The sequence below is a fragment of the Rattus norvegicus genome, chromosome 17 (genome assembly GCF_036323735.1).
Source record: "Rattus norvegicus strain BN/NHsdMcwi chromosome 17, GRCr8, whole genome shotgun sequence".
Taxonomy (NCBI): Eukaryota; Metazoa; Chordata; class Mammalia; order Rodentia; family Muridae; genus Rattus; species Rattus norvegicus.
Window position 1 is genome coordinate 92,369,433 of NC_086035.1, and position 72,089 is coordinate 92,441,521.

Consider the following 72,089-nt stretch of genomic DNA (forward strand, 5'->3'; position numbering starts at 1 on the left):
AGAAAAGTGTCTTTTTCCAATCCTGAGAGAGACAAACAAAACAGCAAATCATTCTTCTCTCTGGCTCTGTCTCTATCTGTCTGTCTGTCTCTCTGTCTCTCTGTCTCTCTGTCTCTCTGTCTCTCTGTCTCTCTCTCTCTCTCTCTCTCTCACACACACACACACACACACACACACACACACACACACACACACACACCACAACACAGACAGACAGAGATCTGCTCTTGCTTGATAGATGTGTGAGAAAAAAATTGTTGGTTCGTGTTGAAGGGCATTTATGTTGAATTCTGGCCAGTATTTCTTTAAGCATCAAATTCATTTTCCATTTACTCCAGGGTTTGTTTAACAGACTGGTAAGGCACAGTGATTTGTGTCTTTTCTTCCTGAAGGCCCTTGGATGTTCTACCCTTATGTTAACTTCCACATCTAGTAACCTTATACTAATCCACACCTAGTAATCTTATAGTAATAAAGATGTTGTTATGTAGTTAATTGGTAGGCGGTGTCTGTATGTAAAGAGCTTTGCAGGTAACTTTTCTGTTGCTCTTTGCTGTCATCCACATTTTTACTAATACATACAGACATTGAGAGACTTTGTGAGAGGACATGAGGGAGATGGGTTTCTCTGATTTAGTTTCCATTAAGATACTTCCCAAACAATAACTTTCATATACAGCATATGTATTTAATAAAGATCTGTTAAGTATCTATTGTGCAAGAGACGCTTTTCAAAAGCAGGTGAATATCACCTCATGGGACAGCCGTCTTCTAGAAGAAATTCAGATCATAAATAAATAGAATATGCCCTTGTCAGATGATGTTAAAGAACTTAAGAGAAAAAGCAGGGAGAAGGCAGAGCCAGAAATGGGTTTCAATATGACTAGATGTCTTCTATACTTTTCAAATATATTTTATGCATGCGAGTGTGTGTGTGTGTTTGTGTGTGTGTGTGTGTGTGTGTGTGTGTGTGTGTGTGTGTGTGTGTGTATACCTGGTTGTGAGCATTGTTCGCATGCACAGTCTAGAGGAGGAGTTCGGGTGTCCTGCTCTATCATTATCCTGCTTAGTGCTTTGAGATGGTGTCTGAACTTGAAGCTAGGTTGGCATGCCAGCACCAATATTTCTTCTGCAGCTCTCAAGGCTTTGGTTTAGACGCACATATGTAGTCAGATGTGCTTTTTATGGAGATTTAAACTCGGGTTTATGTTTGCCCAGCAAACACCCATATACACTGACCTAGTTCCCTTAAGGCTGATTGTATATGACTTCTTTTTTTCTGAATTTGCTCCTTTTTTATTTATTTTTATTATTCATTTTAATTTTTATTGGGTATTTTTGTTTACATTTCTCTTTTTCTTTTCTTTTCTATTTTTTTAAAATGTATTTACATTTCAAATGTTATTCCCTTTCATGGTTTCCTATCCATAACCCCCATCCCATTCACCCTCCCAGTTCTTTTATAATTTTTTTTCCTCCCCAAACATCTCCCTTTCCTGTCTCCCCGCCCTGAAATTCCACTACAGTGAGAGGTCCAGACTTGGCAGGACAAAGGGTTTCTCCTCCCATTGGTACCCAACAAGGCCATGCTCTGCTACATGAAGCTGGAGCCATGGGTCTGTTCATGTGTACTCTGTGGGTAGTGGATTAGTCCCTAGGAGCTCTGGTTGATTAGAATTGTTGTTCTTTTGGGCTTTTTGTTTTATGATGGAACATCTTTTGGGAATACGGCCAGGACAGGTATAGCAGGGTCCTCAGACAGTCCAATTTTCAATTTTCTGAAGAACCTCCAGAGGGATTTCCAGAGAGGTTGTACCAGTTTGCAATCCACCAAACAATGGAGGAGTGTTCCTCTTTCCCCACATCCTCTCCACCATCTTCTGTCACCTGAGTTTTTATCTTAGTCATTCTGACCGGTATGAGATGGATTCTCAGGGTTGTTTCAATTTGCATTCTCTGAATGACTCCAGATGTATGCTCAACATTTCTTTAGGTGTTTCTCCGACATTCGATATTCCTCAGCTGAGAATTCTTTGTTTAACTCTGTACCCCGTTTTTTTCATAGGGTTATCTGACTCACTGGAGTCTAACTTCTTGCGTTCTTTGTATATTTTGGATATTAGCCCTCTATCAGATGTAGGATTGTTAAAGATCTTTTCCCACTCTGTTGGTTAAAGTCACACCATGGCATTATATATTATTTGGGACTAATATGAAGGGTATCATTTCCCTAATTTCTTTCTCAGCCTGTTTATCCTTTGAATAGAGGATGGCTACTGATTTGTTTGAGTTAATTTTATATCGAGCCACTTTGCTCTTTGTCAGGCTTAGTAGTTCTCTGGTTCAACTTCTGTGGTCACTTAAGTATTCTATCATATCATCTGCGAATAGTGATATTTTGACTTCTTCCTTTCCACTTTGTATCTCTTTGACCTTCATTTGTTGTCTGATTACTCTGGCTAAGACTTCAAGAACTATATTCAATAAGCAGCAAGAAATAGGGCAACTTTGTCTACTCCCTGATTTTAATGGGACTGTTTCATTTTTCTATCCATGTAGTTTGATGTTGGCTACTATTTGCTGTATATTGCTTTTACTATGTTTAGGTACCGACCTTTATACCAGGACTTTTATTATGAAGGGGTGTTGAATTTTGTCCATTGCTTTCTCAGCATCTAATGAAATTATCATGTGGTTTTTATCGTTGAGGTTTTTTTTTATAAAGTGAATTCTGTTAATGGACTTCCATATATTGAACCATCCCTCTCTTCCTGGGGTGAAGTCTACTTGATCATGACGGTTGTTCATTTTTATGTATTCTTTGATCCTGTTGCGAAAATTTTATTGAGTATTTTTGCATTGATATTCAAAAGGGAATTTGGTCTGTAGTTCTCTTTATTTGTTGGGTCTTTCTGTGGTTTCAGTATAAGTAATTGTGACTTCATAGAAGGCATTTGGTAGTGCTTTCTCCATTTCTATTTTGTAGAATGGTTTGGAGAGCATTGGTATGAGGTCTTCTATTAAGGTCTGATAGAATTCTGCATTAAACCCATCTTGTGGTGGGCTCTTTTAGATTCGCAGACTTTTAATAACTGGTTCTTATTCTTTAGGAGTTATGGGGCAATTTCAGTGGTTTATCTGTTCCTTGTTTATCTTTGGTACTTGGTATTTGTCTAGAAAACTGTCCATTTCCTCCAGATTTTTAAGTTTGTTAAATTTGGCCTTTCTTAATAGGATCTGATGATTTTCTTTAATTTCCTCAGATTCTGTTGTTATGTCTCCTCTTTTATTTCTGATTTTGTTTATTTGGACACACTCTCTGTGCCCTCAGGTTAGTCTGTCTAAGGGTTTATCTATCTTATTGATTTTCTCAGAGAACCAGCTCTTGGTTTTGTTGGTTCTTTGTATAGACATTTTTGTTTCTACTTGGTTGATTTCAGCCCTGAGAATGATTATATCCTACCTTCTACTGCTCTTGTTTGCAGTTGCCTTGTTTTGATCTGGAGATTTTAGGTGTGCTGTCAAGCTGCTGATTTGCGCTGTCTCCTGTTGTTTGCTTTTTTCAGGCAGTCACACCTATGAGATTTCCTCTTAACACAGCTTCCTTTGTGTCCCATCAGTTTGGGAATGTTGTAACATCATTTTCATTAAACTCTAAGGAGTGTTCTAATTTCTTTCTTTATTCCTTCCTTGACTAAGGTATATGTGTGTAGAACATTGTTCAACTTCCATGTATATGTGGGTGTTCTTTCATTATTGTTGTTATTGAAGATCAGCCTTAGTCTGTGGAATATGATGGATTGCATGCGATTATTTCTATATTCCTGTATCTGTTGAGGTGTGTTTTATGACCCGTCATATGGTCAGTTTTTGAGAAGATACCATGAGGTGCTGAAAAGAAGGTGACTCTGGAGTCTGACTCCTTGGTCCCTGGTTTCCAACAGGGCTCCTGTCAGGACTGTGGCCCTGTCTGTAGCAGACCTCCTGTGAGGGCCTTCCAACTGGAGGATATTCAAAGGGGCAGAGAAGCTGCTGATATGTTGCCCAGGCTGCAGTAGATATCCTGGGAGGCCTTCAGACTGTGGCGTCTTCACAGGAACATTAAAACTGTGTCCTCTGTGAAGCTGTTCTGGGGACACAGATAAAGGGGGGTGACAATGGACTGTGGTTTCTCTTTCCTTGAGGGCGGCCACAGGACACGAGGCCTTTTATTGTTTTTGGCAACTGCCCTGCATGTCACAGAGACCCTGGGAGGCCTCCAGATTGTGGTGTCAATTTCCCAGTTGCCCTGTATAAAGAGGACCTCTTGGAATGCCCTCAACTGTGGTGTCCTGTGTGCATTACATCTCCTGGGATGTCTCAAATTGTGTTGTCAGATGCCCTGGGTGTAGCAGATTTCCTGGGATGCCTCAGCATGCAGTATCAAAAGTTCTGAGTGCAGTAGTTCTTCTGATACACTTCAGGATATTACGCCTAATGTTCAGAGTGCAGTGGATCCTCTGTTAAGCCTCAAGATATAGTATCTTCCAGGAAGCGGACTAGCTAGCAGTCTGTCCCTGCAGAAAGGTAGAGGCAGAAAGTCTGTCTGACATTTTCTTCAGTGAAAGTCACTGCTGGTTTATCACACTCTGTAGGACTAAATTCCTCATGTGAAAAAGGCTTTATTTCAAGGGTGAGGTTACCACTTCCACTGGTGTGGTCAAACCGTGAGAATCTGAAGATTCAAAATTCTCATCTTCAACAGGGTCCTTCAACACACCCCATTTCAAGTGATAGGATCCCATTCTTTGTCAGTTAATGTCTTTACTGTAACTGCTGAAGCTTGAATTTTCACTCTAATTCAGCCAAACTAAAGAGGGCTGAAGTTTGATGTTCTGCAACTCAAGATCTATGAGTGCTAGAGATAACTTCTCTCCAAGGACACACTTAGTAAATTTTACACTGTTTACTTGCATCTGGAACCATTTAATTTTATCATACACCTCATTCATTTCCTTCATCCATTTTTCCAGAGATACTAAGAGCATCAAGCCAGCAAAATCATTTTCTGATTTTTCCCCCAACTTGTAGAAAATTTTGTATACCTAATCACCAAAGTCATGAAGATAATCAAAGGCATTGGCTTCTTTAAATTTGAAAGACAGTATCAACCACAGATCTTCAATATTTTCCGACCCCCAGAAGACAGAGTATGAGTGGAGGTTTCAGTAGTTGAAGGAGCTGGTGAATTGTTAAACCAACTCCACATTCTTAAAAGTCTCATATTTACACATCTGCTCCTCTAGAACCATTCCAGGTACCCACTATGTATTGGTTACAGTTCTCTAGACTCACAGAATTTATAGGTAGTCTCTGTATAGTAAGGGAACTTGTTGATGACATACAGTCTGTAGTCCAACTCCCCAACCATGGTCAGCAGCAGCTGTGAATGGTGTCCAAGGATATAGCAGTGTCTTAGTCCCACAAGACAGGCAGGCTAAGAAGAGAGAACCTTCCTTATTCCAAAGTCCTTATGTAGGTCTCCAGCAGAAGGTGTCTGGAACTTGCTTTGTCCCAGATGACCTTGAACTCTGAGATCGCCAAGCCTTAGTCTCCTGGAATTCATAGGCACTATGCCCCAAGATCTCCATGCCAAGATACAGGTCAAATACTTCTATCTCCCAGCCTTAAGATCAGTATCAAAGGTGAACCTTTCAATTCTGAATTGTAGTTCATTCCGGATATAGTCAAGTTGACAACTAGGAATAGCCACAATAGATATGTATGCACTTATTTGTGTGGATGTGTGCATGTTGTGTGTCCATATAGAGACTATTTTGTTGGGCTTCACATTTTTAAGAGTATTAAAAGTTTTGACTCTCCACTTTCATCATATTGAATTTCATTCTCTTCATTGTAATGTGTTGTAGTGTTCCCTGGTCATACATGCACCTCATCTTGTGAGGTCCGAAATGAAGCTCTTCAGGGTCTCTCCAATGAGACTCATGGAAATAGTGATCTATGCAGTAGCAAGAGTAATTTAATCTGGCATGCCTGGGTCTTCCCAGTTCAAAGGAGATGACCCTGAGCAGTCTCTGATAGGGAGTTATATACCTTGAAAACTAATGGACACAATTCAAACATTGGTAACTAGGCAGGGTATTAATGATGGGGTGAAGTGACATTCAAGCTGACTCGTGATCAGTGGACCATTGTGGACTTTCCAGCGGGCACAGTGGGGAGTCAAGGAGAGGTCTGTGGAGTTAAAGGTGGGTTTGTCTGACAGTCTGGCTTATAGATGCTCAGGAAACTAACTACTCCTTGGAAGGGAGGGGTCTGTGTGCATGGAGGTTTGTGGGGAACCTTTCCCACTGGCCTTGGATCGACCCAACTATGACTCTTCATTCCCCCATTGTCTGTTAGTACAGCTTCCTTCTTGAAGCTTACAGTCCTCCAGCTTGTATTTTGCCTCCCTATTTGCAGCTACACCTAGTGTGTCTTAAGATCATTAACTGGACTATATTCACTTAGCAAGGGTCCAGCTAGAGGACCTTCATAACAGGAAATTAAGACACACAGTCCATACAGACATATACTTAGCAGGGACAATAGACTCAGGACTGAGACTGAGTCAACATTGACTTGAGGGGGTTGGTGTGCGTTTGAACCTCTATTTTCCTACAGCTAGAGCCAGGTAGTCTTCCTCAGTGGAGGAGCAGGTCTGGCATGGTTGTAGTGCACCCAGGTGGTGACTGTGTTCAACAGGATGATGAAATGTCCTTTTCACCTCAGTTTAGGCTCATCTTGGTGAAATCTTAACTTGTGAGGTTCTGGAACCAGGCCTGCTTCATAGAGGGTACATTATTTAGGCCAAACATATTCATGAGCCTATTGGGGAGCTCTGACCTTAAATATTAAATTATCATTTTTCAGATCTGTAATAGCTGTCAACTGTAGGCTGGCTACAATGGGGGCTAGAATGCCATCTATATCTAATATAGGGCAGAGGGAAGGAGCATCATGCAGTCCCCACCAGTCTCCAAGGCTAATATAATTAAGGTCTCTTTTAGAATTCTATTAATCTTTTCTAACTTTTCTGAACTCCGGGGACAATATACACAGTGGAGTTTCAAACTAGTCCCAAAGACCTTAGCAAGTCCCTGACTTACCTGAAATACAAAGGCAGTTCCCATTATCTGATCCTATTACCTTAAGTGCTCTAAACCTGGGTCACCTGGCAAGCATTCAAGTTTGTCATGTCTGTGACTCTGGATCTTTCTGGGAACAGTTCTTGTTAAAGAGGTGGGTACTATTACCTTACCTTTAGTCGATCGTCATGAGCCCATTTAATTTCTTTTTCTACATATATCAGCTGTTCTGGGCAGTTTTCCTAGGACAGTGGCCAATCTAGAGATGACTCTGTACTTTAAGGTTGCATCCTAAGCAGCCTTATCAGCCCGGCTGTTATCTCTAGCCATTGGATCTTTTGGCAAAGGATTCCATGCACATGAGCCGTTGTAAATGCCTATCTGGCTGTCCCTGAAGATGTTAACAACCAGTCCTCTTCCCATGATGAGGGCCTGTTTTAATGTTCTTAGTTTGACCATTTGAAATGAAGTGCTTGGAGGAAGACACTTAGTCCAGAATCCCTCCATTTGTATTGTCACCACTGCCCCTGCCCTCCTCTCACCCCCATGGATGAAGCTGCTTCTGTCCATAACCCAGGTCTGTTCTGTTTCTGACAAAGGTGTGTTCCTCAAGTCAGGTCAGGTACTGAACACCTGTGCCACAACCTCGTCACATTGATGGAGTGGACAGTCCCAAGTCAGGGTCAGGTGGGAGAGTTGCAAGGTTTAGGAAAACTGGTGGCTAGAAAACATTTCAGCCAGGGAAAACTCTGATAATGTAGCATGTAGGCATTACTGAATCATCAGTCAGAATTGTAGGGGTAGTCATGAGCGTCAAAGTAAATTTATTGAAGCTTGGAATTTCTTTTGTCCTAAATCGGGTGGTGTGTTGGCTGGAAGTGGTCTAATTAATTCTTTCTGTCGTGATCTGTACTCTTCTACAATCTCCCTGCAACTTAACTTTTCTCTAACATTTGGTACGAACTTAATTGATGAAAGTCAGGGCTATCATATGAGAATTTTCTCTTTGCTCTTATTTAATATCATATGTGAGCCTGGGACAAATTATTATTGAGATATGCTTATAGAGCCTGGTGGCAAATCTGGAGACACTCCCTACCCCTTACTGAATTGAAGCCCTAATCTGGGTGGGTTCCTTTTGGGGCCAGGAGCCATTTGTAAGCTCTGTTGAAAGATACTTTTGCCCACATGGAGCCTCTCAGGGATGCTGGATGCCAGTTTGCACTGTGTCAGCAATGAGCAGAAGAGCAGGGAAAAAGGGGTAATCCTTGTGACCTTGTGAGCCATGAAACTCTGAACCAATCCTGAAGAAAAAGGGATTCAACAAGTGTCTGCTGGGCATTAAACTCAGGAGCTCTGGAAGAGCGCTCAGTTCTCTTCACCTCTGTGCCATGTCTCCAGCCCTAAGGCTGAATCTGTCAATAAGGAAGGAGCTGGCTGCTGGGCTGAAGTAGGCTTTTGTTGTTTCTAGTGAAGAAGAAGTGTTTAGAAGGTAGGGGTTGGGGAGGAGGGGAAATGTCTGAAACATTTTATCCTCTATTGCTGACACCTTGAAGAGTTAAGAGGTCTCTCTCCTGGTGCCATTTAACATCAAAAGCAGGCCACTCCAAGTTTCATTAAGTGGTCCTTAGTCCTAAATTCTTGAAAATTACTCAGAATAAGATTAAGGTGAGAAAACAATTGGTCCCCTGTCTAAAATTTTCATCAGTTCAAGTCCAAAACATGAAAACAAGAATGCAAAAAAAGAACAACTAACACACAAACCAAGTGTCCCTTTTCAAGGGCAAAGTACACAGACCAACCCCATCCCTGCCGTGGATGGGATAACTCAGGCTATCTGCTCCTGCCAGAAGTGAGATGCACACAGGTTCTGGTGACTTTGCTGGCCTCACACTGGATCAAAGTTCTCTGACATTGCTGGCCTCTGGACAGGTCAAATCCCTGTTACCTAGCCTCTGTGAGCCCTCCTGATGCTTGCAAGAAAGAAAGGAGCCAAAAGCAGAACACAATGAAGCTAGATAGAGAGAGCACAGAGAAGTCAACCTCAGTACCTAGCTGTAACTGCCACTCCTCCCTTTCACCACTCTCCCATGGGTCCCACAGAAGAAGCAAGTTTCCAGTTGAATACACCAATGTGAGGTCCAAACTGAACCGATTCCAGGAACTCTTGATTGAGATTCATGGAGACAGTCATCTATACAATAGCAAGAGGAGTTCATTCTGCCTTATTGAGGCCTTCCCACTTAAAGGGAGGTGACCCTGAATAGACTCTGACAGGGAGTTATATACCTTGCTAAGAACTGGGGCAGAATTCAAGCAGTTGGTAACTAGGCAGTGTATTATTGATGGGGCAAAGTGACCTCCTACTGACTAGTGATCAGTGAACCATTCCTGCTTTTCCAGAGGGGAAGGAGAGGTGAGTTGGAAATCATAGGTAGCTTTGTTTAACAGTTTGGCTTGCAGTTCTCTGGGAACTGACTATTGCCTGGATGGGATGGGTCATTGTGCTTGAAGGTCGACAGTGGAACTTTCCCACTGGTCTTCAATTGACCCACACCTCTGGCTCTTTCAAGAGTGATTCCTTCCCACAGGCAGTGGTCTTTGTTGTAGTAGAATCAAAGATGGGGGGAGTATAGAAAGGAGGCAAAAGAAGGAAATAAATAATTTAGGTTAAATAAAAATGGCAAGAAACCATTAGCCAGAAAAAGAATTTTAAGATGGGGAAGAGAAAATATCAAAAGGTAAAAATACAAAGTACCATGTTGTCAAATAGAGAGTAGTCAGTCTGAACAAATATATACACAAGCAACAAATATGGGCTCTGCAGGTATATTTATATTTATTTCTGGATACACAAGATAAGTAAAAATATATAACAAATTTAATCACGTAAAGAAGTCCATCAACTTAAGAGTGAAGGCATGAGAAAAGTTTGATATAGGATAGCTGGGAGAGTTTGGAGAGGAGGTACAAAAGAGGAAGGTGATGTCACTGTTTCAATTAAAACATTAAAATATTAGATAAATACATATGTATGAACAAAATTATATACAAATAAAAGGAATAAAAAGCAAACCTTACAATCTTCAAAAGAAAACACACAGAAAAAAAATAAGCCCCAAGAAATCTATATCTCGGAGCATCTTCCTTTCACCTGCCCTCCTAGTGGAAGGAGCAGGATGTTGGAGACCCTTTTGTTATACATGGATTTTAGTCCAGGTGAGTCCCAAATGGTCCAACGGTCCACTCATCAGGCCACTCATTGTGTCCAGTCCGTTGTCCAGCAGGATCAAAAGTCCTTGGCTGCCTGGACTGCATAAAGAAAACTGGAGTTAAACAAGAGAAAGAAAATATATTCATCACTAGAAAACCCGAGTAGGTTTTTTGCCACGGGACATAGGTTCATGTTCACTGGCCAAGAAATAGACAGACATGACTATAAAATTTAGACAGTCCATAGTTGGAAAAGTCTAGATAGATCTATAAAGAGTTAATATGTGCATGATACATACATTACCTCAGAGTTACCCCTCTCTCTCTCTCTCACTCTCTTTCTCTCTCTGTCTCTCTGTCTCTTTGTCTCTCTGTCTGTCTGTCTCTCTCTCTCTCTCTCTCTCTCTCTCTCTCTCTCTCTCTCTGTGTGTGTGTGTGTCTGTGTGTGTGTGTGTGTGTTTGTGTGTTGGTGTCTGTCTGTTTGTCCTCATACCTGAAGGCCAGGAATAATCATCAAATGCTTTTTTACCTCAATATTGAGACAGAGTAATATGTCAGTAATCTCAGCTCATCAGTCTGCCACACCTGCCTCTGTTAAGCTCAAGGCCTAAGATGACACCATGATTCTTCCTTGTCTGATTTCCAGAGTCCTTTTGTTGCACTGTGACACTTTACCCAACATCCATCTCCCCAGCTGCAGAGACCAGATCTGCCAGGTAAAAATATTTAGAATGTCCCTTTTCTGACAGGATTGCACTCAGCCTGGTACTTCCTCTTGCCTATACTGGCCTTGAAGTTGTGTTACTTGACAGGGTAGAGTGGCTCAGAACTGAAACTTCTACATTGCAGAATTAGAGACAGGAAGAAGAGGATCGTGCTCAAGGTAATCTTTAGCTACAAGGTGGCCTGTTGGGATTTAAGAGACCTTGATGAAAACAGAAATGTTCACAGCATAGCATTACACTAAAGGAGGAACAGAGGCAGCAAGATCAAGAGGAAGACAAATGTAGCCTGGGCTTTCATTCTATCCCGAGTGGTATTCTCTCTGAATTTTAGGTTTGACTGTGTGAACACTAAAACAGCATAGCAACACTATTCCAAAATAGGAAAAAAAAACAAAACAAATGTAAGAAGAAAAAAAAATGAAAGTATGCTTAATTTACATAAACATATCAGAAAATAAGAACCAATTTCTTCTGTCTATTGTACCATGTTCTCTGCAAGGGAATATGTTCCCTTAGCATACACCTGTGAGTCTGTTAGAATTAAGAGTGATATATTAAGGATTTTTATTGGAGTGGTTAGTGTTTTTCATCTGTTGGTTTTTAATTTTGTGAATCTATTTCCATCAATTGGGATTTTATATTTGATGTTTCTATTTTGTGTTTTCCACTTAAGGCCATCCTGAGGGGTACATGGCTCTCTAGGAGTCCAGTATAAGAAACATCCATTGAGACCCACCTGCATGGAAGTAGTTCATGTAAAAGTAAAGACAGACACACTGACAGAGATATAGACTCACCAGGGCTTCTACATATCAGGGTATGGATGACAAGGAATCATCAGGGTGTGAGGCCAACTCTTAAAACCTAGGCTGGCCAGGGTCTGTGAGAGGCTTTCCTTGGTTTTGTCTGAGTAGCTAACCTGGTTCAGTGCTAGAGGCCAGCAAAGAACCCCTTTAATGAACTTTCCCAAACTTTTGCATTGTGGGTTCAGATACACGAGTTCATATAGTGCTCTTCTTGCTCCAGAGTGGAATATGATATGCTTTCCCACTCAAATTAGACAGGAAACGATTGTCTGTCGTAAGAGAATTTCCTGTAGCTCAGGGGATAAAGCACATGAGAAATATGTATGTGATCACAATGGTGGAGTACTATAGGGACATGCTGTTAAACTCAGCACATATCACTGCAGGATTACTATGCCAGGATCCTTGATGTCCTTTGAACAAATTAAGAGAGACACTGGGTCAGAGGGACCCTCCACGTCAGTCATATGGTATTCTGTACACCTCATGCTGTGGAAGATGTTGATACAGTCTAGTTAAAAAGAACACAGGAGATGATATCTTAACAAATGTAACAGTAGGAGGGACAGGGAAAGCTTCCCAGAAGCTCTCACAAAGGAATTGCAAGGCTGTTTAACTGGGCATAAAAAAGCAGTGTGCAAATTCTCAGGTTAATGGAAGCAGCCTGGGTAGATTTATCCAGTGGAATGCATACTCCAGTGGAGGCCGGAAGCTGTCATGAGCTAGGGCCACACCAATTTGCTGCTCCATCATTAAGTTATTCTTTTGACTCTGCTCATAACACCTGTCCCTCCTCCTTCCAGGAGGCTGTGACACAGGATGGAATCCAGTTAGACATTTGAAAGTTGGCCTTGAGGGAGCAAACATAGAGAGATGAGTAATTACAGGGCAGAACTGGTGAGAGAGAGGGCACAGCTGCCTTGGGAGTCACTCCACAGTATGGGTTTTGTAAGCTTTACCCTGAGTTGGGTCTGAGGACTTAAGCAATATAAACTGTGATATCATTTGCAGGGCAGTGGGGATGGGTGAGGGTCTGGTCAAAGTTTGACAGGAGAATTCCCTTCAGAGGAGACATAGAGGCCTCGATTTCAACCTGGGAACCCATTTTAGCTCAGGTCTGATGGGCTGACTAGGGAGACTTTTCTGAGAAGTCTACTTCATGATGAAGACCATGTTCTCTGCAAGAAACAGGAAGCAAAGAACAGTACAGTCCCACAGAACAGTCTCTGATGTTTACCTCTGCTAGAAGAGAGGGCAGAGGGCTACTGGTCCACTGACACTTTTAGGGCACTGTTCTACTTCATCCCTCCCTTCTGAGCAAGACACAGTGAAAAGGCAGGCCTTCCTGCCTGGGGCTTTACCTGGAGAGACCTTGCTGTGGTGTGGACAGCTCTTCCTCTGGAGAAGGGGCCTGCAAGCACACAGGCACCTGGACGTCTGGCCTGGCTCCTCTGAGACTGTATAATTTTCAGCCAGGCCAACCCCCACCACTGGCTTAAAAGCCAGGCAGCTGAGGCTGCTGTTCTTCAGGACTTGAAAAGAAAAAGACAGAAAAGAGGCTCTTGGTGTCTGAAAAACAGAGAACTTCCTGTGCTTTCCATAAAGAGTCATAGCACCCCACTGGTTGTCTTAGGACTCTCTGCCCCATTTGGGCATGCCCCCACCTCCCTCTCGTCCTGCTTTAATCAGTGTCTCTGATTCCCCTTATGACTCACAAAGCATCAGATCACCCTTCAGGGGTTTCTATGGACTTAATCTTTCTGAAGTTACAGTTTGTCAAGTTTCTGTGTGCCTCAAGGACCATCCTCATTTGTCACAAAGGACAGGAGGGAATATGGATGAAATGAATGAGGACATGCACCCACCTGGTTCTGTGGGTGACACAATGTTCTCCTCTCTTCCTGAGAGCCAAGTTATTGCAGGAGACTTGATTTTCTGATGGTGGTGGCAGACAGCAGCACAGGTTTCGAAGGCTTCTACTAATTGTCTTTTTAAACCCCTTCCAGTGGTGACGCCATCCCCGACGGGAAGCTGGGCAAGGAACTTGTGGCTGGCCACTAGTGACGGTATCTTCATGAACCATGGCCTCTTCCTTGATGAAGGTGTTTTTGTCCACGAGTGTCTCTCTCTGCCAGGTATCTCCAGAGCAGCCTGCAAGGCTTATCCCCTTAGGTGTCTGCAGTGATGCACAGAAATCATGTGGCGGTATGAAGGAGGACACATTCCGGTCTGCTGTAGTGGAATAGGTGTATTGAAGTCGAGGTGACTGGATATGTTCAGTTAGACTACAAGACAACACAGTCTTGGAGTCTGAGAATGTCTTCCTGATTTGCAGCCTGTTATCCCTGAATTCTTCAGCTATAGGACAGTCCAGGAGATCGAGCTGGACGGTGTTGGTCCTTGTTTGCTGGTAGCCTACAGCATGCCTTCTCACAACCTTCCTGGAATTCTTCCTATCCTCCTTCTCCCGAATATTGGATGAATGTGAGGACAAGGTGAAGGAGGAGAGAAGAGGTCCCTTTCTCTTAAGAAAACGAGGGAAGGAGTGAAGATCTTCTAGACCTGGCTCCACTTGGTGGTGTGTGCAGACTTTCCTGAGTGGCTTGTGCTGTTGAATCAAGTATGTTGCCAGCACCTCGTTGATATTTGGGTCTATCAGAGACTCAGTGCTTTTCTCAGGTGTATGCCTCATGACTCTCATGGCTTTGATGGTGCTAGGGCTTGGTGTTCCTGTGAACGTCTGTATGGATGTCGGTGGTGAGTAGGCCTGGCTGTCTTTGATCATGGGGCGCATCATAATTTGCTGGATGCTGGGCCTCCTGCTGGGATTTATCATCAGCATTTCCACTATAACATTGAAAATATCGTTGGCAACGTGAGGCGGAATGCTGAAATTGGCTGAACTGATTTGTCTCCTCACCTCTGCAAATGACTTGCCTAGGAAAGGCAAGTGCCCAGTCACCATGAAGAAGAGGAGGACACCTACACTCCATACGTCAAATGGGCGGCCCTCATATTCCTCAGCTTCAAAGAATTCTGGCGCACAGTATGGCAGCGTGCCACAGAAATCAATCAGCTTCTGCCCAGGAAGTGTTTTAGCAGCTAGGCCAAAATCACAGAGCTTGGCATTCCACCTTCCGTCTATCAAAATGTTGTTGGCCTTTATGTCTCGGTGGACAATATTATTGTCATGGCAGAATTGTACTGCCTCTAATATCTGTCTAAACATTCTTCGGGCCTCCCACGATTTTAAATATCCACATTCCCGGATTCGGTCCAGTAGGTCTCCCTGAGAGGCATGCTCCATGACCAGGTGGGTGGCCTCTCTTGTCTGGACCACTTCGACCACCTTGATGATATGAGGATGGCCCAGGGACTTTAGAATGTCAACTTCCCTGCTCATCACTGAGGAGCACTTCTCGGTGTTCTTGAGAACTTTTATAGCTACACAGGTGAGGGTTGGGACGTGATAGGCCATTTTTACCACTGAAAATCGTCCCCTTCCCAGGGTTCTTATGATCTTATAGTCAGTGGTAAAGTTCTCGATAGAGTCTCGGCTCTCTGGGTCCTGCTCCATGATCAGGCCCTCCTTTATATGGCTAGAAGCAAACTTGCAATGAGAAATAAAACAGACATTTAAAAACAGGCCCCAGAACATGTTGATACGCTCAAATTCCTACATTAAAGAGATGAGAAAAAAAGCTCAGAAAAACATCAGACAATCTAGACATGTACTTTACATATTGGGAAGGGAAGGACAAGGACCTACTGCAAAGGAGCAGATGCAAAATGTGACATAGAGGCGGTTGTCAGGGACCAACTGCAAACTGAGAGAATCCTATACACTAAAAGCCACTAAATTGGAAAAGCTCACCATCCTCTCTCCTGATCTCAGCATTCTCTTTGAGTAGAGGCATCTAGAATATCAGCTTCAAGAGAAGGTGTAAAGAGAACAGATCCCCGAAAACCTATACTGTGCAGGATGGCGATCTGCGTCTGGAGTTCCCAAATTTGGCTACTCAGGCAGAGGACCTGTAGGTGGTTCTCAGAACACAGGTGCCCACAGCTACCCTAACTCCAGCTCCAGGGGTTACTACACCTCTCGACTCTAATCACACCTATACAGCACACTCACAGGTGGTATACACCACTTAAAATAGTGATACAAGTCTTTCTATATAATTTTATTAGTATGAGCTGTCAGGTTAGCAAAGGAATCAGATTTCGGGGAAGTGGAACTATAGACAGGTATAGAGAGATTGTATTTTCTTACACAACTGAGTTATGCTATGTGAATATGTTATTGTATCAATCTTAGGGATGGTGTGAGAGACTCACAACCCCTGTAACTCCAGACCCAGAAAACCTGACTCCCTCTTCTGACCTCCACAGAATGCATCTGGGATATGGTACTCAAGGCATATGAGGATGCAAATCTGTCATACATATGAAGTGAAAAAATAGAATACTCTAACATAGCAAACATAATTTAATAAAATGTGAAATAGAAGATAATAAAAAACATGGAAATGTAAATGCATAACTCAAGCCAGCAAATACAGAAACCAAAGTCAAAAAGAGCAAGTTGAAGTGTCCAAAGTTGGAGAAACTCACTATGTCAGGGTCCAACAGCTCCTGAATGTCCAAGTATAATTTCTGTGTCCTCAAACTGTAATTTCTTTCCAGCCAAGCAACAGCTTCTGTACCTGTAAGGACAGAATGCAGCCTCAATCAGAGCTGTAAGTAGACAGGTGTCTATCCATTGTCACAGGGTTCCTTGGGAGGTTAGAGCAAAGAGCAGCCAACACTGTGGCTAGGCACGGTCCATTCCTTCTCCTCGGCTTCTGTCTCCATGGACAGGAAGGCTAGTCTTGGTCATTAGAGCACTAGAGGGCAGGTTTGACTCAAGAGTCTGTCCCCAGTGTTACCCAGTGACCCATTTCTTCCTACTTGTACCCCTGCCCAAGGACCATAATTAAACCCAAATTGCACCACCTAATGGGAACAATGTTCAAACACTTAACACTCCATCTTTAACAAGGACACTTTGTCATTAATAATCAAACAAGGAATCCTGAGAATGACAATGGACGCCAGAGCTTTGGCACTCCAGTTTTTAATGGATTCTGATATTCAATGGCAAGTTGATGGACATTGTCTTGCTTTTCACATGGACCCCAGACTTCATAAGTTTGTAATAATTCATGTCCATATTCAATGTATTCTATTTACTTTTTGAACTCCGACAAGTGGTTGCTAAAGGATTGTAAGTCCTGACTACCTTGATTGTTGTGACAAAATGCTATTGCTCATTGCACCCCTGGGCATGAGACTACCATTTTGGGGGCTGAGAGGAATATGACACCATTAATCCCATATTGCCTGCCCTCAGGCTTGAGACTTCTGACCAAAGCTCAAGATCTAGAAACAGTGAGCTGATATGTTCCAAATGATCAAGTAAACACCCCTAAGCCAGGAACCTATAAACAACTGATGTAGTAGATGGTGCCTTGTTCTGGAACTCTGGGTCCTTCTGCTCTCAAACAAAATGCCTTCTGTTTGAACTTCAAAACAACAGAAGTTGATTACTTGTGCATCAGGATGTTAGCAAGGCAAGGACAAGTACCCAACAAATTAATTATGTACCAAGGCTGCTTTCTAATTCTAACTGGCCCTGTGTATGTATTCCCAGAGGGTCAAGAAAAAGTATGAGATCAGTGTATCTTTGGTGAAGGTGACATGTTGTGCCCTGTAGCAGTTTCCTGTGTATCCACATCTTACTGCTGTTGAATTGGGGTTGAAAGTTGAAGTAGGAATTGGCACAAAACAGTCCGATAAGAAAAATCTAGACTTGGGTAAGCTACCTGGACCCAGAGTGATGAGAGTTCCTCAGGGTCCTCTGACAGACATAGGACAAAGTTAAAGTCAGGATAGTCTCATAAAGATGAGCCCATGTTAATTATAAAATTTGTTAAAGTGGAGGAGGAAGATCATCACTTCAAGTAATCTTTGGCTTCTCGGAAATGATGATTCCAGCCTGTGGTCCAGGAGCGTCTGTCTCATGGAACAAAAACAAACATGCGAAATGAAAGAAAGAAGTGGCTGCTATGTATTTTTTGCTTGATCTATGTTCCCAAAGCTCTAGAAAGTAACTTTAGACCCATTGGGCTTACACATGAGATTATGACATTAATGACAGAGGTGCAAGGGCTTTTGTGAGCCATTTGCATGTGTTTGAATGTATGCTGCTATCCCCTCTCACCACAACTCATCAGTTTTACACATTAGAGGAATCTGACAGGACTCACTAAGAACCAACTCCATGACAGATGCCAAAGGAAATGGACTGCAGTTTAGCAGAGGTCAAGGAAGGACATTCCCTCTTGAAATTTTCATAGTCATATAGAAACACCACATGTGTACACATTGCACACAAAGCATTTCCTAGCAATGCTAACAAGCTAAACCTTCAAACAATGAAACAGAGGTACAGGTATGGTCCAGCCATGGGCTTCAAAGTCCTACTTGTTAGGTCTCTAATCAGATGTTAGATTTTTGAATGTCCCAGGGAATACAACCCTCCTTCCTCAGCAATGTCATGGAAAGCAAAAAGGATCCTGAAAGGCTCTTTGTTGCTTGACTATGAAGGTTCTGTTCTGCACTCCCATTCCACTAGCAGATAAAACCTATAGGAATGGTGGAAGTAGTTTTATTCAAGCCTAGGTTTGGAAATTTGGAGAGGCACATTGTCAATATAAAATTCCCTCTCTTTCTCTAAATGTTGTTTGAGTGAGTCCAGTGGAATGCTGGGCAGACCATTCCAGCACTAGGCACTTTTTTTCCTGGACGTGTACTTTAAGCTGTTTTGCCAGCAAGACTCAAAGGCCCATGCTTGTTCCTTTGCTTCAAGTTCATTATTTGCCCGACCTCCTGTGCCTGGTACCACACTAGCTTCAGAGTCACATTTGTTCTCCTGAAGATAGAAGATAGCAATTCAATGGAATGACAGCTGCCAACAGAATGACCCAGGTAAATGAAGGGTCATAGTATCATATGTCTCACTTTGTAAAGTTCTTCTTGGCAGTATAAAACTGGATCTTCTTAGACTTATATCTATTCTGTCCTTGAATTCTATTCATCTACCTACTTTCATAGTTATCATCAAAAAATTAGGATCTAAGCATTGCCTTGTAGCTAGCATAGGGTCATGAGTTTGCACTGCAAGGAAGATCCCAAGTTAACCTGCTAGGGGGAGGCTTCCTGCTAAATCACAGAGACCTGTTGGTGCCTTTTCTTAATAGACCACCCAATGTAGCCTACCAGTCCTCTGAATAGGAGAACTTGAACAATTGGGCCAGTACTTGGAAAGAAAGGGAACAAACTAAAAGGGAAGAACTGAGGAACCTGAAAGGGACTAGCCAGGGAAAGTGTGATCATGGGAATATGGTCAAAGTTCTTTATGTACATGTCTGGAAATGCCATTAGGAGATTGTTTGTGCTGTTTTGTTATCATAAACTATTGTTCAAAATTAGTTCATGGAATAAATACATGTAAAATATGACAATGCAAAATCGGGTGATAAATCAAATCAACAAAGAAAAATTCTCCTATTCAATATTCAAACAAAAATATACAGGAACAGAGACTTAGTTTAAATACAGAAAACAAACAAGTCTAAAGTGAGACATAGGAATATAGAGGAAAACTCACTGTGTTCAGATTCAACAATTCATGAATATCCAAGTTCAGTGGCTAACTGAATAAATGCAATTGCTGTCCAGCCAACCAACCAACCAACCAACCATCCAATCAACCAGCCAACCAAACCAACCAAACCAACCAACTAACCCAGCCACCAACCAACAGCTAATGCCCTGTACAGACAGGATGTGTTTTCAGTAACTAAGGAAGTAAATGACCTCACAATGGTTCCTTTTGAGGTCAGAGCTGAAATGGACCAATGAGGGTTGGGCACAGTCCACTTGTTTTCTTTATTTTCTGTCCTCCAGACAGGAAAGAATTAAGGTCAGTGAGGCAGTAGAGACTTGAGGAAGATGGTTACACCCAGTTAGCAGTCCCTATATCTCCTATGACCTACTTCTTTCTGCTAGGTTATGTTTTTCAGATTTTCTACAACCTCAGAAAACAGGGTCACATGCCAGAGACCAATGTTCAAGCACAGGATCCTCTCTTGATAGTAGATATCCAAACCCCAATAAAGCCTCTTTCTACTTTAAAAATAATGAGTGGTATCATATGAATTATAATAAGCGATTCACAACTGATATCCAACACTGGTTTATGGACAGTGTATTAGTTTGCTTTATTGTTTGTAATATTATACAGTTACGTACTTATGTGGAGCCATGACCTTATACCCAATGTCATCAATCAATTAAAAGGTTCCATGACCTTACCTAAACTCAATTCATTTTTTTCTCAAATTACTCCAGCTTGCATTTAACATGACACAAGCTAAAGGGCACACAGAAACATTCATATATTAGTCAATGGATAACATGGTTCATTTTTCACTTAGACCCTAACATTCTGTAACAACTGTTGGTTTGTGGAAGCTATCCCATCTGCACTTGAGAAAAGTAGATCATTTTCTTGGACTCACATAAGAACAAAATGTTAACTTCTCACTGACCCTGGCATACTTTGACCAAACTGCACTGTGACTACCATCCCTAGGGGTGAGACTTTCCCATGTTTTTCCCATAGAGTCTTCATCCAGTTTCTCACCAGACAGAAAGCTAGGATTGATAGTTTCTAAATGATAGAGAAAATAACTGATCAATGGTCATCTTAGAATCCTCAACCCCGAAGGCAGAGGCACACATGGTTTGTTAAACAAAACAAGATTTTCTTCGCCAAGATTTGATAAATAGAGCAAAAGTTCTCAACCAAACACCAACCAAAACTGTGAAGACATAAATGAAGATTTAGTGAACATTTCCAGGCTAAAGCAACTGCTCATGTCTTCCCTGAGCAGGTTTGGGCCAGTGGAGCTCCCTTGACCCCTTTTGTGATCTTAGCTCTGTATTGTGTTTTGAACACTTCTGGATTTAAAATCCTGGTACAGTTTGTGTCTACCTCATTCCAAGTTCTTACTGGAAATGACAATGGAGATGTTAGTGTATTTGCTTCTATCAAACAAATGAGGAAGGACATTTTACCTTGTCTTAATGCCTTTAATATTTGAACAAAATATATTATTTTTAAAAATGTTAATATTATCATCATTATTTTAAATAACATGTACATGTCTGTGCTTGTAGTTGTATGCAGACATGACTAGAGTTGGTGGTGGAAGCCACAGGTTTTACGTGTTTGTAGATCTGGAGTTAGAGTTGGTTGTGAGACACACAGCATGGCTTCTGGGCCACTGAACTCAACTCCTGTGCATAAGCAGTGCCTTCTGTCAACCTGAGCTGTGTTCCAGTCTTAATTTCAATCTTTTTATGATTGCAGTCATAGTATTCATTGTATATTAATGTTCCCCTTCTTGTCTACCGCATATTTCTTTTGTAGAAAATTATTTTATTTCTAATAGCTGATAAATTTTATGAATAGGAGAAATAAACATTTTTCTGTTTTATTTTACAAATTTAATATTCATCAGAAAGTATATTATATTTTTGTAGGTCTTCAAAGAAAACTTCCAATGAAAAGGACAAAGTATGAAAAAATTTATTCAATCATATTTAATAAGATAGAGTATAAAAGTTAAAGTAATATGGTGATTTTGAAATATAGTAGAAAACAAAAATTAAGAATCTTTTGTTATATTCAAATATTTCTTTTCAAAACATTTTCAAAATTCACCAATATCCTGCTAAGACTGAACCCACAGTGAACGTGATTGTTGGGGGGAGGCGGCAAGGGGGGAGGATGGGGAGGGGAACAACCATAAAGAAGGGGAGGAGGAAGAGGGGTTAGGGGATTGTTGGCCTGGAAACTGGGAAAGGGAATAACACTCGAAATGTAAATAAGAAATACTCAAGTTAATAAACACAAAAATTGAAAAAAAATGTCACCAATAGTAAAGGTGTCCTTACTTAAAAGTCAGGCTTTTCAGAAGCATCTGCATTGTTATTTATGTAAAACGTGGGTATTTGTCTCTTCTGTATACTTTTGGTTTGGGGTACATATTATAAAGACATCTGATATAACTATAATTCATTTTATTGGTAAAAGAACAAGGAAATCATATGTTTGAGCTTACCAAACTCACATCATCATCTGAGGGAAACTCAGAGGATTGTGAGATGTTCAGTCATAACACTATTTTGCAACTTATTGAACAGCTCAGGAGGTCAACCTAACGTAGGAGTTTTGCATGCAGCCTCTGTGTGTGCTATAGACGAGCATGAATTAGAGTATCACTCATGAAATATCAAAGAACAGAAAACTAGTCTCAGCAGGAGCTGCCAGCAAGCCTGAGCTTCAGTGAGAGAGCCTGACAGTGTGGCTTTGGGGTTGTTGCATGAGACTCATGGGTTACAACAAAATGCCACAGGCCAGTCAGCCAGGACATTAACTTGTGGGCTGTGCCTTTTGTTGCATCCTCATGTGGCTGGAGGATTGCAGCAGCTCTCTGGAGTGAGTTTGGTAAAGGAGGCTGAATCCAGACATGATGTCTTTGCAATGTGATGTGTTGAGGAGACACTCTGAGACTACACTGGGTGTTTTATTGGCTCCTCTCTTTACCTTAGTTATGTTAACATTGTCTTCAATACTCTTCAAAGAATATTTTATGCGTGTGTGTGTGTGTGTTTGTGTGTGTGTGTGTGTGTGTGTGTGTGTGTGTGTGTACACCTGGTTGTGAGCATTTGTTCGCATGCACAGTCTAGAGGAGGAGTTCAGGTGTCCTGCTCTATCATTGTCCTGCTTAGTCCTTTGAGATGGTGTCTGAACTTGGAGCTAGGTTGGCATGCCAGCACCAATATTTTGTCTGCTGCTCTCAAGGCTTAGTTTAGAGGCACATATGTAGTCAGATGTGATTTTTATGGAGATTTAAACTCATGTCTATATTTGCCCAGCAAACACCCATATACACTGAGCTAGTTCCCTTAAGGCTGATTGTATGTAACTGTATTTTTGTAGTTTGCACTTTTTATATTTTTTTTATTTTATTTTATTTTTACTGGATAATTTTTCTTTATTTTTCTTTTCTTTTCTATTTTTTAATTGTACTTAGATTTCAAATGTTATTCTATTTCCTGATATCACATTCATAATCCCCCATCACATTTGCCCTCCCCCTTCTTCTATAAGCTTGTCCCCCTCCCCAAATATCTACCTTTCCTGTCTCCCCGCCCTGAAATTCCACTGCAGTGGGAGGTCCAGACATGGCAGGACAAAGGGTTTCTCCTCCCATTGGTACCCAACAAGGCCATGCTTGGCTACATATGCAGCTAGAGCCATGGGTCAGTCTATGTGTACTCTGTGGGTAGTGGATTACTCCCTAGGAGCTCTGGTTGGTTGGAATTGTTGTTCTTTTGGGGTTTTTGTTTTATGTTGGAACATCTTTTGGGAATATGGCCAAGAGAAATATAGCAGGAACCTCAGAGAGTCCAATTTTCAATTTTCTGAAGAACCTACCCAGGGATTTCCAGAGAGGTTGTACCAGTTTAAAATCCCACCATCAATGCAGGAGTGTTCCTCTTTCTCCTCATCCTTGCCAGCATCTGCTGTCACCTGAGTTTTTTTTTTCTTAGTCATTCTGACTGGTGTGAGGTGGAATCTCACGGTTGTTTCAATTTGCATTCCCTGGATGACTACAGATGTATGTTGAACATTTCTTTAGGTGCTTTTCCGACATTCAATATTCCCGAGCTGAGAATTCTTTGTTTAACACTGTACCCCATTTTTTCATGGGTTCTCTGACTCACTGGAGTCTAACTTCTTGAATTCTTTGTATATTTTGGATATTAGCCCTCTTTCAGTTGTAGGATTGGTAAAGATCTTTTCCCAATCTGTTGGTTCCTTTTTGTCCTAATGATAAAGTCCTTTGCCTTACAGAAGCTTTGTAGTTTTATGAGGTCCCATTTGTAGATTCTTGACCTTAGAGCATAAGCCATTGGTGATCTAGTCAGGAAAATTTCCCCAGTGCCCATGTGTTTCAGACTCTTCCCCACTTTTTTTCTATTGGTTTGAGTGTATCTGGTTTGATGAGGAGGTCCTTGATCCACTTGGACTTAAGCTTTGTACAGGGTGATAAGAATGAATCTATTTGCATTCTTCTACATACTGACATCAAGTTGAAATAGCACCATTTCTTGAAAATGCTATCTTTTTTCCATTGAATGGCTTTAGCTCCTTTGTCAAAGATCAAGTGACCATAGGTGTGTGGGTTCATTTTTGGGTTTTCAATTAAATTCCACTGATCTATCTGTCTGTCTCTGTACAACTAACATGCAGTTTTCATAACTACTGCTGTGTAATACTGCTGAAGTCAGGGATGGAGATTCCACCAGAAGGTCTTTTCTTTTATTGTTGAGAATACTTTTAACTACCTTCGTTCCTTTTTGTTTCTTTGTTTTGTTTTGTTTTGTTTTGTTTGTTGTTGTTGTTATTCCAAACAAAAATGCAAATTGCTCATACTGTCTCTATGAAGAATTCAGTTGGTATTTTGGAGAGTATATTGAATCTGTACATTGCGTTTGACAAAATGGCCATTTTTACCATATTAATTCTGCTAATCCATGAGCATGATAGGTCTTTCCATCTTCTGACATCTTCTTCAATTTCTTTCTTTAGAGACTGGAAGTTCTTGTCATACAGATCTTTCACTGTCTTGGTTAAAGTCATACCATGGTATTATGTATTATTTGGGAGTAATATGAAGGGTATCATTCCCTAATTTCTTTCTCAGCCTGTTTAACCTTTGAGTAGAAAATGGCTACTGATATCTTTGAGTAAATTTTATACACAGCCACTTTGCTCATTATCAGGTTTAGTAGTTTTCTGGTGGAACTCTTGTCATCCCTTAAGTATACTATGACATCATCTGCAAATAGTGATATTTTGATTTCTTACTTTCCACTTTGTATCTCTTTGACATTCTTTTGTTGTCTGATTATTCTGGCTTAGACTTTGAAAACTATATTTATTATTAAATAGCGAGAGAATGCGCAGCTTTGTCTATTCCCTGATTTTAGTGGGACTGTTTAACATTTGTCTCCATTTAGTTTGATGTTCTCTGTGGTTTCCTGTACATTGCTTTCACTGTGTTTAGGTATGGGTCTTGAATTCCTGATTTTTCAGGACTTTTATTATGCAAGGGTGTTGAATTTTGTCAATTCCTTTCTCAGCATCTAATGAAATGATCATGTAGTATTTATCTTTGAGTATTTTTATAAAGTGGATTATGTCGTTGGATTTCCATTTATTGAACCATCCCTCTATTCCTGGGATGAAGTCTACTTCCTCGTGATGGATGAACATTTTGATGTGTTCTTGGATCTGGTTGCTAGAATTTTATTGAGTATTTTTGTGTTGACATTCATTAGGGAATTTGGTCTATAATTCTCTTTCATTGTTGGGTCTTTCTGTGGTATAAGTAATTGTGGCTTCATAGAAGACATTTGTTGTGTTTTGTCTGTTTCTAATTTGTGGAATAGTTTGGGGAATATTGGTATGAGGTCTTCTATGAAGGTCTGATAGAATTCTGCATTAAACCCATCTTGTGGTGGGCTCTTTTTGATTTGCAGACAATTAATCACTGGTTCTACTTCTTTAGGAGTTATGGGGTAATTTAGATGGTTTAACTGTTCATGGTTTAACTTTGGTACGTGATATTGTCTAGAAAACTATTCATTTCCTCCAGATTTTTTAATTTCGTTGAATATAGGCTTTTTTTTAGTAGGACCTGATGATCCTTTTAATTTCCTAAGATTCTGTTGTTATGTCTCCCTTTTCATTTCTGATTTTGTTAATTTGGACACACTCTCTGTGCCCTCTGGTTAGTCTGTCTACGAGTTTATCTATCTTATTGATTTTCTCAGAGAACCAGCTCTTGGTTTTGTTGAATCTTTGTATAGACATTTTTCCTTTCTACTTGGTTGATTTCAGCCCTGAGTTTGATTATTTCCTACCTTCTACTCCTCTTGGATGCACTTGCTTCATTTTGTTTTAGAGCTTTCATGTGTGCTGTCAAGGAACTGATGTATGCTCTCCCCTGTCTTTTTCTTTTTTGCAGTCACTCACAGTTATGAGTTTTCTTCTTCACACAGCTTTTGTTGTGTCCCAAAGTTTGGATATGTTTTACCTTCATTTTCATTAAACTCTAAGAAGTCTTTTAATTTCTTCATTTTTTTCCTTGACTAAGTTATAAGTGAGTAGAGCGTTGTTCAACTTCCATGTATATATGGGCGTTCTTTCGTTATTGTTGTTATTGCAGATCAGCCTTAGTCTGTGGGAATATGATTGAATGCATGGGACTATTTCTATCTTCCTGTATCTGTTCAGGCCTGTTCAGTGACTGATTATATGGTTAATTTTGGGAAAGGGTCCAGGAGATTCTGAGAAGAAGGTATAACCTTTTTTTTTAGGATGGAATATTCTATAAATATCTGTTAAATCCATTTGTCTCATAACTTCTGTTAGTTTCTCTACATCTCTGTTGAAATTCTGTTTCCACGATCGGTTATATGGTTCATTTTTGAGAAGATACCATGAGGTGCTGAGAAGTAGGTGTATCCTTTTGTTTTAGGATGAAGTGTTCTATTAATATCTGTTAAGTACATATGTGTCATAACTTCTGTTAATTTCTCTATGTCTGTTTAATTTCTATTTCCATGGTCTGTCCATTGATGAGAGAGCGGTGTTGAAACCTTGCTCTATTATTGTGTGAGGTAAAAGGTGTGATTTGACCTTTAGTAAGGTTTCTTTTATGAATGTATATGCCCTTGCATTTGGAGCATAGACATTTAGGATTGAGAGTCCATCTTGGTGGATTTTTCCTTTGATGAATATGACGTTTTCTTTCTTATCTTTTTTACTGACTTTTGGTTTATTCAACATTAGAATGGCTACTCTCACTGGCTTCCTTTGACCATTTGCTTGGAAAGTCCTTTTCCAGTCTTTTACTCTGGGGTAGGGTCAATATTTGTCTCTTAGATGTATTTCCTATGGAGCAAAATGCTGGGTACTCTTTACGTATCCAATCTGTCAGTCTGTATCTTTTTATTGGAGAATTGAGTCCATTGTTGTTGAGAGATATTAAGGAATAGTGATTGTTGCTTTCTGGTATTTTTGTATTTAGAGGTGGTATTATGTTTGTGTGTTTCTCTTCTTTATTTTGTTTGCAAAGAGATTAACTTTCTTGCTTTTCCTTGGGTGTGGTGTCCCTCCTTGTGTTGGGCTTTTCCACATAATATCCTTTGTAGGGCTGTATTTGTAGAAAGAGATTTTGTAAATTTGGATTTGTCATGGAATATCTTGGATTCTTTGTCTATGTTAATTGAGAGTTTTGCTGGATATAATAGCCTGGGCTCACAGTTGTGATCTCTTAGGTTCTGTATGACGTCTCTCCAGGACCTTCTGGCTCTCATAATCTCTGGTGAGTAGACCAGTGTAATTCTTATAGGTCTGCCTTCATGTGTTATTTGACCTTACCCCCTTACTTCTTTGAAATTTCTTTCATTTTGTTCTGCATTTGGTGTTTTGACTTTTATGTGACAGGAGAAATTTCTTTTCTGTTCCAGTCTGTTTGGAGTTCTGTATGTTTCTTGTATGTTTATGCGCATCTCTTTCTTTAGGTTAGGGAAGTTTTCTTCTATAACATGTTGAAGATATTTACTGGCCCTTTAAGTTTGTAGTCTTCTCTCTCTTATATACCTATATTCCTAAGGTTTGAGCTTCTCATTCTTCCATGGATTTCCTGTATGTTTTGGGCTGAGAACTTTCTGCTTTTTCCATTGTCTTTGACGGTTCTTCTGATGTTTTCCATGGTATCTTCTGCCCCTGAGATTCTATCTTCTCTTTCTTGTATTCTGTTGGTGAATCTCACATCTACGACTCCTAATCTCTTCCCCAGATCTTCTCTCTCCAGGGTTGTCTCTCTTTGTGCTTTCTTTATTGTTTCTATTTACATTTTTCACTCATGGATGGTTTTGTTTAATTCCATCTACTGCTTGGTTGTGTTTTCCTGTAATTCTTTAAGGGATTTTTGTGTTTCCTCTTTAAGGGATTGTACTTGTTTACCGGTGTTGTCCTGTATTTCCTTAAGGGAGTCATTTCTGACCTTCTTTAAGTCCCCCATCGTCATGATAAAAACGGGATTTAAAATCTAAGTCTTGCCTTTCCAGTGTGTTTGGATATCCAATATTTCCTTTGAAGGGAGAACTGGACTCTGATGATGCCAAGTAGTCTTAGATTCTGTTGTTTGTCTTCCTGTGCTTACTTCTCATCATCAGTTTGTCTCTGATGTTAGCTTGTCTTGCTGTTTCTGGCTGTGGCTTGATTCTCCTAATATTTTTATTAATGCTTTGACAATTTGAGATGACCCCACTGAGTCCACACGTAGAAGCAGCTTGACCCTCAAGAAGTTCTGATGTATCCAGGATCACAGAATCACAGGCTCACAGGTCAACAGGCTTGCAGTAGGGACAGGCTCCAGTAAGAGACAACTAGACCAATTAAACCCAGAGATAACCAGATGGCAGCACTCAAGCACAAGAACATAAGCAACAGAAACTGTTAATACTTGGCAACATCAGAACCCAGTTCTCCCATCACAGCAAGCCCTGCACACCCCACACACCTACAGGATCCAGATCTACATGCTCATCTTTGTCTACTCCACACACCATTTGTGAGTAAACTGCATACTTTTCAACCCGATTGTTCACCCTTTTTCCTCTTGAATAATATTGTACGCACAGCTAAAGCGAAGAGCATTAACAATGTGATAGTCCAAACAGTAATGAAAACAAAGAAAGAATATTAAATGGAGTAAGGGGATAAAAGAATAAAAATAGAAACAAGTCTGTTAGGTGGGAATATTTAACCATCTACTCTTTGTATGACAAAGTTCCATTGTCCAAATTCAGTGCTTCAGAACCAAACACATAAATGCTTCATGTTGTTATGTGTATTTGGTATTTTCAACTGTATATTTTCTTGGATATTTTATGTATTTACATTTTAAATGTTACTCCCTTTCCCAGCCTCGGCCATCCCCTCCCCCTCCCTCTGATTCTATGAAGACGCTCCAACTCCCACCCACCCATTCCAAACTCAACACCGGCATTTCCCTACATTGAGGAAACAAGCCTTCACAGGACCAAGGGCTTCCCTTCCTATTGATGGGGACAATGCCATCCTCTGCTACATATGTGGCTGGAGTCATGGGTCCTTCCATGTGTACTCATTGGTTGCTGGTTTAGTCCTTGGAAGCTCATCTGTGAGGTCTCATTGGATGATATTGTTGTTCTTCCTAAGGTGTTGCAAGCTGCTTCACCTACTTCTGTCTTTTCTCTAACTCCGTAATTGGGGTCCTATTGTTCAACCCAAAGGTTAGCCCATCTGTATCAGTCAGGCTCTGGCAGAGCGTCTCAAAGAGACCCATATCTGTCTCTTGTCAGCAAGCACATCTTGTCATCAGCAATAGTGACTGGATTTAGAGGCTGAATATGGGAAGGATTCCCATGTGGGGCAGTCTCTGGATGAGCTTTTCCTCAGTTCCTGGTACACTCTATGTCCCTGTATGTCCTCCCATGAGTTTTTTGTTCTCACTTTTATGAAGGAATGAAGATCACCATTTTTATCTTCCCACTTCTTGAGCTTCATATGGTTTGTGACACGTTTCTAACATATCCTGAGCTCATGAGCTAATATCTATTTATCAGTGGGTGGTACCATGTGTGTTCTTTTGTGACTGATTTAACTCACTCAGGATGATATTTTCTAGTTCCATCAATTTTCCTAAGCATTTCATGTAGTCATTGTTTTTAAGAGCTGAGTAGTATTCCATTGTGTAAATGTACCAGATTATCTGTATCCATTTCTCTGATGAAGGACATCTGGCTTCTTTCCAGTTTCTGGGTATTATATAAATAAGACTGGTATGAACATAGTGGAGCATGTGTCCTTCTTATATGTTGGAACATCTTTTGGGTATATGTCGAGGAATGGTATGGCAGGGTCCTCAGGTAGTACAATATCCATTTTTCTGAGGAAACTCCAGACTGATTTTTAGATTGGTTGTACCAGCTTGCAATCTCACCAACAATGGAGGAGTCTTTCTCTTTTTCAGCATCCTCAATGGGTACTTTTGCCACCTGAGTTTTTGATCTTAGCCATTCTAACTGGTATGAAGTGGAATCTCAGGGTTGTTTTAATTAGCATTTCCCTGTTGACTAAGGCTGTTGAACATTTCCTTAGGTACTTCACAGCCATTCAATATGCCTCAGGTGAGAATTCTTTTTTAAGCTCTGTACCCCATTTTTAATAGGGTTATTTGAATCTCTGGAGTCTAAGTTCTTTAGTTCTTTGTATATATTCGATATTAGCCCTCTATTGGATAGGATTGGTAAAGAACTTTTGCAAACAAGTTGTTTGCTGTTTTGTCCTAATGACAGTGTCCTTTCCCTTACAGAAGCCTTGCAATTTCATGAGGTCCCATTGGTCAATTCTCGATCTTAGAGCATAAGCCATTGGTATTCCGATCAGGAAATTTTCACCACTGCCCATGCGTTTGAGGCTCTTCCCCACTTTTTCTTTTATTAATTTGAGTGTATCTGGTTTTATGTGGAGGTCCTTGATCCCTCTGTACTTGAGCTTGGTACAGGGTGATAAGAATGGATCGATTTGCACTCTTCTACGTGGTGATCCCCAGTTGAACCAGTGCCGTTTTTTGAAAATGCTGTATTGTTTCGTGTTTGATCATAACAATAGAAACCAAACTAGGGCACAGTTCATTCAGGGTACAGGGTTATCCTAATGTTTATATTACGATAGTCTATGGAATCTTTATTAACTCTAATGTGATGTCTATGTAGTAAAAGACACATGGCATGCTACCTTAATCTGGTTCTAGCACCAGAGTTCTAAGTCTGTTACCAGATCTAAATGCTTGATATCTCTAGGCATTTAATTTCTTTCTATCTCAACTGGATCTGGAAGCAGGAGAGAGACCACACCCCTATTTCAAACCCGAGCATGTATGCTGTGAAAGTACCTTCTAAGGTTCTTGTACAGGGAGAGGCTGGCCCCTTAGCCCTGAGATAGGGGAAAAGGTGAACAAATAAACAGCACAAGAATAACAACATTTTTCCCATAAAGGCACAAGCAGAATATCGTATGAGGAAAAACAGTCTGCCCTTGAGAACAGCTAATAACAGAAACGCTGTCCAACAGAGGTTACTATCCTTATTGCATGGCATAAAAATGGTGGTAATGGTGTAGAGAACTGGAATCTCATCCATGGACACACTCTTCTATCTGCCTACAAGCCATGTAACCAAGAATGCCAGTATGACTGTGTTCAGGAAGACTTCTCCAGTTATTTCTTCTGGATGCTAGGCTCCTGATTTGGTATGTTTTCCTATCTGTGTACTGCTAGAGAATCCACATGCTGTTTGATAACAGTTCTTTTAAATTTTTCTATAATGATCTTTAGTAACAGACTATTCTTCTGAACATTATTGAATAATTTCTTACATAAATTATTTAAATTCACGATATATTTTCTGAGAGTTAAGAATAATCAATACTGAAAGATAAATTGCCACTGTGGGGGAGCAGTCCACACTTGGGTCATCAATGCTTTGGATCCCAATGAAATCAAGTGAATAAAGACATCTTCTATGAGTCTGTCTCCAGGAGTGATGGATTCTGTAACTTCTAGTCTATCACCTTCTGTGTGAAAATTGTTAGAATCATCAATAAAGTAGTTCATTAAAACTGTATGGAAAAGTAAAGCTAAAATGATGCAATGTGTGTTAGTTCATTAGTAGCAGATTATTTACTCCAAATGCCTAAACTGTTATTTTCAAACAACAGCATTTTCATAGGTTAAGTGTTAACCTCAAAAAATTACCATGGGTAAAAATAAAGTATTTTAAAAGTTATTAAATGCTTTAGTAACTGTCAGAAGGATTTAGTGTTTCTCTGTGGTTTAATGTGGAATATATCCATGAATCCAAGAATGCTGCAGAAACTTGAAAGAAAGTAAAGGAACAAACCATCAGTTCTTGAAGACAGCATTTTGAAGGTACAAGGAGATTTCTCCAGAAATACTCTCAAATGAAGGGTTGTCTTCTGAGGACATTCTTGAATTCATCAAAGATACCAAGAAACCCACCAATACTCTCTGTCATGCTAAATTTACAAAGAGAAAAAAATTAAAGGAAGATAATAATCAAATTTCATTGAAAGAAGTAAAAACTTTTATTCATATATTGAGTGATTATAAACAATCGACTGAGTCTGTCTCTGTCTCTGTCTCTGTCTCTCTCTCTCTCTCTTTCTCTCTCTCTCTCTCTCCCCCTCCCTCTCTCCCTCCCTCCCTCCCTCCCTCCCTATGTGTGTCTGTGGACAGGATGTGTGTGTGTGTGTGTGTGTGTGTGTGTGTATGTGTCTGAGAGAGAGAGAGAGAGAGAGAGAGAGAGAGAGAGAGAGAGAGAGTCTGTGTTGGCTTGAAATGGAGGCACATTCACTTAATTAAGATCATAGGTGAAAATTGTAAGTTTGCTATGTTTTGAATATGACATGTCACCTACAAGATCATGTGTTAGAACTCTGGTCTCTGGGTAGTGGCAATCTTTGTGGAGACTGTGGAGGCTTTGGGAGGCAGGGCCTTTCAAGAGACAGAGTTACTGCAGGAAGGAGAGAGAGACCTTGAGGATTAATTATCTTTACCCTGTGTCCCTGCCTACATGCCGGACACATGTCATTTAGAAACTCAGAGGTACAGCTTTGAGGAGTCTTTTCATGAAGCTACTGACATTTAAAACGGTCAGTATAGAATTAGTATTTTTAAAATGACTTTTGTTTACTTATTTTAACGTGCATGCCACAGAACCTGTGTGGAGGTCAGAGAACAACCTGTGAAATTAGCTCTTTCCTGCCACCATGTGGGTCCTGGGAATTGAACTCAGTTTATCCTGCATGGTGGTAAGTACCTTCACTCACTAAACCGTTTCTCTGTCCTAAGTTACCATTTCTTAAAATCTTTCTAGGGCAAACATATTGGCATGCATTTTTCAAAGTGTATCTTTACTGGTTTTAATGGGCATATGGTGGCCACAATCATCTCTAATAGGATCCAATCCCCTATTCTAGTGTGTGTCTGAAGACAGCTCCAGGATACTCATATAAATAAAAAAAATCTTTAAAAAGGAAGACCCATAACTTACGTAAAAATACTGGGCATGGTGGCATACACTTGTTATTTCCACACTGAGGAGGCAGAGATAGGAAGATCTCTTGGTCTTACTGGCCAGCTAGCCTGGCCAAATTCATGAGCTCCAGGCCAATGAGGAAGCCTGTCTGAAAGACCGTGAATGATTTGTGTTTGTGCACCCGACACCTAAGGGTTCTCCTGTGTCTACATGAATGTGTGTGCGTGCAAAACACTCCTTCCCAGAAATGCAAACACATTTAAAATATGAGGCACCCTTTGGAGGCAACCACAGTTTACATCATTCTTTAATTTTGTGTTGCCCATTGTTACACTTATAAAAACCTTTCCTTATTCATTAGAAAAACAGAATCATACAGGACGTGGAAATGTAGATAGATTCAAAAGGCTAGCAGTGAGGAGTACAGATGCCATCCCTGTGGAAGCAAGTCTTTCAGAAGCTTTGCCTTCCTGGGCTGAAATGTCTTCTGTACGTTCCCTCGGGGTGCTGCAGAGGACAGGGGTCATGGATGGTCACACAAAGGGGAAGATCCTTCTTAACATCCAAGAGAGCTGGGAAACTCGATCATCTCATTTCCAGTTGCATCACTGACCACTCCAGGCCCTTCAGTACATGTGATCACCCAGAGATTCCCCTGCCAGACATAACTCTCAGAGCCATATCCCTCTATAGCTACAGGAAGGAAGGAAGCAGGCCCTACTCCACCAAGGTCCTTCAAGTCTTGGGAACCCACAGGTGCTCCACCCACTGATGATGAGGCTTCAGTATCCCCATCACTCAGCCCAGCATCTTGGCTTTGATTCTCTCTAAACACAGTAAAGGAAGACTCACCCTTCCTTGCCCATTCATAACCAAGTACCCATGAGTCCCAGGGTGGGTTTCAAGTCCCAGGCAGGTGATGGGACAGCACACATATCTCTCAGTGTGCCTCCAGCTTTGGTCTAGAGCAGAGAGTGGTTTGGCATTGCTAGGTCCATGGCATTCTTGTTTCCTTGTGTGCACATGACAACATGAAGCAGAGGTTTTCTGCCATCTCAGAGAGGGCAATACTGTTTGCTGGTGGACGAAGCTGATTTGATATGTGCATAGAGCCTGCTCTGAACAAGTGCCACAGACAGCAATACCGTGGCTTCAAAGGGGAGGGAAATTATAAAGCAGGGACAATAGGGTTGATTTTTTTAAAAACAGAGGTGGGTGAAAGTCTTTGCTCAAACCAAATGAGATCTGCTTAGGGGCACACAAGGAAGAGGCCAGAAGAAAAAAAAAAAAAACTGTTCAGCCTCGGTTACTAATCCTGTCTTTAGAAGCATGCATTTTTGTAGTGTACATGATTGGAAGGCAGGTGAGGCTAAGACTGCTTCATCAGGGCATCCTTGCCTGCTAAACTGGGAAAAGAAGAGACCTAGTAGACAGGACAGTACCCTCAGTCCCCAAGGAGGAGTCAAGTCCATCAGTGGTGACAGATGAGTCCCAGGTCACTGTGCTGGGCACATCCTGGAGACAGGAGCCCCAGTCTCAGCCATGCCAGTGTTATAGTGCCTTTGTCTGCCAAGTCACAGAGAAAATACATGCTTTCTCTTTGTGTCTTAGTTGGGTCGGCCTGGAAGCTTTAGAAGGCACCTAACCAGGCCAGACTCTGTGTCCTCCAGCAGGGGGCAGCACTACATAAGATTTTTGTTTGAGATGGCCAGATTTCCACTATTAATTCTAAGTATTATTACAGATTACAGTATTATTCCAGTTGGTGGCTTCTTTGTACAGAGTTTTTTTGTTTGTTTGTTCTTAGAGGCACAGGTTGGACATCCTAGCAGAGCCCCGGGCCCTAACTAGTTAAAAGCTCATGGTGCTAATATTGCATGTTGTGTTTTTGTCTGCCCCTCTAGTGTGGGTCCCCCGGACGGTGTAATCTGTCTCTGTGTATATGGCTGTCCAGTGTGGCTTTGGGACCTTCCCTTTCATTTGACTCTTCTCTACTGCACTCAAATAAAATGTATATTATATATGACCTCATTATAGACCTTTACAGGGGGAAACTTTGCTTAACGAAAAATGCCTTTGGAAACATAGTTAAGCAGATCTTGACATTTTAATAGGAAAACAATCTCATTCCCAAGCAGCTCACCTTAATACGGGTGTCCAGGACCAAAAGTTCTTAAGGATTAATGATGATGGGGTTGAGAAATGGCTCATTGGTTAAGATCTCATACTACTTTTGTTGAGGACATGTTCAGTTCCCAACACCCGTGTCTACCAACTCCACCTACAGGGGTTCCAACACCTAAGGTCTCTACAAACACCTATACTCATGGGCACACATCACGCAGAGATATGTAACTAAAAATGATCAGATATTTAAAACATGATGACCAAGCTTTCAATAATTATTTAATCAGTTTATCATAAAGTAACCTCCTTCTCCCTTATCTCACCTTTGTGACGTTCCAGGGTATTTATGCTTCTCTAGACATCACTGACTGTAAGCTACCTTTCAATAAACTGATTTTGTACTGTAGCTGAGAATAATCCTTGGCTTTCTTTGGGCAACCCAGATCGAAGCCATCTTACATTTACAGTCAGAGTTAACTTGAAGAAATCTTTCAGTTCATCTCTCTGATGATTCTGTGCCCCTGTTAGTTAAAAATTCTCACGGAGTAAATTGCTGGGGCCACATGAATTGGGATGAGCACACATGGCTTGCATGACATTTTGTTTTCTTCTTGAGGCAGGGGCTCATATATCAAAGGCTGACCTCACACTCACTTTATCGCTAATGATAACTTTGAATTTCTGATCATCTACTTCTGCCCGCAAGTGCTTGAATTATAGACATGTAACATCACATTGGTACATGCTGGGAACAAACTCAGGCCTTTTGGCATGCTAGGCAAGGACTCTACCAACTGTGCGAAATTCTAAACTAAGCTTGACATTATCTCTTAGAGAATTACTCTCTCTCTCTCTCTCTCTCTCTCTCTCTCTCTCTCTCTCTCTCTCTGTGTGTGTGTGTGTGTGTGTATGTGTGTGTGTGTGTGTGTGTGTGGGTGTGTGGGTTTGTGTGGGTGTGTGTTTGTGTGTGTAGCTAGTGCTACAGGCAGTCATGACACACCCCATGTGAGGACTTGGAACTAGCTTAAAAGCAGCGAGAGTTCTTTTTTATTTTATTAACTTGAGTATTTCTTATATACATTTCGAGTTTTATTCTCTTTCCCGGTTTCCCGGCAAACATCCCCCTCCCCGCTCCCCTTCTTTATGGGTATTCCCCTTCTCATCCTCCCCCCCTTGTCCCGCTCCCCCCAACAATCTAGTTCACTGGGGGTTCAGTCTTAGCAGGACCCAGAGCTTCCCCTTCCACTGGTGTTCTTACTAGGATATTCATTGCTACCTATGAGGCCTCTGGTGTGGTCACAAATTGGGCTGAAGTGACAAGTCTGCTTTGGTAGAGATGGAAATGAAGGGGCTTTCTAGAAACATCTGGCTAGACAGTGTCAACAAGATATAGGTCAACCTGGAAGATGTTCCTTTCATCCTCTGGGAGTTATGGGGTATACTGGAATGCTAGGGCTGGCATTTCCTAAGTTCCATCATCCCTCTATCTCTGAGCCTCACCTCCTGAGTTCCTTTGTACACAGTGATTTCCAGCACCCCTCTCATTTCCCTGCATTTGTTTCTGCTCTAAGAAGTAAGAGCTAAACCAGATATGGTGGTCCAGCACTTGGAAGGCAGAGGCAGTCGATCAGAAATTCCAGGTCATCCTCTGCTACAGAGTGAGTATGAAAGCATCTTGAGCTAGGAGACCCTGTGAAAACAGCCAGATCATGCATGGACAGCTTAATGAGAAAGTAGGCAACCAATCACATCTCTGAAATGTTTAGAGCCTGACCCCATGTTCTGCTGGGAGCCTAGATCTTTGATGCTCACAACATCTGACTTTCCTAAGAAGCTATTTATAAAAATATCTGTGTTTAGCGGCTGGAGAGATGGGCTCTGCAGTTTAGCACACCGGTTCCTCTTGCAGAGCAAGAGTTTCCAGGGTCCACCAGGAGATTGATAAGCAAACTCTGTAACTCCAGTTCTAGTGTATCTGTCACCCTCTTCTGACCACTGCAGGCACCAGGCCTTATAGGAAAGACATTCATACGAAGAAATCTAAAGAAAAAAATGAATCGTCTGCATTTGGTCATCAGCTGACACTTTAAATATATCTGGCAATAAAATAAGGTGGACATCGATTTACTAACAGTGAACCAGAAGTGATAGGCAAGTCTCACTGTAGATGAGGTTGATTGGAGTTCTCACTGGGTGTGTGTGTGTGTGTGTGTGTGTGTGTGTGTGTGTGTGTGTGTGTGTCTGTGTCTGTGTGTGTTCGAGTACACAGTGTGCACACACGTTGTTGATAGATTATGGAGTTTGGAAGCTACCACTGGAATTTCCGGGCTTTTGTGACTAAGAGCAAGGAATTGGACCAGGGACACATAGGATATTGGTAGAAAGAAAGGGATGTTTTCTTCTCTTATTAAGGAAGAAAAGTTTGAGCTAAACTTGGAGTAAGATCAAAGGCTCAAAGTATGGGTCATGGGGGTTGTGCATCTTTATAAATCATTTACACACATCCTACCTTTCCTCACATGCCTATGCTATGGGATTTTCTCAGACATGTTCGAACAGTTATATGTATCCTTTGGTGGTGAAAATGGGGATTCCATGGTTTTTATGTCCTTGATTGAAATCTCTCCACCTTACGCTTCTGCTCCCTGATTAAGCCACAGACTATTTAGTTTTTGATTGTATTATTTGGGGAGACTTTAAAAACTGCCAAAGTATACCAAATATGTCAGTATATCTTTGACTTTCCCCCCTGCTTCTGTTATCTCACAGCTGTGACTGGAAGATTAGGAAGGATGGCCACGAATGTGTCAAATTCCTAGAGCAGGATCGTCCTGTCACTCTTAGGTTTAGTTAGACTGTCTGTAGTGAGGCTCAGATATCCTATTATTTAATTTGTAGTTCCCACACTCAGAAGAGATTGGCATATTAAAGTACATAACCTTAACAGTCCTCAGAGAAAGCCAAAGCTGTGCACAAGTTAAAGTGACAAAGTCCAATTTTTTCCAGGGTAGTATAAAAAAAGAGACCCAGGTACTGAGCTGGCCTGCTTTCTAAACACACGAGAGATACATGGGGATGTATAGTCAAGAAATATGGAGCTCATGGTTGATAGCAACATGGGTCAATTTTAGTAACCCCGACCTTGAAAGCTTCCTGCTGAAGGCAGGAAAGCATCACAGATATCAAGGGTGGGGACAGAAACATTTTTGTAAGATAGGGAGGGGGTGATTGTGTATATGTGGGTTCATGCTAAACTGCCTTGGCAACTGCTAAAGCTGGAGTGTACAAAGATGTGCACACAAAGCACACCGGCCAAGGAGCAGGTTCAAAGTCTGACTAAAGTTTGATTTATGTAAGAATCTGTGTCAGGTGCCCGATTGTATGCAACATAATTGGACAGGGCTACGAAGGGTATTATAGCTGGACCCAGAATTTATGCAAGAATCTCTCTTTCTCTACAGAAATATAAGGTTGGGTCTCAAAGATATCTGAGGATAGCCCTGCTGTCATCTCGGTGAAACTTTACTCATCCTTTTTAATCCTATGACCTCCAGCAGGTGATAGGACAACAGTTCATTGTACATACTGACCGTGAACAAAATAAAACCAAAATCAAAAACAAGGAGAACTATATTCTGAGGCAACTCTGAGTGAATACTGCATAGGAGTACAGATTCGGGTTTCCCAGAATTAATGACTCTATTGGGGAAGAGGTTGGCATGAGGTCTTATAGCCATAGAACAAAAGAACATAAATCAATACACAAATACAGGGCAAAGAACATTTGGTGGGCAGCCTACAGCACAGCAGGAAAATGTCCCGCTGATGATATTCTTCTTTTCCGCATTACTGAAAAGCGAGTGGTTGGCTGAGTTCAACAATACATTTCAAATGTTTTATATAACAGGCACAAAGATCCTAGGTCAGCTACAAAGGTTGGTATAAAGAAGTTTAAAGACCCCAAAGATAGTACAAGATAATTTTGGCTACCAATGATTCATCCCTTGCTTAGTGCTCAAGTACTATTCAGGCACTTTGAGCAGTCTTCAACACAGATGTGGTTTTTTCAGTGAACCCGCATTTAAATTAGAAACAAGAGACTTGGTGCTTTTAGAAGCAGAGTCACTGGGAGGGGTGGGACTCAGAGAAGCGGCACGGGGCCCGCCCTTCTGCAGTGGTCCCGCCTTTTTCCTCTCATTGGCTGAGATTCTCAGCGCGTCACACCGGCGACCAGGTTGTGCCCGCCCTCCCAGCAGAGAGGGAATCAAAGCTCCGGAAAAGGTGCGTGTGTGCAGGTATAGAGGATCTAGTCTGGGTCAGGGCTATGGAAGGTGTGGAAACCCTGTTTCCTTGGTTACCTAAGAGAGCTGAGTAACAGCTCTGGTTGACCAGGCAGGTTAGGCAGGTCCGGATTCCCTTGCCAGGCGAATATCCCGCCTTGGACCACAGAGCTGAGGTAAAGAAGGGAGCAGGCTGCCATAGAGGATCAGGGTCTCGACCTCAGCAGAGCATGGGGGAAGGTGGAGGGCTACTCTGCGGGGTTGTACCGCGCCAGGGAAAAGGTTGGTGGCCAGTGCTTGTCCTGGCCCGGGTTCACTGAAGTTGATCCCTGCATGGTTGCTTACTGAGGCAGTCCTTTGGCCCGAGGGCTCTGGCAGTGGTGAGGACCCCATGCAAACTTTACTAAGCAGGGCGCTGGTTCTGCAGGCCAGAGCCCTCAGGTGTCTCTTCACCCAAGGTAGTGCTCAACTGGAAGTTCCCTACCCTCAGCCTGCCTGGTCCTTCCCAGCAGGTGATTGAGGGAACTGACAGGTTGAGAGTGTCTCACTTTGAGCCTTGGGCCCATCTCTCATTCTCACTCATGTGCTCCAAGTTCCTGCTCTCCTTTCCCTGCCTGTGACACCAGCTGCTGCACTCCACACACCACCCTTCCTGGTTCATGCTCATCTCTGGAGAGGTGGCTGAGATGCTAATATTATAGGGAAACGAACCAGGGAGATTTCCTGTGCCACCTGAAGCCAACATTCATGAAGGGTTGGAGCTCAGGCAATCAAGAAAAGTGTCTTTTTCCAATCCTGAGGGAGACAAACAAAACAGCAAGTCATTCTTCTCTATCTCTGTCTCTATCTGTCTCTCTGTCTCTCTCTAACACACACACACACACACACACACACACACACACACACACACACACACACACACACACACACACACTCACCATAGACAGACAGACAGAGATCTGCTCTTGCCTGATAGATATGTGAGAAAAAATTTGTTGGTTCGCGTTGAATGCCATTTATGTTGAATTTTGGCCAGTATTTCTTTAAGCATCAAATTCATTTTCCATTTACTCCAGGGTTGTTTAACAGATTGGTAAGGCACAGTGATTTGTGTCTTTTCTTCCTGAAGTCCCTTGGATGTTCTACCCTTATGTTAACTTCCACATCTAGTAACCTTATACTAATCCACACCTAGTAACCTTATAGTAATAAAGATGTTGTTATGTAGTTAATTGGTAGGGGGTGTCCGTATGTAAAGAGCTTTGCAGGTAACTTTTCTGTTGCTCTTTGCTGTCATCCACATTTTTACTAATACATACAGACATTGAGAGACTTTGTGAGAGGACATGAGGGAGATGGGTTTCTCTGATTTAGTTTCCATTAAGATACTTCCCAAACAATAAATTTCATATACAGCATATGTATTTAATAAAGATCTGTTAAGTATCTATTGTGCAAGAGACACTTTTCAAAAGCAGGTGAATATCACCTCTTGGGGCATCTATCTTCTAGAAGAACTTCAGATCATAAATAAATAGAATATGCCCTTGTCAGATGATGTTATAGGACTTAAGAGAAAAAGCAGGGAGAAGGCAGAGCCAGAAATGGGTTTCAATTGGACTAGATGTCTTCTATACTTTTCAAAAAATATTTTACGCATGCGAGTGCGTGTATCTGTGTGTGTGTGTGTGTGTGTGTGTGTGTGTGTGTGTGTGTACACCTGGTTGTTAGCATTTGTTCGCATGCACAGTCTAGAGGAGGAGTTCAGGTGTCCCGCTCTATCATTGTCCTGCTTAGTCCTTTGAGATGGTGTCTGAGCTTGAAGCTAGGTTGGCATGCCAGCACCAATATTTTGTCTGCTGCTCTCAAGGCTTGGTTTAGAGGCATATATGTAGTCAGATGTGCTTTTTATGGAGATTTAAACTCAGGTTTATGTTTGCCCAGCAAACACCCATATACACTGACCTAGTTCCCTTAAGGCTGATTGTATATAACTTCTTTTTTTCTAAATTTGCTCCTATTTTATTTATTTTTATTATTCATTTTAATTTTTATTGGGTATTTCTCTTTTTCTATTCTTTTCTATTTTTTTAAAATGTATTTACATTTCAAATGTTATTCACTTTCCTGGATTCATATCCATAACCCCCATCCCATTCACCCTCCCCCTTCTTTCATAATTTTTTTCCTCCCCAAACATCTCCCTTTCCTGCCTCCCTGTCCTGAAATTCCACTACAGTGAGAGGTCCAGACTTGGCAGGACAAAGGGTTTCTCCTCCCATTGGTACTCAACAAGGCCATGCTCTGCTACATGAAGCTGGAGCCATGGGTCGGTCCATGTGTACTCTTTGGGTAGTGGATTCGTCCCTAGGAGCTCTGGTTGGTTGGAATTGTTGTTTTCCTGGGGGTTTTGTTTTATGATGGACCATCTTTTGGGTATATGGCCAGGAGAGGTATAGCAAGATCCTCAGATAGTCCAATTTTCAATTTTTCTGACGAACCTCCAGACTGATTTCCAGAGAGTTTGTACCCATTTGCAATCCACCCAACAAAGGAGGGGTGTTCCTCTTTCCCCACATCCTTTCCACCATCTTCTGTCACCTGAGTTTTTATCTTAGTCATTCTGACTGGTATGAGATGGATTCTCAGGGTTGTTTCAATTTGCATTCCCTGGATGACTCCAGATGTATGCTGAACATTTCTTTAGGTGTTTCTCCGACATTCGATATTCCTCAGCTGAGAATTCTTTGTTTAACTCTGTACCCCGTTTTTTTCATAGGGTTATCTGACTCACTAGAGTCTAACTTCTTGAGTTCTTTGTATATTTTGGATATTAGCCCTCTATCAGATGTAGGATTGTTAAAGATCTTTTCCCAATCTGTTGGTTAAAGTCACACCCTGGCATTATATATTATTTGGGACTAATATGAAGGGTATCATTTCCCTAATTTCTTTCTCAGCCTGTTTATCCTTTGAATAGAGGATGGCTACTGATTTGTTTGAGTTAATTTTATATCGAGACACTTTGCTGTTTCTCAGGCTTAGTAGTTCTCTGGTTCAACTTCTGTGGTCACTTAGGTATACTATCATATCATCTGCGAATAGTGATATTTTGACTTCTTCCTTTCCACTTTGTATCTCTTTGAACTTCGTTTGTTGTCTGATTACTCTGGCTAAGACTTCAAGAACTATATTCAATAAGCAGCAAGAAATTGGGCAGCTTTGTCTACTCCCTGATTTTAATGGGACTGTTTCATGTTTCTCTCCATGTAGTTTGATGTTGGCAACTGTTTGCTGTATATTGCTTTTACTACGTTTAGGTGCCGACACTGAATTCCTGATCATTCCAGGACTTTTATTATGAAGGGGTGTTGAATTTTGTCCATTGCTTTCTCAGCATCTAATGAAATGATCATGTGGTTTTTATCTTTGAGGCTTTTCATAAAGTGAAATCTGTTAATGGACTTCCATATATTGAACCATCCCTCTCTTCCTGGGGTGAAGTCTACTTGATCATGATGGTTGTTCATTTTTATGTATTCTTTGATCCTGTTGCGAGAATTTTATTAAGTATTTTTGCATTGATATTCAAAAGGGAATTTGGTCTGTAGTTCTCTTTACTGTTGGGTCTTTCTGTGGTTTCAGTATAAGTAATTGTGACTTCATAGAAGGCATTTGGTAGTGCTTTCTCCATTTCTAATTTGTAGAATGGTTTGGAGAGTATTGGTATGAGGTCTTCTATTAAGGTCTGATAGAATTCTGCATTAAACCCATCTTGTGGTGGGCTCTTTTTGATTCGCAGACTTTTAATAACTGGTTCTAATTCTTTAGGAGTTATGAGGTAATTTCAGTGGTTTATCTGTTCCTTGTTTATCTTTGGTACTTGGTATTTGTCTAGAAAACTGTCCATTTCCTCCAGATTTTTAAGTTTTGTTAAATTTGGCTTTTCTTAATAGGACCTGATGATTTTTTTCACTTCCTCAGATTCTGTTGTTATGTCTCCTCTTTTATTTCTGATTTTGTTTATTTGGACACACTCTCTGTGCCCTCTGGTTCGTCTGTCTAAGAGTTTATCTATCTTATTGATTTTCTCAGAGAACCAGCTCTTGGTTTTGTTGGTTCCTTGTATAGACCTTTTTGTTTCTACTTGGTTGATTTCAGCCCTGAGAATGATTATTTCCTACCTTCTACTGCTCTTGGTTGCAGTTGCCTTGTTTTGATCTGGAGATTTTAGGTGTGCTGTCAAGCGGCTGATTTGTGCTCTCTCCTGTTTTTTGCTTTTTTCAGGCAGTCACAGCTATGAGTTTTCCACTTCACACAGCTTCAATATTGTCCCATCAGTTTGGGAATGTTGTACCTTCATTTTCATTAATCTCTAAGGAGTGTTCTAATTTCTGTCTTTATTCCTTCCTTGACTAAGGTATATGTGTGTAGAACATTGTTCAACTTCCATGTATATGTGGGTGTTCTTTCATTATTGTTGTTATTGAAGATCAGCCTTAGTCTGTGGGAATATGATAGATTGCATGGGACTATTTCTATCTTCCTGTATATGTTGAGGTGTGTTTTATGACCCGTCATATGGTCAGTTTTTGAGAAGATACCATGAGGTGCTGAAACAAAGGTGACTCTGGAGTCTGACTCCTTGGTCCCTGGTTTCCAACAGGGCTCCTGTCAGGACTGTGGTCCCGTCTGTAGCAGACCTCCTGTGAGGGCCTTCCAACTGGAGGATATTCAAAGGGGCAGAGAAGCTGCTGATATGTTGCCCAGCCTGCAGTAGATCTCCTGGGAGGCCTTCAGACTGTGGCATCTTCAGAGGAACATTCAAAATATGTCCTCTGTGAAGCTGTTCTGGGGACACAGATAAAGGGGGGTGACAATGGACTGTGGTTTCTCTTTCCTTGAGGGCAGCCACAGGACAGGGAGGCCTTTTATTGATTTTGGCAACTGCCCTGCCTGTCACAGAGACCCTGGGAGGCCTCCAGATTGTGGTGTCAATTACCCAGTTGCCCTGTATAAAGAGGACCTCTTGGAATGCCCTCAACTGTGGTGTCCTATGTGCATTACATCTCCTGGGATGTCTCAAATTGTGTTGTCAGATGCCCTGATTGTAGCAGATTTCCTGGGATGCCTCAGCATGCGGTATCAAATGTTCTGAGTGCAGTACTTCTTCTGATACACTTCAGGATATTACGCCTAATGTTCAGAGTGCAGTGGATCCTCTGTTAAGCCTCAAGATATAGTATCTTCCAGGAAGCAGACTAGCTAGCAGTCTGTCCCTGCAGAAAGGTAGAGGCAGAAAGTCTGTCTGACATTTTCTTCAGTGAAAGTCACTGCTGGTTTATCACACTCTGTAGGACTAAATTCCTCATGTGAAAAAGGCTTTATTTCAAGGGTGAGGTTACCACTTCCACTGGTGTGGTCAAACCGTGAGAATCTGAAGATTCAAAATTCTCATCTTCAACAGGGTCCTTCCACACACCCCATTTCAAGTGATAGGATCCCATTCTTTGTCAGTTAATGTCTTTACTGTAACTGCTGAAGCTTGAATTTTCACTCTAATTCAGCCAAACTAAAGAGGGCTGAAGTTTGATGTTCTGCAACTCAAGATCTATGACTGCTAGAGATAACTTCTCTCCAAGGACACACTTAGTAAATTTTACACTGTTTACTTGCATCTGGAGCCATTTAATTTTCTCATACAGCTCATTCATTTCCTTCATCCATTTGTCCAGAGGTACTAAGAGCATCAAGCCAGCAAAATCATTTTCTGATTTTTCCCCCAACTTGTAGAAAATTTTGTATACCTAATCACCAAAGTCATGAAGATGATCAAAGGCATTGGCTTCTTTAAGTTTGAAAAACAGTATCAACCACAGATCTTCAATATTTTCTGACCCCCAGAAGACAGAGTATGAGTGGAGGTTTCAGTAGTTGAATGAGCTGGTGAATTATTAAACCAACTCCACATTCCTAAAAGTCTCGTATTTACACATCTGCTCCTCTAGAACCATTCCAGGTACCAACTTATGTATTGGTCAGAGTTCTCTAGACTCACATAATTTATAGGTAGTCTCTGTATAGTAAGGGAACTTGTTGATGACATACAGTCTGTAGTCCAACTCCCCAACCATGATCAGCATCAGCTGTAAAAGTTGTCCAAGGATATAGCAGTGTCTTAGTCCCACAAGACAGGCAGGCTAAGAAGAGAGAACCTTCCTTATTCCAAAGTCCTTATATAGGTCTCCAGCAGAAGGTGTCTGGAACTTGCTTTGTCCCAGACGACCTTGAACTCTGAGATCGCCTTGCCTTAGTCTCCTGGAATTCATAGGCACTATGCCCCAAGATCTCCATGCCAAGATACACGTCAAATACTTCTATCTCCTAGCCTTAAGATCAGTATCAAAGGTGAACCTTTCAATTCTGAATTGTAGTTCATTCTGGATATAGTCAAGTTGACAACTAGGAATAGCCACAATAGATATGTATGCACTTATTTGTGTGGATGTGTGCATGTTGAGTGTCCATGTAGAGACTATTTTGTTGGGCTTCACATTTTTAAGAGTATTAAAAGTTTTGACTGTCCACTTTTATCATATTGAATTTCATTGTCTTCATTGTAATGTGTTGTAGTGTTCCCTGGTCATACTTGCACCTCATCTTGTGAGGTCCGATATGAAGCTCTTCAGGGTCCCTACAGTGAGACTCATGGAAACAGTGATCTATGCAGTAGCAAGAGTAATTTAATTTAATCTGGCATGCCTGGGTCTTCCCAGTTCAAAGGAGATGACCCTGAGCAGTCTCTGATAGGGAGTTATATACCTTGAAAACTATTGGACAGAATTCAAACATTGGTAACTAGGCAGGGTACTAATGATGGGGTGAAGTGACATTCAAGCTGACTCGTGATCAGTGGACCATTGTGGACTTTCCAGCGGGCACAGTTGGGAGTCAAGGAGGTCTGTGGAGTTACAGGTGGGTTTGTCTGACAGTCTGGCTTATAGATGCTCAGGAAACTAACTACTCCTTGGAAGGGAGGGGTCTGTGTGCATGGAGGTTTGAGGGGAAACTTTCCCACTGGCCTTAGATCGACTCCAACTATAACTCTTTCATTCCCCCATTGTCTTTTAGCACAGCTTCCATCTTGAAGCTTACAGTCCTCCAGCTTGTATTTTGCCTCCCTATTTGCAGCTACACCTAGTGTTGTCTTAAGATGATTAACTGGACTATATTCACTTAGCAAGGGTCCAGCTAGAGGACCTTCATAACAGGGAAAATTAAGACACACAGCCCATACAGACATATAGTTAGCAGGGAGAATAGACTCAGGACTGAGACTGAGTCAACTTTGACTTGAGGGGGTTGGTGTGCGTTTGAACCTCTATTTTCCTACAGCTAAAGCCAGGTAGTCTTCCTCAGTGGAGGAGCAGGTCTGCCATGGTTGTAGTGCACCCAGGTGGTGACTGTGTTCAACAGGATGATGAAAAGTCCTTTTCACTTCGGTTTAGGCTCAGCTTGGTGAAATCTTAACTTGTGAGGTTCTGGAACCAGGCCTACTTCATAGAGGGTACAGAATTTAGGCCAAACATATTCATGAGCCTATTGGGGAGCTCTGACCTTAAATATTAAATTATCATTTTTCAGATCTGTAATAGCTGTCAACTATAGGTTGGACACAATGGGGGCTAGAATGCCATCTATATCTAATATAGGGCAGAGGGAAGGAGCATCATGCAGTCCCCACCAGTCTCCAAGGCTATTTTAATTAAGGTCTCTTTTAGAATTTTATTAATCTTTTCTAACTTTTCTGAACTCCGGGGACGATATATATACACAGTGGAGTTTCAAACTAGGCCCCAAGACCGTAGCAAGTCCCTGACTTACCTGAAATACAAAGGCAGTCCCCATTATCTGATCCTATTACCTTAAGTGCTCTAAACCTGGGTCACCTGGCAAGCATTCAAGTTTGTCATGTCCTTGACTCTGGATCTTTCTGGGAACAGTTCTTGTTAAAGAGGTGGGTACTATTACCTTACCTTTAGTCGATCGTCATGAGCCCATTTAATTTCTTTTTCTTCATATATCAGCTGTTCTGGGCAGTTTTGCTAGGACAGTGGCCAATCTAGAGATGACTCTTTACTTTAAGGTTGCATCCTACACAGTCTTATCAGCCCAGCTGTTATCTCTAGCCATTGGATCTTTTGGCAAAGGTTTCCATGCACATGAGCAGTTGTAAATGCCTATCTGGCTGTCCCTGAAGATGTTAACAACCAGTCCTCTTCCCATGATGAGGGCCTGTTTTAATGTTCTTAGTTTGACCATTTGAAATGAAGTGCTTAGAGGAAGACACTGAGTCCAGATTCCCTCCATTTGTATTGTCACCACTGCCCCTGCCCTCCTCTCACCCCCATGGATGAAGCTGCTTCTGTCCATAACCCAGGTCTGTTCTGTTTCTGACAAAGGTGTGTTCCTCAAGTCAGGTCAGGTACTGAACACCTGTGCCACAGCCTCGTCACATTGATGGAGTGGACAGTCCCAAGTCAGGGTCAGGTGGGAGAGTTGCAAGGTTTAGGAAAACAGGTGGTAGAAAACATCTCAGCCAGGGAAAACTCTGATAATGAAGCCTGTAGGCATTACTGAATCATCAGTCAGAATTGTAGGGGTAGTCATGAGTGTCAATGTAAATATATTGAAGCTTGGAATTTCTTTTGTCCTGGATCGGGTGTTGGCTGGAAGTGGTCTAATTAATTCTTTCTGTCATGAAATGCACTCTTCTACAATCTCCCTGCAACCTTAACTTTTCTCTAACCTTTGGTACGAACTTAATTGATGAAAGTCAGGGCTATCATATGAGAATTTTCTCTTTGCTCTTATTTAATATCATATGTGAGCCTGGGACAAATTATATTGAGATATGCTTATAGAACCTGGTGGCAAATCTGGAGACACTCCCTACCCCTTACTGAATTGAAGCCCTAATCTGGGTGGGTTCCTTTTGGGGCCAGGAGCCATTTGTAAGCTCTGTTGAAATATACTTTTGCCCACATGGAGCCTCTCCTGTCAGGGATCCTGGATGCCAGTTTGCACTGTGTCAGCAATGAGCAGAGGAGCAGGGAAAAAGGGGTTAAATCCTTGTGACCTTGTGAGCCATGAAACTCTGAACCAATCCTGAAGAAAAAGAGAATTCAACAAGTGTCTGCTGGGCATTAAACTCGGGAGCTCTGGAAGAGCACTCAGTTCTCTTCACCTCTGTGCCATCTCTCCAGCCCTAAGGCTGATACTGTCAATAAGGAAGGAGCTGGCTGCTGGGCTGAAGTAGGCTTTTGTTGTTTCTAGTGAAGAAGAAGTGTTTAGAAGGTAGGGGTTGAGGAGGAGGGAAAATGTCTGAAACATTTTATCTTCTATTGCTGACACCTTGGAGAGTTAAAAGGTCTCTCTCTTGGTGCCATTTAACATCAAAAGCAGGCCACTCCAAGTTTCATTAAGTGGTCCTTAGTCCTAAATTCTTGAAAATGACTCAGAATAAGATTAAGGTGAGAAAACAACTGGTCCCATGTCCAAAATTTTCATCAGTCCAAGTCCAAAACATGAAAACAAGAATGCAAAAAAAAAAAACAACTAACACACAAACCAAGTGTCCCTTTTCAAGGGCAAAGTACACAGACCAACCCATCACTGCTGTGGATGGGATAACTCAGACTATCTGCTCCTGCCAGAAGTGAGATGCACACAGGTTCTGGTGACTTTGCTGGCCTCACCCTGGATCAAAGTTCTCTGACATTGCTGGCCTCTGGACAGGTCAAAGCCCTGTTACCTAGCCCCTGTGAGCCCTCCTGATGCTTGCAAGAAAGAAAGGAGCCAAAAGCAGAACACAATGAAGCTAGATAGAGAGAGCACAGAGAAGTCAACCTCAGTACCTAGTTGTAACTGCCACTCCTCCCTTTCACCACTCTCCCATGGGTCCCACAGAAGAAGCAAGTTTCCAGATGAATGCACCAATGTGAGGTTCAAACTGAACCGACTCCAGGACCTCTTGATTGACATTCATGGAGACAGTGATCTATACAATAGCTTAATTCTGCCTTATTGAGGCCTTCCTGCTTAAAGGGAGATGACCCTGTGCAGATTCTGAAAGGGAGTTATATACCTTGCTAAGAATTGGGGCAGAATTCAAGCAGTTGGTAACTAGGCAGGGTATTATTGATGGGGCGAAGTGACCTCCTACTGACTAGTGATCAATGAACCATTCCTGCTTTTCCAGAGGGGAAGGAGAGGTGAGTTGGAAATCACAGGTAGCTTTGTTTAACAGTTTGGCTTGCAGGTCTGTGGGAACTGACTATTCCCTGGATGGGATGGGTCATTGTGCTTGAAGGTCGGCAGTGGAACTTTCCCACTGGTCTTCAATTGACCCACACCTCCGGCTCTTTCAAGAGTGATTCCTTCCCACAGGCAGTGGTCTTTGTTGTAGTAGAATCAAAGATGGGGGAGTATAGAAAGGAGGCAAAAGAAGAAAATAAATAATTTAGGTTAAATAAAAGTGGCAAGAAACCATTAGCCAGAAAAAGAATTTTAAGATGGGGAAGAGAAAATATCAAAAGGTAAAAATACAAATTACCATGTTGTCAAATACAGAGTAGTCAGTCTTGAACAAATATATACACAAGCAACAAATATGGGCTCTGCAGGTATATTTATATTTATTTCTGGATACACAAGATATGTAAAAATATATAACAAATTTAATCACGTAAAGGAGTCCATCAACTTAAGAGTGAAGGCATGAGAAATGTTTGATATAGGATAGCTGGGAGAGTTTGGAGAGCAGGCACAAAAGAGGGAGGTGATGTCACTGCTTCAATTAAAACATTAAAATATTAGATAAATACAAATGTATGAACAAAATTATATACAAATAAGAGGAATAAAAAGCAAACCTTACAAGCTCAAAAGAAAACACAGAGAAAAAAAAAGCCCCAAGAAATCTATATCTCGGAGCATCTTCCTTTCATCTGCCCTCCTAGTGGAAGGAGCAGGATGTTGGAGACCCTTTTGTTATACATGGATTTTAGTCCAGGTGAGTCCCAAACGGTCCAACGGTCCACTCATCAGGCCACTCATTGTGTCCAGTCCGTTGTCCAGCAGGATCAAATGTCCTTGGCTGCCTGGACTGCATAAAGAAAACTGGAGTTAAACAAGAGAAAGAAAAAATATTCATCACTAGCAAACCCTAGTAGGTTTTTTGCCACGGGACATAGGTTTATGTTCACTGGCCAAGAAATAGACAGACATGACTATAAAATTTAGACAGTCCATAGTTGGAAAAGTCTAGATAGATCTATAAAGAGTTAATGTGTGCATGATACATACATTACCTCAGAGTTACCCCTCTCTCTCTCTCTCTCCCTTTCTCTCTCTGTCTCTCTCTGTCTCTCTGTCTCTCTGTCTCTCTGTCTGTCTGTCTGTCTCTCTCTCTCTCTCTCTCTCTCTCTCTCTCTCTCTCTCTGTGTGTGTGTGTGTGTGTGTGTGTGTGTGTGTGTGTGTGTGTGTTTGTGTGTTGGTGTCTGTCTGTTTGTCCTCATACCTGAAGGCCAGGAATAATCATCAAATGCTTTTTTACCTCAATATTGAGACAGAGTAATATGTCAGTAATCTCAGCTCATCAGTCTGCCACACCTGCCTCTGTTAAGCTCAAGGCCTAAGATGACACCATGATTCTTCCTTGTCTGATTTCCAGAGTCCTTTTGTTGCACTGTGACACTTTACCCAACATCCATCTCCCCAGCTGCAGAGACCAGATCTGCCAGGTAAAAATATTTAGAATGTCCTTTTTCTGACAGGATTGCACTCAGCCTGGTACTTCCTCTTGCCTATACTGGCCTTGAAGTTGTGTTACTTGACAGGGTAGAGTGGCTCAGAACTGAAACTTCTACATTGCAGAATTAGAGACAGGAAGAAGAGGATCGTGCTCAAGGTAATCTTTAGCTACAAGGTGGCCTGTTGGGATTTAAGAGACCTTGATGAAAACAGAAATGTTCGCAGCATACCATTACACTAAAGGAGGAACAGAGGCAGCAAGATCAAGAGGAAGACAAATGTAGCCTGGGCTTTCATTCTATCCCGATTGGTATTCTCTCTGAATTTTAGGTTTGACTGTGTGAACACTAAAACAGCATAGCAACACTATTCCAAAATAGGAAAAAAAAACAAAACAAATGTAAGAAGAAAAAAAAATGAAAGTATGCTTAATTTACATAAACATATCAGAAAATAAGAACCAATTTCTTCTGTCTATTGTACCATGTTCTCTGCAAGGGAATATGTTCCCTTAGCATACACCTGTGAGTCTGTTAGAATTAAGAGTGATATATTAAGGATTTTTATTGGAGTGGTTAGTGTTTTTCATCTGTTGGTTTTTAATTTTGTGAATCTATTTCCATCAATTGGGATTTTATATTTGATGTTTCTATTTTGTGTTTTCCACTTAAGGCCATCCTGAGGGGTACATGGCTCTCTAGGAGTCCAGTATAAGAAACATCCATTGAGACCCACCTGCATGGAAGTAGTTCATGTAAAAGTAAAGACAGACACACTGACAGAGATATAGACTCACCAGGGCTTCTACATATCAGGGTATGGATGACAAGGAATCATCAGGGTGTGAGGCCAACTCTTAAAACCTAGGCTGGCCAGGGTCTGTGAGAGGCTTTCCTTGGTTTTGTCTGAGTAGCTAACCTGGTTCAGTGCTAGAGGCCAGCAAAGAACCCCTTTAATGAACTTTCCCAAACTTTTGCATTGTGGGTTCAGATACACGAGTTCATATAGTGCTCTTCTTGCTCCAGAGTGGAATATGATATGCTTTCCCACTCAAATTAGACAGGAAACGATTGTCTGTCGTAAGAGAATTTCCTGTAGCTCAGGGGATAAAGCACATGAGAAATATGTATGTGATCACAATGGTGGAGTACTATAGGGACATGCTGTTAAACTCAGCACATATCACTGCAGGATTACTATGCCAGGATCCTTGATGTCCTTTGAACAAATTAAGAGAGACACTGGGTCAGAGGGACCCTCCACGTCAGTCATATGGTATTCTGTACACCTCATGCTGTGGAAGATGTTGATACAGTCTAGTTAAAAAGAACACAGGAGATGATATCTTAACAAATGTAACAGTAGGAGGGACAGGGAAAGCTTCCCAGAAGCTCTCACAAAGGAATTGCAAGGCTGTTTAACTGGGCATAAAAAAGCAGTGTGCAAATTCTCAGGTTAATGGAAGCAGCCTGGGTAGATTTATCCAGTGGAATGCATACTCCAGTGGAGGCCGGAAGCTGTCATGAGCTAGGGCCACACCAATTTGCTGCTCCATCATTAAGTTATTCTTTTGACTCTGCTCATAACACCTGTCCCTCCTCCTTCCAGGAGGCTGTGACACAGGATGGAATCCAGTTAGACATTTGAAAGTTGGCCTTGAGGGAGCAAACATAGAGAGATGAGTAATTACAGGGCAGAACTGGTGAGAGAGAGGGCACAGCTGCCTTGGGAGTCACTCCACAGTATGGGTTTTGTAAGCTTTACCCTGAGTTGGGTCTGAGGACTTAAGCAATATAAACTGTGATATCATTTGCAGGGCAGTGGGGATGGGTGAGGGTCTGGTCAAAGTTTGACAGGAGAATTCCCTTCAGAGGAGACATAGAGGCCTCGATTTCAACCTGGGAACCCATTTTAGCTCAGGTCTGATGGGCTGACTAGGGAGACTTTTCTGAGAAGTCTACTTCATGATGAAGACCATGTTCTCTGCAAGAAACAGGAAGCAAAGAACAGTACAGTCCCACAGAACAGTCTCTGATGTTTACCTCTGCTAGAAGAGAGGGCAGAGGGCTACTGGTCCACTGACACTTTTAGGGCACTGTTCTACTTCATCCCTCCCTTCTGAGCAAGACACAGTGAAAAGGCAGGCCTTCCTGCCTGGGGCTTTACCTGGAGAGACCTTGCTGTGGTGTGGACAGCTCTTCCTCTGGAGAAGGGGCCTGCAAGCACACAGGCACCTGGACGTCTGGCCTGGCTCCTCTGAGACTGTATAATTTTCAGCCAGGCCAACCCCCACCACTGGCTTAAAAGCCAGGCAGCTGAGGCTGCTGTTCTTCAGGACTTGAAAAGAAAAAGACAGAAAAGAGGCTCTTGGTGTCTGAAAAACAGAGAACTTCCTGTGCTTTCCATAAAGAGTCATAGCACCCCACTGGTTGTCTTAGGACTCTCTGCCCCATTTGGGCATGCCCCCACCTCCCTCTCGTCCTGCTTTAATCAGTGTCTCTGATTCCCCTTATGACTCACAAAGCATCACAACACCCTTCAGGGGTTTCTATGGACTTAATCTTTCTGAAGTTACAGTTTGTCAAGTTTCTGTGTGCCTCAAGGACCATCCTCATTTGTCACAAAGGACAGGAGGGAATATGAATGAAATGAATGAGGACATGCACCCACCTGGTTCTGTGGGTGACACAATGTTCTCCTCTCTTCCTGAGAGCCAAGTTATTGCAGGAGACTTGATTTTCTGATGGTGGTGGCAGACAGCAGCACAGGTTTCAAAGGCTTCTACTAATTGTCTTTTTAAACCCCTTCCAGTGCTGACGCCATCCCCGACGGGAAGCTGGGCAAGGAACTTGTGGCTGGCCACTAGTGACGGTATCTTCATGAACCATGGCCTCTTCCTTGATGAAGGTGTTTTTGTCCACGAGTGTCTCTCTCTGCCAGGTATCTCCAGAGCAGCCTGCAAGGCTTATCCCCTTAGGTGTCTGCAGTGATGCACAGAAATCATGTGGTGGTATGAAGGAGGACACATTCCGGTCTGCTGTAGTGGAATAGGTGTATTGAAGTCGAGGTGACTGGATATGTTCAGTTAGACTACAAGACAACACAGTCTTGGAGTCTGAGAATGTCTTCCTGATTTGCAGCCTGTTATCCCTGAATTCTTCAGCTATAGGACAGTCCAGGAGATCGAGCTGGACGGTGTTGGTCCTTGTTTGCTGGTAGCCTACAGCATGCCTTCTCACAACCTTCCTGGAATTCTTCCTATCCTCCTTCTCCGGAATATTGGATGAATGTGAGGACAAGGTGAAGGAGGAGAGAAGAGGTCCCTTTCTCTTAAGAAAACGAGGGAAGGAGTGAAGATCTTCTAGACCTGGCTCCACTTGGTGGTGTGTGCAGACTTTCCTGAGTGGCTTGTGCTGTTGAATCAAGTATGTTGCCAGCACCTCGTTGATATTTTGGTCTATCAGAGACTCAGTGCTTTTCTCAGGTGTATGCCTCATGACTCTCATGGCTTTGATGGTGCTAGGGCTTGGTGTTCCTCTGAACGTCTGTATGGATGTCTGTGGTGAGTAGGCCTGGCTGTCTTTGATCATGGGGCGCATCATAATTTGCTGGATGCTGGGCCTCCTGCTGGGATTTATCATCAGCATTTCCACTATAACATTGAAAATATCGTTGTCAACATGAGGCGGAATGCTGAAATTGGCTGAACTGATTTGTCTCCTCACCTCTGCAAATGACTTGCCTAGGAAAGGCAAGTGCCCAGTCACCATGAAGAAGAGGAGGACACCTACACTCCATACATCAAATGGGCGGCCCTCATATTCCTCAGCTTCAAAGAATTCTGGCGCACAGTATGGCAGCGTGCCACAGAAATCAATCAGCTTCTGCCCAGGAAGTGTTTTAGCAGCTAGGCCAAAATCACAGAGCTTGGCATTCGACCTTCCGTCTATCAAAATGTTGTTGGCCTTTATGTCTCGGTGGACAATATTATTGTCATGGCAGAATTGTACTGCCTCTAATATCTGTCTAAACATTCTTCGGGCCTCCCACGACTTTAAATATCCACATTCCCGGATTCGGTCCTGTAGGTCTCCCTGAGAGGCATGCTCCATGACCAGGTGGGTGGCCTCTCTTGTCTGGACCACTTCGACCACCTTGATGATATGAGGATGGCCCAGGGACTTTAGAATGTCAACTTCCCTGCTCATCACTGAGGAGCACTTCTCGGTGTTCTTGAGAACTTTTATAGCTACACAGGTGAGGGTTGGGACGTGGTAGGCCATTTTTACGACTGAAAATCGTCCCCTTCCCAGGGTTCTTATGATCTTATAGTCAGTGGTAAAGTTCTCGATAGACTCTCGGCTCTCTGGGTCCTGCTCCATGATCAGGCCCTCCTTTATATGGCTAGAAGCAAACTTGCAATGAGAAATAAAACAGACATTTAAAAACAGGCCCCAGAACATGTTGATACGCTCAAATTCCTACATTAAAGAGATGAGAAAAAAAGCTCATAAAAACATCACACAATCTAGACATGTACTTTACATATTGGGAAGGGAAGGACAAGGACCTACTGCAAAGGAGCAGATGCAAAATATGACATAGAGGCGGTTGTCAGGGACCAACTGCAAACTGAGAGAATCCTATACACTAAAAGCCACTAAATTGGAAAAGCTCACCATCCTCTCTCCTGATCTCAGCATTCTCTTTGAGTAGAGGCATCTAGAATATCAGCTTCAAGAGAAGGTGTAAAGAGAACAGATCCCCGAAAACCTATACTGTGCAGGATGGCGATCTGCGTCTGGAGTTCCCAAATTTGGCTACTCAGGCAGAGGACCTGTAGGTGGTTCTCAGAACACAGGTGCCCACAGCTACCCTAACTCCAGCTCCAGGGGTTACTACACCTCTCGACTCTAAGCACACCTATACAGCACACTCACAGGTGGTATACACCACTTAAAATAGTGATACAAGTCTTTCTATATAATTTTATTAGTATGAGCTGTCAGGTTAGCAACAGAATCAGATTTCGGGGAAGTGGAACTATAGACAGGTATAGAGAGATTGTATTTTCTTACACAACTGAGTTATGCTATGTGAATATGTTATTGTATCAATCTTAGGGATGGTGTGAGAGACTCACAACCACCTGTAACTCCAGACCCAGGAAACCTGACTCCCTCTTCTGACCTCCACAGAATACATCTGTGATATGGTACTCAAGGCATATGAGGATGCAAATCTGTCATAAATATGAAGTGAAAAAATAGAATACTCTAACAAAGCAAACATAATTTAATAAAACGTGAAATAGAAGATAATAAAAAACATGGAAATGTAAATGCATAACTCAAGCCAGCAAATACAGAAACCAAAATCAAAAAGAGCAAGTTGAAGTGTCCAAAGTTGGAGAAACTCACTATGTCAGGGTCAAACAGCTCCTGAATGTCCAAGTCTAATTTCTGTGTCTTCAAATTATAATTTCTTTCCAGCCAAGCAACAGCTTCTGTACCTGTAAGGACAGAATGCAGCCTCAATCAGAGCTGTAAGTAGACAGGTGTCTATCCATTGTCACAGGGTTCCTTGGGAGGTTAGAGCAAAGGGTAGCCAACACTGTGGCTAGGCACGGTCCATTGCTTCACCTCTGCTTCTGTCTCCATGGACAGGAAGGCTAGTCTTGGTCATTGGAGCACTAGAGGGCAGGTTTGACTCAAGAGTCTGTCCCCAGTGTTACCCACTGACCCATTTCTTCCTACTTGTACCCCTGCCCAAGGACCATAATTGACCCCAAATTGCACCACCTAATGGGAACAATGTTCAAACACTTAACACTCCATCTTTAACAAGGACACTTTTGTCATTAATAATCAAACAAGGAATCCTGAGAATGACAATGGATGCCAGAGCTTTCGCACTCCAGTTTTTTATGGATTCTGATATTCAATTGCAAGTTGATGGACATTGTCTTCCTTCTCACATGGACCACACACTTCATAAGTTTGTAATAATTCATGTCCATATTCAATGTATTCTATTTACTTTTTAAACTCCGACAAGTGGTTGCTAAAGGATTGTAAGTCCTGACTACCTTGATTGTTGTGAGAAAATGCTATTATTCATTGCACCTCTGGGCATGAGACTACCATTTGTGGGGCTGAGAGGAATATGACACCATTAATCCCATATTGCCTGCCCTCAGGCTTGAGACTTCTGACCAAAGCTCAAGATCTAGAAACAGTGAGCTGATATGTTCCAAATGATCAAGTAAACACCCGTAAGCCAGAAACCTATAAACAACTGATGTAGTAGATGCCGTGTTCTGAAACTCTGGGTCCTTCTGCTCTCAAACACAATGCCTTGTGTTTGACCTTCAAAACAACAGAAATTGATTACTTGTGCATCAGGATGTTAGCAAGGCAAGGACAGGTACCCAACAAATTAATTATGTACCAAGGCTGCTTTCTAATTCTAACTGGCCCTGTGTATGTATTCCCAGAGGGTCAAGAAAAAGTATGAGATCAGTGTATCATTGTTAAAGGTGACATGTTGTGCCCTGTAGCAGTTTCCTGTGTATCCACATCTTACTGCTGTTGAATTGGGGTTGAAGGTTGAAGTAGGAATTGGCACAAAACAGTCAGATAGGAAAAATCTAGACTTGGGTAAGCTACCTGGACCCAGAGTGATGAGAGTCCCTCAGGGTCCTCTGACAGACATAGGACAAAGTTAAAGTCAGGATAGTCTCATAAAGATGAGCCCATGTTAATTATAAAATTTGTGAAAGTGGAGGAGGAAGATCATCACTTCAAGTAATCTTTGGCTACTTGGAAATGATGATTCCAGCCTGTGCTCCAGGAGCGTCTGTCTCATGGAACAAAAACAAACATGCGGAATGAAAGAAAGAAGTGGCTGCTATGTATTTTTGCTTGATCTATGTTCCCAAAGCTCTAGAAAGTAACTTTAGACCCATTGGGCTTACACATGAGATTATGACATTAATGACAGAGGTGCAAGGGCTTTTGTCGGCCATTTGCATGTGTTTGAATGTATGCTGCTATCCCCTCTCACCACAGCCCATCAGTTTTACACATTAAAGGAATCTGACAGGACTCACTAAGAACCAACTCCATGACAGACTCCAATGGAAGTGGACTGCAGTTTAGCAGAGGTCAAGGAAGGACATTCCCTCTTGAAATGTTCATAGTCATGTAGAAGCACCACATGTGTACACATTGCACACAAAGCATTTCCTAGCAATGCTAACAAGCTAAACCTTCAAAGAATGAAACGGAGGTACAGGCATGGTCCAGCCATGGGCTTCAAAGTCCTACTTGTTAAGTCTCTAATCAGATGTTAGATTTTTGAATGTCCCAGGGAATACAACCCTCCTTCCTCAGCAATGTCATGGAAAGCAAAAAGGATCCTGAAAGGCTCTTTGTTGCTTGACTATGAAGGTTCTGTTCTGCACTCCCATTCCACTAGCAGATAAAAACTATAGGAATGGTGGAAGAAGTTTTATTCAAGCCTAGGTTTGGAAATTTGGAGAGACACATTGTCAATATAAAATTCCCTCTCTTTCTCTAAATGTTGTTGGAGTGAGTCCAGTGGAATGCTGGGCAGACCATTCCAGCACTAGGCACTTTTTGTTCCTGGACGTGTACTTTAAGCTGTTTTGCCAGCAAGACTCAAAGGCCCATGCTTGTTCCTTTGCTTCAAGTTCATTATTGGCCCGACCTCCTGTGCCTGGTACCACACTAGCTTCAGAGTCACATTTGTTCTCCTGAAGATAGAAGATAGCAATTCAATGGAATGACAGCTGCCAACAGAATGACCCAGGTAAATGAAGGGTCATAGTATCATATGTCCCACTTTGGAAGGTTCTTCTTCGCAGTATAAAACTGGATCTTCTTAGACTTATATCTATTCTGTCCTTGAATTCTATTCATCTACCTACTTTCATAGTTATCGTCAAAATTTAGGATCTAAGCATTGCCTTGTAGATTGCATAGGGTCATGAGTTTGCACTGCAAGGAAGATCCCAAGTTAACCCGCTAGGGGGAGGCTTCCTGCTAAATCACATAGACCTGTTGGTGCCTTTTCTTAATAGACCACCCAATGTAGCCTACCAGTACTCTGAATAGGAGAACTTGAAACAATTGTGCTAGCACTTGGAAAGAAAGGGAACAAACTAAAAGGGAAAAACTGAGGAACCTGAAAGGGACTAGCCAGGGAAAGTGTGATCATGGGAATATGGTCAAAGTTCTTCATGTACATGTCTGGAAATGCCATTAGGAGTTTGTACGTGCTGTTTTTTTATCATAAACTATTGTTCAAAATTAGTTCATGGAATAAATACATGTAAAATATGACAATTCAAAATCGGGTGATAAATCAAATCAACAAAGAAAAATTCTCCTATTCAATATTCAAACAAAAATATACAGGAAGAGAGACTTAGTTTAAATACAGAAAACAAACAAGTCTAAAGTGAGATATAGGAATATAGAGGAAAACTCACTGTGTTCAGATTCAACAATTCATGAATATCCAAGTTCAGTGGCTAACTGAATAAATGCAATTGCTGTGCAACCAACCAAACTACCAACCATCCAATCAACCAGCCAACCAAACCAACCAAACCAACCAACTAACCCAGCCACCAACCACAGCTAATGCCCTGTAAAGACAGGATTTGTTTTCAGTAACTAAGGAAATAAATGACCTCACAATGGTTCCTTTTGAGGTCAGAGCTGAAATGGACCAATGAGGGCTCGGCACAGTCCACTAGTTTTCTTTATTTTCTGTCCTCCAGACAGGAACGTATTAAGGTCAGTGAGGCAGTAGAGACTTGAGGAAGATGGTTACACCCAGTTCGCAGTCCCTATATCTCTATGACCTACTTCTTTCTGCTAGGTTATGTTTTTCAGATTTTCTACAACCTCAGAAAACAGGGTCACATGCCAGAGACCAATGTTCAAGCACAGGATCCTCTCTTGATAGTAGATATCCAAACCCCAATAAAGCCTCTTTCTACTTTAAAAATAATGAGTGGTATCATATGAATTATAATAAGCGATTCACAACTGATATCCAACACTGGTTTATGGACAGTGTATTAGTTTGCTTTATTGTTTGTAATATTATACAGTTACATACCTATATAGTGCCATGACCTTATACTCAATGTCATCAATCAATTAAAAGGTTCCATGACCTTACCTAAACTCAATTCAGTTTTTTCCCAAATTACTCCAGCTTGCTTTCAATATGACACAAACTAAAGGGCACACACTATCATTCATGTATTAGTCAATGGATAACCTGGTTCATTTTTCACTTAGACCCTAACATTCTGTAACAACTGTTGGTTTGTGGAAGCTATCCCATCTGCACTTGAGAAAAATGGATCTTTTTCTTGGACTCACATAAGAATAAAATATTAACTTCTCACTGACCCAGGCATACTTTGACCTAACTACAGTGTGACTACCATCCCTAGGGGTGAGACTTTCCCATGTTTTTCCCATAGAGTCTTCATCCAGTTTCTCACCAGACAGAAAGCTAAGATTGATAGTTTCTAAATGATAGAGAAAATAACTGATCATTAGTCATCTTAGAATCCTCAACCCCGAAGGCAGAGGCACACATGGTTTGTTAAACAAAACAAGCTTTTCCTCGCCAAGATTTGATAAATAGAGCAAAAATTCTCAACCAAACACCAACCAAAAGTGTGAAGACATAAATGAAGATTTAGTGTACATTTCCAGGCTAAAGCAACTCCTCAAGTCTTCCCCGGGCAGGTTTGGGCCACTGGAGCTCCCTTGACCCCTTTTGTGATCTTAGCTCTGTATTGTGTTTTGAACACTTCTGGATTTAAAATTCTGGTACAGTTTGTGTCTACCTCATTCCAAGTTCTTACTGGAAATGACAATGGAGATGTTAGTGTATTTGCTTCTATCAAACAAATGAGGAAGGACATTTTCCCTTGTCTTAACGCCTTTAATATTTGAACAAAATATACTATATTTAAAAATGTTAATATTATCATCATTATTTTAAATAACATGTACATGTCTGTGCTTGTAGTTGTATGCAGACATGACTAGAGTTGGTGGTGGAAGCCACAGGTTTTACGTGTTTGTAGATCTGGAGTTAGAGTTGGTTGTGAGACACACAGCATGGCTTCTGGCCACTGAACTCAACTCCTGTAGAGGCAGTGCCTTCTGTTAACCTGAGCTGTGTTCCAGTCTTAATTTCAATTTTTATGATTGCAGTCATGGTTCCCCTTCTTGTCTACCGCATATTTCTTTTGTAGAAAATTATTTTATTTCTAATAGCTGGTAAATTTTATGAATAGGAGAAATAAACATTTTTCTGTTTTATTTTACAAATTTAATATTCATCTGAAAGTATTTTATATTTTTGTAGGTCTTCAAAGAAAACTTCCAATGAAAAGAACAAAGTATGAAAAAATTTATTCAATCATATTTAATAAGATAGAGTATAAAAGTTAAAGTAATATGGTGATTTTGAAATATAGTAGAAAACAAAAATTAAGAATCTTTTGTTATATTCAAATATTTCTTTTCAAAACATTTTCAAAATTCACCAATATCCTGCTAAGACTGAACCCACAGTGAACGTGATTGTTGGGGGGAGGCGGCAAAGGGGGGAGGATGGGGAGGGGAACAACCGTAAAGAAGGGGAGGACGAGGAGGGGTTTGGGGATTGTTGGCCTGGAAAATGGGAAAGGGAATAACACTCAAAATGTAAATAAGAAATACTCAAGTTAATAAAAACAAAAATTGAAAGAAATGTCACCAATAGTAAAGGTGTCCTTCCTGTAAAAGTCAGGCTTTTCAGAAGCATCTGCATTGTTACTTATGTAAAACGTGGGTATTTTTCTCTTCTGTATTCTTAGTGTATGCGGTACGTAATGTAAAGACATCTGATATAACTATAATTCATTTTATTGGTAAAAGAACAAGGAAATCATATGTTTGAGCTTACCAAACTCACTTCATCATCTGAGGGAAACTCAGAGGATTGTGAGATGTTCAGTCATAACACTATTTTGCAACTTATTGAACAGCTCAGGAGGCCAACCTAAGGTAGGAGTTTTGCATGCAGCCTCTGTGTGTGCTATAGAGGAACATGAATTAGAGTATCACTCATGAAATATCAAAGAACAGAAAACTAGTCTCAGCAGGAGCTGCCAGCAAGCCTGAGCTTCAGTGAGAGAGCATGAAGTGTGGCTTTGGGGTTGTTGCATGAGACTCATGGGTTACAACAAAATGCCACAGGCCAGTCAGCCAGGACAATAACTTGTGGGCTGTGCCTTTTGTTGCATCCTCATGTGCCTGGAGGATTGCAGCAGCTCTCTGGAGTGAGTTTGGTAAAGGAGGCTGAATCCAGACATGATGTCTTTGCAATGTGATGTGTTGAGGAGACACTCTGAGACTACACCTAGTATTTTCTTGGCTTCTCTCTTTAACTTAGTTATGTTAAGATTGTCTTCTATACTCTTCAAAAAATATTTTGTGTGTGTGTGTGTGTGTGTGTGTGTGAGTGTGTACACCTGGTTGTGAGCATTAGTTCTCATGCACAGTCTAGAGGAGGAGTTCGGGTGTCCTGCTCTATCATTATCCTGCTTAGTCCTTTGAGATGGTGTCTGAACTTGAAGCTAGGTTGGCATGCCAGCACCAATATTTTGTCTGCTGCTCTCAAGGCTTGGTTTAGAGGCACATATGTAGTCAGATGTGCTTTTTATGGAGATTTAAACTCATGTCTATATTTGCCCAGCAAACACCCATATACACCGAGCTAGTTCCCTTAAGGCTGATTGTATGTAACTGTTTTTTTTTTGTAGTTTGCTCTTTTCATATTTTTATTTTTTATTTTATTTTATTTTTACTGGATAATTTTTCTTTATTTTTCTTTTCTCTTCTAATTTTTAATTGTACTTAGATTTCAAATGTTATTTTCTTTCCTGATATCATATTCATAATCCCCATCCCATTTGCCCTCCCCCTTCTTCTATAGGCTTGTTCCCCTCCCCAAACATCTACCTTTCCTGTCTCCCTGCCCTGAAATTCCATGACAGTGGGAGGTCCAGACATGGCAGGACAAAGGGTTTCTCCTCCCATTGGTACCCAACAAGGCCATGCTCGGCTACATATGCAGCTGGAGCCATGGGTCAGTCTATGTGTACTCTGTGGGTAGTGGATTACTCCCTAGGAGCTCTGGTTGGTTGGAATTGTTGTTCTTTTGGGGTTTTTGTTTTATGTTGGAACATCATTTGGGAATATGGCCAAGAGAAATATAGCAGGGTCCTCAGATAGTCCAATTTTCAATTTTCTGAAGAACCTCCCCAGGGATTTCCAGAGAGGTTGTACCAGTTTAAAATCCCACCATCAATGCAGGAGTGTTCCTCTTTCTCCTCATCCTTGCCAGCATCTGCTGTCACCTGAGTTTTTTTTTCTTAGTCATTCTGACTGGTGTGAGGTGGAATCTCAGGGTTGTTTCAATTTGCATTCCCTGGATGACTACAGATGTATGTTGAACATTTCTTTAGGTGCTTTTCCGACATTCAATATTCGCGAGCTGAGAATTCTTTGTTTAACACTGTACCCCATTTTTTTCATGGGTTCTGTGACTCACTGGAGTCTAACTCCTTGAATTCTTTGTATATTTTTGATATTACCCTCTTTCAGTTGTAGGATTGGTAAAGATCTTTTCCCAATCTGTTGGTTGCCTTTTTTCCTAATGATAAAGTCCTTTGCCTTACAGAAGCTTTGTAGTTTTATGAGGTCCCATTTGTAGATTCTTGACCTTAGAGCATAAGCCATTGGTGATCTAGTCAGGAAAATTTCCCCAGTGCCCATGTGTTTCAGACTCTTCCCCACTTTTTTTCTATTGGTTTGAGTGTATCTGGTTTGATGAGGAGGTCCTTGATCCACTTGGACTTAAGCTTTGTACAGGGTGATAAGAATGAATCTATTTGCATTCTTCTACATACTGACATCAAGTTGAAATAGCACCATTTCTTGAAAATGCTATCTTTTTCCATTGAATGGCTTTAGCTCCTTTGTCAAAGATCAAGTGACCATAGGTGTGTGGGTTCATTTTTGGGTTTTCAATTAAATTCCACTGATCTATTTGTCTGTCTCTGTACAACTAACATGCAGTTTTCATAACTACTGCTGTGTAATACTGCTGAAGTCAGGGATGGAGATTCCACCAGAAGGTCTTTTCTTTTATTGTTGAGAGTACTTTTAACTACCTTCGTTCCTTTTTGTTTGTTTGTTTGGTTTTGTTTTGTTTGTTGTTGTTGTTATTCCAAACAAATATGCAAATTGCTCGTACTGTCTCTATGAAGAATTCAGTTGGTATTTTGGAGAGTATATTGAATCTGTACATTGCGTTTGACAAAATGGCCATTTTTACCATATTAATTCTGCCATTCCATGAGCTTGAGAGGTCTTTCCATCTTCTGAGATCTTCTTCAATTTCTTTCTTCAGAAACTGGAAGTTCTTGTCATACACATCTTTCCCTGTCTTGGTTAAAGTCACACCATGGTATTATGTATTATTTGGGAGTAATATGAAGGGTATCATTCCCTGATTTCTTTCTCAGCCTCTTTAACCTTTGAGTAGAGGATGGCTACTGATATCTTGGAGTTAATTTTTATATCCAGCCACTTTGCTCATTATCAGGCTTAGTAGTTTTCTGGTGGAACTCTTGTCATCACTTAAGTATACTATGATATCATCTGCAAATAGTGATATTTTGATTTCTTACGTTCCAATTTCTATCTCTTTGACCTTCTTTTGTTTTCTGATTATTCTGGCTTAGACTTCAAAAACTATATTTAGTATTAAATAGCGAGAGAATGGGCAGCTTTTCTATTCCCTGATTTTAGTGGGACTGTTTAACATTTGTCTCCATTTAGTTTGATGTTGGCTCTGGTTTCCTGTATATTGCTTTTACTGTGTTTAGGTATGGGCCTTGAATTCCTCATCTTTCAGGACTTTTATTATGCAAGGGTATTGAATTTTATCAATTCCTTTCTCAGCATCTAATGAAATGATCATGTAGTGTTTATCTTTGAGTTTTTTTATAAAGTGGATTATGTCGATGGACTTCCATTTATTGAACCATCCCTCTATTCCTGGAATGAAGTCTACTTCCTCATGATGGATGATCATTTTGATGTGTTCTTGGATCTGGTTGCTAGAATTTTATTGAGTATTTTTGTGTTGATATTCATTAGGGAATTTGGTCTATAATTCTCTTTCATTTTTGGGTCTTTCTGTGGTATAAGTAATTGTGACTTCATAGAAGACATTTGTTGTGCTTTGTCTGTTTCTAATTTGTGGAATAGTTTGGAGAATATTGGTATGAGGTCTTCTATGAAAGTCTGATAGAATTCTGCATTAAACCAATCTCGTGGTGGGCTCTATTTGATTCACAGACTATTAATCACTGGTTCTACCTCTTTAGGAGTTATGGGGTAATTTAGGTGGTTTATCTGTTCATGGTTTAACCTTGGTACCTGATATTTGTCTAGAAAACTGTCCATTTCCTCCAGATTTTTAAGTTTTGTTGAATATAGGCTTTTTTTAGTAGGACCTGATGATTTTTTTAATTTCCTCAGATTCTGTTGTTTTGTCTCCTATTTCATTTCTGATTTTGTTAATTTGGACACACTCTCTGTGCCCTCTGGTTAGTCTGTCTAAGGGTTTATCTATCTTGTTGATTTTCTCAGAGAACCAGCTCTTGGTTTTGTTGATTCTTCGTATAGACCTTTTTCCTTTCTACTTGATTGATTTCAGCCCTGAGTTTGATTATTTCCTACCTTCTACTGCTCTTGGGTGCATTTGCTTCATTTTGTTTTAGAGCTTTCATGTGTGCTGTCAAGGAACTGATGTGTGTTCTCCCCTGTCTTTTTCTTTTTTGCAGTCAGTCACAGTTATGAGTTTTCTTCTTCACACAGCTTTTGTTGTGTCCCAAAGTTTGGATATATTTTACCTTCATTTTCATTAAACTCTAAGAAGTCTTTTAATTTCTTCATTTTTTTCCTTGACTAAGTTATAAGTGAGTAGAGCGTTGTTCAACTTCCACGTATATGTGGCCGTTCTTTCGTTATTGTTGTTATTGCAGATCAGCCTTAGTCTGTGGGCATATGATGGAATGCATGGGACTATTTCTATCTTCCTGTATCTGTTCAGGCCTGTTCAGTGACTGATTATATCATTAATTTTGGAAAAGGGTCCAGGAGGTTCTGAGAAGAAGGTATAACCTTTTTTTAGGATGGAATGTTCTATAAATATCTGTTAAATCCATTTGTTTCCTAACTTCTGTTAGTTTCTCTACATCTCTGTTGAAATTCTGTTTCCATGATCGGTTAAATGGTTCATTTTCGAGAAGATACCATGAGGTGCTGAGAAGTAGGTGTATCCTTTTGTTTTAGGATGAAATGTTCTATTAATATCTGTTAAGTACATTTGGGTCATAACTTCTGTTAATTTCTCTATGTCTCTGTTTAATTTCTATTTCCATGGTCTGTCCATTGATGAGAGAGCAGTGTTGAACCCTTCTACTATTATTGTGTGAGGTACAAGGTGTGATTTGACCTTTAGTAAGGTTTCTTTTATGAATGTATATGCCCTTGCATTTGGAGCATAGACATTTAGGATTGAGAGTTCATCTTGGTGGATTTTTCCTTTGATGAATATGACGTTTTCTTTCTTATCTTTTTTACTGACTTTTGGTTTATTCAACATTGGAATGGCTACTCTCACTGGCTTCCTTGGACCATTTGCTTGGAAAGTCGTTTTCCAGTCTTTTACTCGGGGGTAGGGTCAATATTTGTCTCTTAGATGTGTTTCCTATGGAGCAAAATGCTGGGTACTCTTTACATATTCAATCTGTCAGTCTGTATCTTTTTATTGGAGAATTGAGTCCATTGTTGTTGATAGATATTAAGGAATAGTGATTGTTGCTTTCTGGTATTTTTGTATTTAGAGGTGGTATTATGTTTGTGTGTTTCTCTTCTTTATTTTGGTTGCAAAGAGATTAACTTTCTTGCTTTTCCTTGGGTGTGGTTTCCCTCCTTGTGTTGGGCTTTTCCACCTAATATCCTTTGTAGGGCTGTATTTGTAGAAAGAGATTTTATAAATTTGTTTTTGTCATGGAAAATCTTGGATTCTTCTTCTATGTTAATTGAGAGTTTTGCTGGATATAATAGCCTGGGCTCACAGTTGTGTTCTCTTAGGTTCTGTATGACTTCTGTCCAGGAACTTCTGGCTCTCATAATCTCTGGTGAGTAGTCCAGAGTAATTCTTATAGGTCTGCCTTCATATGTTACTTGACCTTTTCCCCTTACTTCTTTGAAATTTCTTTCATTGTTTTCTGCATTTGGTATTTTGACTATTATGTGACAGGAGAAATTTCTTTTCTGTTCCAGTCTGTTTGGAGTTCTGTATGTTTCTTGTATCTTTATGCGCATCTCTTTCTTTAGGTTAGGGAAGTTTTCTTCTATAATATGTTGAAGATATTTAATGCCCCTTTAAGGTTGGAGTCTTCTCTCTCTTTATACCTATTTTCCTTAGGTTTGAGCTTCTCATTCTTCCATGGATTTCCTGTATGTTTTGGGCTGAGAACTTTCTGCTTTTTCCATTGTCTTTGACGGTTCTTCTGATGTTTTCCATGGTATCATCTGCCCTTGAGATTCTATCTTTTCTTCCTTGTATTCTGTTGGTGAATCTCACATCTACGACTCCTAATCTCTTCCCTAGATCTTCTCTCTCCAGGGTTGTCTCTCTTTTTGCTTTCTTTATTGTTTCTATTTACATTTTTCACTCATGGATGGTTTTGTTTAATTCCTTCTACTGCTTGGTTGTGTTTTCCTGTAATTCTTTAAGGGATTTTTGTGTTTCCTCTTTAAGGGCTTGTACTTGTTTACCAGTGTTGTCCTGTATTTCCTTAAGGGAGTTATTTCTGACCTTCTTTAAGTCCCCCATCGTCATGATAAAACGGGATTTAAAATCTAAGTCTTGCCTTTCCAGTGTGTTTGGATATCCAATATTTCCTTTGAAGGGAGAACTGGACCCTGATGATGCCAAGTAGTCTTAGATTCTGTTGTTTGTCTTCCTGTGCTTACTTCTCATCATCAGTTTGTCTCTGATGTTAGCTTGTCTTGCTGTTTCTGGCTGTGGCTTGATTCTCCTGTAGGCCCGTGTGTCTGCACTCCTGTGGACCTCTTTTCCTGTTCACTTTCAGCCAGTTCCAAGAACAGAGTGTTCTGTTCTCAGGGTTGTAGTTGCTCCTGGCAACTGATTTTCAGCTCTCAGGGAGGGCAGGAACTAGAAGGGTCGTGCCCCTGAATGCTCCTAGGTCCCTGTGTTCAGAGAGCACAGATGACACTAGGCATTTTCAAGTGGGGTCTGGAATGTTGCCAGAGAGTATTCTCCTCAATTTCTCCCATTAGAATCTTTGTAACTAATTGCTAGATTGGTCAAGGAAGTTTAAGGCTGTTTAAAAATTATGATAATACACAGGTTAAATTAAAAATGATAAAAAAGAGATATAAAATTGTGGGAACACATTTGATATTTGGAGTCTAATTATTTATTTATTTATTTATTTATATATGTGTGTATGTATTTATGAATATTTACTTCTATATATAAACAGAGTAATTTGAAAACTAATATTTTTATTAATGCTTTCACAATTTTAGATGACCCCACTGAGTCCACACGTAGAAGCAGCTTGACTCTCAAGAAGTTCTGATGTATCCAGGATCACAGAATCACAGGCTCACAGGTCAACAGGCTTGCAGTAGGGACAGGCTCCAGTGAGAGACAGCTAGACCAATCAAACCCAGAGATATACAGATGGCAGCACTCAAGCACAAGGACATAAGCAACAGAAACTGTTAATACTTGGCAACATCAGAACCCAGTTCTCCCATCACAGCAAGCCCTGCACCCCCCACACACCTAAAGGATCCAGATCTACATGCTCATCTTTGTCTATTCCACACACCATTTGTGAGTAAACTGCATACTTTTCAACCCGATTGTTCACCCTTTTTACTCTTGAATAATATTGTACGTACAGCTAAAGCGAAGAGCATTAACAATGTGATAATCCAAACAGTAATGAAAACAAAGAAAGAATATTAAATGGAGTAAGGGGATAAAAGAATAAAAATAGAAACAAGTCTGGTAGGTGGGAATTTTTAACCATCTACTCTTTGTATTACAAAGTTCCATTGTCCAAATTCAGTGCTTCAAAACCAAATGCATAAATGCTTCATGTTGTTAGGGTATCACTATGTGTATTTGGTTTTTTCAACTGTATTTTTTCTTGGATATTTTATGTATTTACATTTTAAATGTTACTCCCTTTCCCAGCCTCGGCCATCCCCTCCCCCTCCCTCTGATTCTATGAAGACGCACCAACTCCCACCCACCCATTCCAAACTCAACACCGGCATTTCCCTACATTGAGGAAACAAGCCTTCACAGGACCAAGGGCTTCCCTTCCTATTGATGGGGACAATGCCATCCTCTGCTACATATGTGGCTGGAGTCATGGGTCCTTCCATGTGTACTCATTGGTTGCTGGTTTAGTCCTTGGAAGCTCATGTGTGAGGTCTCATTGTATGATATTGTTGTTCTTCCTAAGGTGTTGCAAGCTGCTTCATCTATTTCTGTCTTTTCTCTAACTCCGTAATTGGGGTCCTATTGTTCAACCCAAAGGTTAGCCCATCTGTATCAGTCAGGCTCTGGCAGAGCGTCTCAAAGACACCCATATCTGTCTCTTGTCAGCAAGCACATCTTGCCATCAGCAATAGTGACTGGATTTAGAGGTTGAATATGGGAAGGATTCCCATGTGGGGTAGTCTCTGGATGACCTTTTCTTCAGTTCCTGGTACACTCTATGTCCCTGTATGTCCTCCCATGAGTTTTTTGCTCTCACTATTATGAAGGAATTAAGATCACCATTTTGATCTTCCCACTTCTTGAGCTTCATATGGTTTGTGACTCGTTTCTAACATATCCTGAGCTTATGAGCTAATATCCATTTATCAGTGGGTGGTACCATGTGTGTTCTTTTGTGACTGGTTTACCTCACTCAGGATGATATTTTCTAGTTCCATCAATTTTCCTAAGCATTTCATGTAGTCATTGTTTTTAAGAGCTGAGTAGTATTCCATTGTGTAAATGTACCAGATTATCTGTATCCATTTCTCTGAGGAAGGACATCTGGCTTCTTTCCAGCTTCTGGGTATTATATAAATAAGACTGGTATGAACATAGTGGAGCATGTGTCCTTCTTATATGTTGGATCATCTTTTGGGTATATGTCGAGGAATGGTATGGCAGGGTCCTCAGGTAGTACAATATCCATTTTTCTGAGGAATCTCCAGACTGATTTTTAGATTGGTTGTACCAGCTTGCAATCTCACCAACAATGGAGGAGTGTTTCTCTTTTTCAGCATCCTCAATGGGTACATTTGCCACATGAGTTTTTGATCTTAGCCATTCTAACTGGTATGAGGTGGAATCTCAGGGTTGTTTTAATTAGCATTTCCCTGTTGACTAAGGCTGTTGAACATTTCCTTAGGTACTTCACAGCCATTCAATATGCCTCAGGTGAGAATTATTTTTTAAGCTCTGTACCCCATTTTTAATAGGGTTATTTGAATCTCTGGAGTCTAACTTCTTTAGTTCTTTGTATATATTCGATATTAGCCCTCTATTGGATAGGATTGGTAAAGAACTTTTGCAAACATGTTGTTTGCTGTTTTGTCCTAATGACAGTGTCCTTTCCCTTACAGAAGCCTTGCAATTTCATGAGGTCCCATTGGTCAATTCTCGATCTTAGAGCATAAGCCATTGGTATTCCGATCAGGAAATTTTCCCCACTGCCCATGCGTTTGAGGCTCTTCCCCACTTTTTCTTTTATTAATTTGAGTGTATCTGGTTTTATGTGGAGGTCCTTGATCCCTCTGTACTTGAGCTTGGTACAGGGTGATAAGAATGGATCGATTTGCACTCTTCTACGTGGTGATCCCCAGTTGAACCAGTGCCATTTTTTGAAAATGCTGTATTGTTTCGTGTTTGATCATAACAATAGAAACCAAACTAGGGCACAGTTCATTCAGGGTTACAGGGTTATCCTAATGTTTATATTAGGATAGTCTATGGAATCTTTATTACCTCTAATGTGATGTCTATGTAGTAAAAGACACATGGCATGCTACCTTAATCTGGTTCTAGCACCAGAGTTCTAAGTCTGTTACCAGATATAAATGCTTGATATCTCTAGGCATTTAATTTCTTTCTATCTCAACTGGATCTGGAAGCAGGAGAGAGACCACACCCCTATTTCAAACCCGAGCATGTATGGTGTGAAAGTACCTTCTAAGGTTCTTGTGCAGGGAGAGGCTGGCCCCTTAGCCCTGAGATAGGGGAAAAGGTGAACAAATAAACAGCACAAGAATAACAACTTTTTGCCCATAAAGGCACAAGCAGAATATCGTATGAGGAAAAACAGTCTGCCCTTGAGAACAGCTAATAACAGAAACGCTGTCCAACAGAGGTTACTATCCTTATTGCATGGCATAA

General features: G+C 41.1%; 2 protein-coding genes across 2 annotated transcripts; both read right to left on the reverse strand.

The window, feature by feature from the left end:
• Positions 1-9,944: 9,944 nt before the first annotated feature.
• Positions 9,945-19,748, reverse strand: LOC120097770 (sperm motility kinase X-like). Its single transcript, XM_063276832.1, has 5 exons — positions 19,583-19,748; positions 16,486-16,577; positions 13,737-15,481; positions 13,233-13,403; positions 9,945-10,439 (listed from the first exon to the last, which is right to left on the reverse strand). The coding sequence occupies exons 3-4, from the start codon at positions 15,446-15,448 to the stop codon at positions 13,367-13,369; spliced, it is 1,749 nt and encodes a 582-aa protein (XP_063132902.1). The 5' UTR covers positions 15,449-15,481; positions 16,486-16,577; positions 19,583-19,748; the 3' UTR covers positions 9,945-10,439; positions 13,233-13,366.
• Positions 19,749-50,687: 30,939 nt separating this feature from the next.
• On the reverse strand, positions 50,688-59,720 carry LOC134482647 (sperm motility kinase X-like). The gene is made up of 5 exons (XM_063276851.1): positions 59,636-59,720; positions 56,870-56,961; positions 54,689-55,930; positions 52,949-53,061; positions 50,688-50,802 (listed from the first exon to the last, which is right to left on the reverse strand). Exons 1-5 carry the CDS (start codon positions 59,718-59,720, stop codon positions 50,688-50,690), a joined length of 1,647 nt encoding a protein of 548 aa, XP_063132921.1.
• Positions 59,721-72,089: the final 12,369 nt, after the last annotated feature.

Bases quoted from the DNA above. Each gene is read 5' to 3' on its own strand.
- LOC134482647 (XM_063276851.1), bottom strand. From the start codon at position 59,720: ATGTACATGAAGAACTTTGACCATATTCCCATGATCACACTTTCCCTG. The intron at 56,962-59,635 runs GTTTGTTCCCTT...CTGTCCTTACAG, and splicing joins TCCTCAGTTTTTCCCTTTTA to GTACAGAAGCTGTTGCTTGG. The intron at 53,062-54,688 runs GTGAGAAGGCAT...CCTGTGTCACAG, and splicing joins GGAAGAATTCCAGGAAGGTT to CCTCCTGGAAGGAGGAGGGA.
- LOC120097770 (XM_063276832.1), bottom strand. From the start codon at position 15,448: ATGGAGCAGGACCCAGAGAGCCGAGACTCTATCGAGAACTTTACCACT. The intron at 13,404-13,736 runs GTGGGTGCATGT...TTTCTTTTCAAG, and splicing joins TGTGTCACCCACAGAACCAG to TCCTGAAGAACAGCAGCCTC.